This window comes from Peromyscus californicus, unplaced genomic scaffold, assembly GCF_007827085.1.
Source record: "Peromyscus californicus insignis strain IS unplaced genomic scaffold, ASM782708v3 Scaffold_14__1_contigs__length_90479793_seg_1, whole genome shotgun sequence".
NCBI lineage: Eukaryota > Metazoa > Chordata > Mammalia > Rodentia > Cricetidae > Peromyscus > Peromyscus californicus.
In genome coordinates, this window is record NW_026294435.1 from 5,441,217 (window position 1) to 5,513,305 (window position 72,089).

The window sequence follows — 72,089 nt, forward strand, 5'->3', positions numbered from 1 at the left end:
AGGGAGAAGACTATGCAGGTTCTGTGGAGACAGGTGAAATTACTGTTGAAGATCCCTGGCTTGTTCTAGGAGGTCTATACTAGCTATTAATATGATGGCATCTGTAACCTCATTTCCTTGAGCCAATATTCCTGGCAATTTGGAGTAGGATCTAATATGTAGTAGGAACCAGGGCTCAGTCCTCTGATTTAAGACATCTTGTATGAGCAGCATAGTGCTGGCAATGGGAGTCAGTGAATCTTTGACTCAAGGAAAGGTCAGCACACAAACTGCCTGTACAGCATACTGGCTGTCAGAAACAAAATTATTTTTTGTTTTTTTGAGACAGGGTTTCTCTGTGTTGTTTTGGTGCCTGTCCTGGATCTTGCTCTGTAGACCAGGCTGGACTCAAACTCACAGAGAGAGATCCACCTGGCTCTGCCTCCTGAGTGCTGGGATTAAAGGCATGCGCCACCACCGCCCGGCTACGTCAGAAAAATATTAATGATCTTGGTCTGGCACTCTACTAGAGCCTTTAGGAGGGCCAATAGCTCACCCAATTGAATGAAACCAGGGCTAGGGATAACATATGTAACATTTTTGGATCCAGGAAACTGGATAAGAACACTTTGCCTGTTTTTATTGGAATCTGAAAAGGCCAGAGTGGAGTAAGGGATGAGAATGGAGGAGGGGACTGCATGGGATTGCATCTTTTTCAGATGTGTGGGGAGATCTGCTAAGATCATATTTTTTGGCAAATGATTGTCTATAGTGCCTGTGAATCCCCCAACAATTTTCCAGAATGAGATAGAAAGGGACTGGGTATTCTTTAAAGAAAAGGGGAAGACAAGCTTTTTTGGCTCTCATCCATATGTTCTCCGTGTCAGCATTCATGCCTTAAGGCTGAGTTAGAAGGATTGGTCAAACTTAGAGGTGACTTTGTGCAGGTCAGAATGTGCTTGGTATATCCATAGAAGGTGCCCAGATTGCCATAATACTCCCAAGAATCCCCTGGGTATCCAGAGAACCCTTGCCAATAAGGGCCTTTGGGGATGATGGCATTGCAGGCTGGAGGTGGTTAAAATTGCCAAACCCTTTTGTAGCAAATCTTTAGCTTTTTAGGTAAGCCTAACCTTAGTGGAAGGACAGATGGGGCTCTCCAACAATTAAAAGAGGTGTCTCATCTCTTGGTCAGGGATGGGCACAAAGGGTTTAAGCCAAATTAACCCTGCCACATAACTGTTGTAATTTTGAGAGTGAATATAATTCACTCATTTCCAATTTAAAGAAAAGGGGCAGACCTGCTTAGCAATGTCTGCTTGCCAAAAAGGCAAGGGGAGGGTACCATTTGAACCTTATCTGACACCACCATCAATGGTAATGACACAAGATCTTTTAACACTCCTTCCACAGCCCTTTGCAGATAGACTGCATCTGGATGTGCCAGAAGGAGATCATTTATGTAATGGATTAAAAGGACATTCTTGGAGATATTTATCAAGGCCTGAGAAACATATAACTGGAAGATTGTGGGGCTATTCTTCATTCCTTGGGGTAAAATAGTCCATTGATACCTCTTGGCTGTCTTATGCATATTAGGTTCCCATTCTGTAAAGGCAAAGTGGTCTTGATCCTGTGGTGCCAGGGAAATTTGAAAAAGGCAATCCTTCATATCCAAAACTAAAATATAATAAGATGGAGGAATAGTGCTAGGGTGGGGGAGGCCTGGTTGTGCGGAGCCCATTTTTTCCATTTGATCATTAACAGCATGAAGATCCTGTAGGAGGCAGTAGGTTGCATCCCAATCTCTTGGGCATAATAAATACAATAAATACAATAAATATTTACTTATGGTCAGTTCTATGTGCTCCATCCTTAGCTGTTCTGTAATTAATTTCTTTAGGATTGACAGCTTGGGTTCAATTATAAGCCACTGTTTCACTCAGACATCTTGATTCTAGAGCTACATCAATGGAACGGGGCTAGGAAGCTTGATTGTGGTGGATTTCTGAGGGACAGTGGCCCTTAGAATTGGGAGTGCAACTCATGCACAGGATCATGATTTGCCAAACCTGTCTTTTCATGGACCTTAAGGTCATCAAAGAAAGCTCTATTGTCAGTAGTTAGGACAGTACCCACATCCTCCAGCATGTCTCTGCCCCAGAGGTTTCTTGGTATTGTAGAAGCAATAAGGTGAATGGCTCCCTTGTTGCCATCAAGGTCTTCCCTATGGACCAGACAGGTGGTAATTTTTGAATATTTTTAGTCTTCTAATTTCCTGATGGGAGGGCCAGGTCTAATTTCCAATGGGGGAAGTGGAGCACCTCTGTTTCTGTTAATATGGTGATGTCTGCACCCGTGTCCACCAAACCTTTAACAGCTTGTCCATCAAGATAGATGGTCAGCATTGGGAAGTGAGGAAAAATGAGCATTGTCTAATAGATTTTTGGATTACTAGAGCCTCTTCTTACTGGAGGGGCTGAGGAGTGCCCCACCTGGAGTTTAAAGGGGTTGGTGCTTCAGCAGGCTGTGATCTGCAATCCTTTGCCTTAAGATGAAATACCTTATTGCATCTGGGGTATCAGGTCCTAGGCTTTGTCCAGGGGCAGTCATGCTATAAATGGCCTGGTTTGCCACATCCCTAGCAAGATCTGTCTATTTGGGGGCCTTTGGGTATGTTGGTGTGCTGCTGGTCTCCAAGGAAGGCATCCAGGGAAGTGGTAAGGGCAGTGATGGGATACCTTTACTGGGGTCAAGATCTCTTGTGGCTAGTACTCACTTGTGAATGTCCTCATTGTGGACTGCTGCAACTACATTTTGGGTAGGGGCATTAAGCCCTTCCAAAACCAATTGTTTGATCAACATTTCCCTAGTGGGGCCTGGGTGTACTCTCCACTCCACTGCCTCATTTACACATGCCAGAAAATCAGTAAATAGTTCCCCTGGCTGTTGAATAAGATTGCAGAAGTGAGCTAAAGGGTCCCATGGGGTGCATGCCTTAAGAGCTTTGAAGGCCAGGTCAAAAACCTGCTGGTAGTAAGCTTTATGGCCAATCTGTGTTTGATGGATAGGATGGACAAAGTTACCTCATCCAGCTAGCATGTCAAGGATCACTGCAATGTTAATCAAGAGGTTTGTTCATAGTAGGACAGGCCTATAGAGTTGAGGAAATTGGCTCAAACCAGTAGCCAAGGCATTCACATAATGTACTTCCTAATGAGCCAACCTGGCATCTGCCTGAGGGCCTGAGTAACAGGTGCTGTCAGAGTTCCTGATCATGTGGAGTCTGCCTGAGGGCCTAGAAACAGGCACTGTCCTGATGATGCCCAGCTAAGGAAGGGTGACCACTTAATGTCACCATATTGCTATCAGAGTTCCTGTTCATGCACAGCCAATGAGGAATGACCAGGTAATGTCACCAGATCAAACAGCCTGTTTGCTAGGAGGAGGGACCCAGCAACACTTGAGCTTCTGCTTGATCATTGTAAGCCAATTTCCATCTAAGAAAGGCAACTGGCTCCAGCACAGCTTTGAGCAGACCATACCAAGCAAAGTGAGTCTGTAGTTGCATTGCCCATTGAGTGAGGACTTGTTTGAAGTAAGGTAAATCTGGGCCTGACTCAGACTTCATTCCAAGGGTACCACAGTGGAGGTGTAGCCTCCTACTGTGGGAGTGGGACTGACTGGGAATGGCACATATGGTCTTAACTGTGGCCGTGCACTCCTCAGGAGGTTTTGTGGGGCCTGAACTGTCTGCCTTCTCATCATTGGATATCATAGAGAGATCAGACATGGAAGTGGTGGAGGTGATGGAGAGGTTACTCATTTTGCAGAGGGAGACATCACGTGAGCAACAGTCAGAGAGAAGATGGCAGTCAACAGAGGTGGAAAATTGTGTTGGACCTTTATGTTTCATGCTTAATGGGGGACTTCTATGCTTTCCTATGCCACAGCTGTTATGCTCATGGTGTCTCCAGAAAGGGCCAGCATTCAGGAGCCGAACCTTGGGGGGGCGGGGAAGGGGGGTCAGCCTTTATGTGGAGGCACTAGGCGAACCAAAGCAGAAAAATGTGCCTTCCTGACTGGACAGGCAGACAAGCATGACAGAAAACACAAAAGAAGGAAAGAAAAGGGGGTCCCAACACTTACCTGCTGAAGGGACTCAAAACACAACATTGAAGAGTCTTCTCACCAAAACACACCATCTTGGAGGTGCTGTCCGGTACCATATGAGGCGAGGGAGATGACCAGAACCTGTTCAGGCACAAGATGTTGCTGGGTCCTAATGGCTCCCTCAGGGGAGGGGGTGAGAAGGTGTGGCGCAATGTCAATGGCACAGACACTGGGAGTCAGGTAAAAGGCAAACAGAAGACTCATTTACTCAGCAATGGGGAGAGCCTTATATATCCTCCTCCAAGCACCCAGGCTGCATCCTGATTCAATGACATTGCATAGTTGCCCCTCATTGGCTAGGCACAATCAGGACCTCTGACAGTGCCTGTTGCTAGACCCTCAGGCAGACTCCAGGTTGGCTCATCTCTTGGCCTCATAAGCCCTAGCTTCCTATATATATATCCCCAGGACTGACAACTATTTCATTGTAAATGCATACTAAGTGTTTTCTAGTGCCTTGTCATTCTAGCAGTGTGGGATCCAGTGGTGAGCCAGACTCAGATGCTCTCAGTGCATGTCACTCTAGAGATGTGGGATCCAGTGGTGAACCAGATTCAGATGGTCCCAGTGCATGTCACTCTAGAGATGTGGGATACAGTGGTGAGCCAGACTCAGATGCTCCCAGTGCATGTCACTCTAGAGATGTGGGATCCAGTGGTGAGCCAGACTCAGATGCTCCCAGTGCATGTCACTCTAGAGATGTGGGATACAGTGGTGAGCCACTCAGATGCTGCGCCTATGAGCATGAAAGCCAACAGAGAGAGCAGAACTCAGCAGCTATACCTTTGTTACCACTGTGCCCAAGATTTGTTTATAGCATTCAGCAATGATCCCACAAGGGCCACTGTTTTTGAACCATGTTTTGAGACATTTCTTAGCTACTTTTATGTCTTCTTTTGACAATTCTATTCAGATTCATAGCCCATTTTTATTTGGGTCATTTGTTTTCTTAACTGTTTATTTTTTTATTTCTTTACATACTCTAGATGCCAGACGTCTATGAGATGCATAGCTGAAAAAATTCTTTCCCACTCTGCAGGCTTACTCTTCACTCAATTGATTACTTTCTCATCTGTTCAAAAGCTTTTTAGTATTCTGAGGCCCCACTTTTCAGTGGTTGGAGTTGGTTTCTGAGAGATGGTGGTCCTTTTCCGGAAGTCCTTCCCACTCCTCTTTCATGTAGGGCACAGCCTGCTTTCTTCCAGCAGTTTCAGTGTTTCAGGTTTACATTGAGGTCTCTGATCCATTTGGAGTTGATTTTTGTACAGGGTGATAGATATTCATCTAATTACATTCTTCTATGTGTGGACTTCCAGTGTTCCTAGCACCATTAATCAAGATGCTGTTTTTCCAATGTATGTATTTAGCAGCTTTGTCAACTATTAAATGGCTTAAGCTATGTGCACTGATGTTTGGGTCTTCTATTCTGTTCCATTGGTCTACATGTCTGCTTTATGCCAATACCATGCTGTTTTTATTGCTATAGCTCTGTAATATATCTTGAAATCTGGAATGGTAATCCCTTCTGTTAGCTTAGAGATTGTTTGGCTGTACTTGGTCTTTTGTGGTTCCATATGAATTTTATGATTTTTTTCTATTTATGTGAAAAATATTATGGGAATTTAAAAATTGGAATTGCATTTAATCTGTATATAACTTTTGGTAGTATTGTCATTTGGGCACAATTAATTCTACTGAAACATGAACATGAGGATTTTTTCCATTTTAATGTATTCTTTTATCTATTTCTTCAAAAATTTAATGTTTTTATCATAGATATCTTTCACTTCTTTTGTTAGGGATATTCATTTGTGTGTGTGTGTATGTGTGTGTGTGTGTGTGCGCGCGCGCGCATGCGTGCACACGTGTGCATGCATGTATATGCATTATTGTAAATGGGAGTGTTCCTATGATCTCTTTCTCAACATGTTAATTTTTGGTATATAGAAAGGCTACTGATTTTTCAAGCTGATTTTGTGTTCTTCCAATTTGCTGATTTGCTGGTCACTTCTAGAAGTTTTCTTGTGGATTTTTGTGTATCTTCCTAGAAAGCCATGTAGGCTATGCAGCTAAGACAAGGCTTGAGAGTGGTACATGGTACAGGATGTTGAGTTTCCAGGGACTCACCAGGCTGGATCTGTGCACAGGTGTATAACCTGGGCTACATCTGGAGGCTGGATATGTTACAGGTAGGCTAGGGTCTGAGGGACTCACCTGACTGAGCTGACCTACAGGAGAGTAGATGGGGGAAACCCTGGGTGTTGGGAAGGGCTTGAGTAAAACTGATCATACTGGGATGGTACACAGAGTACTCAGTTTAGGCTAGCTATAGGGATTGAAAAGGTTTCAAGGGAGCTAGTGCTCAGTAAACTTACAAGACTGGACATGGCCAGGGTTGTAAGACCTGGGCAAGGACTGGAGGTTGGATTTGGCACAGACAATTGAAGTGGAGAACAAGGGGAATAAAGTAAAAGTAGCCTACTTGGGTCTGTGCCACGTGTGGTGGCTACAGAGTCCCTGGTAGTAAGTGGAATTGGAGTCAAGCAATATCCTAAGGAAGAGAGAGAGGGCCTCGGGGAAGGGGCCTGTCCCAACAAGCGGCTGGGTCTGGGACAACTGGGATGAAGGACAAAAGGAGGAACAGTAAGGGTAGCCTACCAAGATCTGTACCACTCACTTGAGGTGGCTACAGAGTTTTTGGTAACAAGGAGGGTTGGGAACAGGGAAGTCTCAAGAGAAAGGAGACAACTGACCAAAGTGACCAGAATGGGATGGAGGGAGAGAGGAGTGAAAGCATAGGTAGCCTACTTGGATTTATCTGTGGCTCTCACTTATAACTTTAAATTCTAGTACTCACAATTATCTCATTAGTGTGTGTATAAAAGTAATATTATGTGTCATAAATAAGCAACATTGAGTCAAATTAGTCTTGTGTTGCAAAAGCATCACTTCCCTTCACTGTTTCCTTCCATGGTCTAGAAAATAAAGAGCTGAAAGACTCAAAATTGTTCAGAGTAGAACAGTCACACTGTGTAGGTGTTGTCCATCTTTATTATGATGAATATGGAAAAATTCATAAACTTGAAAACATATGAAATAATACACTGTAAATAACAACAGCCAACATTTAAAAAGTATTTAATATTTGAAAACTATGTACATATTAAGTCATATCAAGGAAAGCCAAAGGCTATAAATGTAAGGTTATTAAGGAAACATTTTGGTCACTTATCAATCTCAATTCTGCATTTTTGAGCCTCTGGATTATACAGTGATTGGAAGTCAAGTGTACTAAAGCAAATTCTAGTGCCTTTTGGTCAGCAAGGACGAGTTATCCTTCACACTGATTTCTAGGAAACAAATGGGCTTACTTCTCAGATCACTGTATCATGAAGCAGGGATATCTCTACACCTGAAGCATTTGAACAGAAGGCCCTCCAGGCAGTTTCTGCATTCTCCTTGCTAGTGGAGCAAGAACCTATGTTTTCAGACGTGCCTTTGGAAATAATGGTAGTGGAGATTGTGGGTAGAAAGCCAATGGCATTAGACAGAGGGAAGTAAATGAAGTAGAAATGATGAAAGCAGAGGTTGAGACTATCAACCAGGTATTTGAAAAGGGTCAAATCACCAATATCATTTGCTGAGCATTGATAAACTGAAACAAAATAAAACAAAGCCATGCACTTCCAATTAAAATTCTATCCGCTGAAGATGTTATTTGATCCCTACTACTCTATGGGAACCCAATGGGACTTTCAAGGGCAAGAGACTTTACCCATAAATAAGATGATACCATTCTTCCTGATGACAAACAGAAAGGGATGGTCAGCTCTGAACACTATGGATTCAGGGAGCTGCTTTTCAACAATGTTATTTTCTGTGGCAGCAGTGGCCTCGGTGCCCTCCTCTGTGACCTCTATGAATGACTTGTGCATCAGCTTTGATACATAGAGACGGCCTCCAGAAGCAATTCCAGAGAGATCTGCTCTGGACTCATCAAAGATATCTTCCAACCCGAGGGATTTCAAATGGCGCCTCATTTCATAATTCTTCTCTATCTTGAACTGAGGAAGAAACACCTCCACATACTGAGATTTCATTTTCCTCCTATTGGTCCAGTTCATTAGATTCTGAAAGCTCAGCTTGCTTTCAATCTGTAGAAATTTTTTAAAAGTTTAGAAACATACTGTTAGAAAAAGGATGAAATAGGAACTACAGTAACACATGGTTTTCTGTAATGACACCCTTCTGGGTTTTTGTATTTAAGTACACGAATTAGATATGGACGGAATCTCAAAGAGAAAATGATTGAAAAGAATAGTTAAAAAAAAGAATAGTTCAAGCACTTTTAAATAAGTTGCCTGTTTAACTCATTGTGCCATGACAAGCGATGACTTACGTGTGATGTGTGAAATGTGATTTATGTGTGATGACATGTCTGATCTCTGCCCACAATGGAAAAAACAGAGGCAATATGGAATAATGGGGGAAAAAACAGAACCAAGAGGGGTATGTGCAGGGGTGAGAGGGGGGTTAGAGGAAGGAAAAGGAAAGGGGAAATGATGTAATTATACTCTACTCTCAAAAGTTTCAAAAATAATTAAAATTTATAAAAAGAAATATCTTTTAAAAATGGAATTAGAGTTAATATTTCTGTGAAGTATTTTAAAGTTACTATAATAAAATAGGAGTAGACATAAAAAAGAATATGGAAATGAGGGCTCATCAGAGAAAAACAGAGCTTAGCATTTTCCCATCATGAAAGACACAAAGTATAAATGTTTGAATAGCTTAAAAAATAAACCAGTGGAGGCTGGAGAGTTGGCTCAGCATTTTAATTCTCAGCACTCACATGTGGCTTACAACCATTTATAACTCCAGTGCAGGGAATCTGATGCCTTCCTTCGTGCTCCAAGGAAAACAGACCTGTGTTTGGTGCATAGACATGCATGCAGGCAAAACACCCACAGACAAAATAAAATTTAAAAATAAAATAATAAATAAACCTAGGTGGCCCAAGGCAAAAGATCCAGGATCCCAGCTCTGGGGAATGGGATGAAGATCTCTCCCTTCCTCATAAAGAAGCTTGGACTCACAGCTCCTACCCAACACACAAGAACTAGAAGCTCAGAGGACAACAGGAGCTGCACCTGGGTGCAAAGTGAGCCGTCTCTACTGTACTCCTGGAGTAAGCACTTCTCTCCAACATCATGGCCACTTCAAAAGGTTCACAAACAAACTGGCCTGCTTTATAATGGAACGATTTTCATAAATAGTAGAAATTCTACATATGGATATCTCTTAAATTCAGATGCCCTGGATTCTAAATAATTTTCAAATGCATCAAACTTATATTTTTATAAAAGACCTGAATTTACATAGTTCAATTTAGTTCATTGAAAATTTCTGTGTTTAAATAATCTAGTTTGTAAATGATCTATAACTTCTTATTCTGAATTTAAGTTTTTCTCCTTGATTCCTCACGATGTTACACACACACACACACACACACACACACACACACACACACACACATACACACACACATATATATCTCTAAGCGTATTCTGTGTACAATATTCCCTGTAGGAAAAGGACAATGGTAACTTACCTGGGATAGGTCATTCTTGGGCAGCATGATGTACATGCTTATGCCACCATGATATTGGAGCTCAAGAACCTGCATGGGTGGGTCCTGAACTGTAGACAAGTTGAACCTCCGTTCTTGATGCATCATAGCAACTGCTTTGTCAGGACACTGGAAGGCAGATAACAAGAGGTGTTTACAGTCCCATATTATCACACTCATTGGCCAAGTACACATAAAAATGTGGGTTTGGTCAATAGACCTTGGAGATTTTTCTGATATGTTGCAAGTGTTGGTTATAAGATGCATTCATCTTAATTATAAAGGTTGAGACTTTGAGTTAGTCCTTTAGTTGAAACATTTCTGCTAGGTAACTTTGGGTAAGGTACCTCACATTTCTACTTCCAGATCCTCATCTATATGACAGAAATGGCAACAATCTCCCCCCCCCCCACCACTGCACTGGGTAGTGAGGATTCTGTGGGTTAATAGAGCTACTAGGCAGAAAATTGCCTTATACTTTGTGTTTTAGCTGAAATGTCTCTACTAAATAATGAGTGATTATAAAATCTCAATAAATGAAGAGTGAATTTCTTAGCTTTATCCTCACATCAGAAACAAAATACAGACTAGACCTATCAAAATCATGTAATTTCAGAATGATGTCTTAGAGAAATTTAAAATTCCTGTAAAGTGGTAGATTATACCTCATTAACTTAAGGAACGTTTTAATTCTTATCTTGAAGATACCATTTATAGATTTAGAAATACCACACAGTTATAACAAGTTCTTTTTCCATTTGATATTAAAACAGACAAAATTGTCAACATTTCTGTAATATCCTTTTTTTAGGGCAGAATTTCCACATGGGAGGACAGTTAGTTCTGTGTCCTTGAACCAAAGTCTCTCCTTCTAGTTTGTTCTTTTGTGCTTCAAAAAGAGCACACAGGGAGCAACAAATAACACACGTACCCACACAAAGAAGTCAGAGTGGGCTTGTTGCAAGTAGGGACTAGGAAGGCTCAGCCACAGAATGCTGTTTCTATATGGACACAGCAAAGGAGTCGCGTATCTTCCAGGTATTTCACTAACTTTTGGGTTGTTTTTTATTTTTATTATGCATGTTCTACTATTCCTTGTGGTGATATTTTATTTGTGCTGAAATGCGATATTTTATTTGTATGTTAATAAATAAAGTTTGCCTGGAGATTAGAGGTCATAGCGAGCCATAAACAGAAGTCAGGTAGTGGTGGCACACACCCTTAATCTGATCACATGGCAAGCAGAGTCTCATGGCAAGCAGAGTCTCATGGCAAGCAGAGTCTCTGTGTGTTAAAAAAAAAAAAAAGACCCACATGACCCCTGTCCCTTTCCTTTTTAAAAATTCCTTCTTTAACTAACTTTTAAACTATCAGCACCAACTGTGACATTAGCAATCAAGACTTCAGAGCCTACCCTATTATAAAGCTGACACAAGGGTATGTGGACCAGCAGGAAAGCTTTTTAAAAAGAGGCTGTTATATGGTAATACATTCTTTAAATAGACTCCAAAGACAATCCAGTAGGCAGGAATGCTGTTTACTGTGCCCTTATTACTAAAAGGGAGGCAACCCATACAATCTGTGAGGTGAAAAGTGGATGGAAGAAATGCAGGACAAAATTTCACTTCAGAATCCTGACCACCTCAGCCACAGAAGCACTAACAAGACCTCTGGAATATGTTTTGTACTGCCAGTACAAGAGAGTCAAAGTCCAAGTTGTGTTTTACTACAATTTATTGAATTTTCTTGTTGTCCATGCACAATTTCCAGAGTGTTTCTGTGCTCATCTCTTTCTGCCTCACAGAGACACTTAAACCAGGGCCTTTCTCCATCAGCTTTGACTTCACATAGGGATTGGCCTGTAGGCACCGAAGGCAAGACACTGCTGCTGATGATCAGTACTTCCACTCCTAAGATTCTTGATGTATAAGGATGATTTCAGTCTGTTTTTGTTATATGTAACAAACAAAACTAAGGCTTAAATTTAAGTCTACTCACCACTGTTTCTCTGCATTTAACATAAAATACTGAGTGATTAAAATAAATTTTAGATATTATCTAACTTAATCACTTCAAGTTGTGGGGAGTCCAACAACATTAGACTTGTCCAAGACAATAATGCCACTTCTATAAAGCAAGAGATGGATCTTACCACATTGGACAATATGAAGAAAATTGTGCAAATACCACAATTCTGTCAAAGGGTTAATTGGGGGGAAATCCCTTAACAATATGTACATACCGTGGGAGACCTGAAATGGCAGTTGAGGGTCTCACTCTTGGTGAAGGCAGATTTCCATTTGCCTTTGAAGTAAACAGCATTCACCAGCACCATGACAGCCGATGAGCTGAGGCTGCTTCCACTTAACACCTTCTTGATTTTTCCTTTTGAAAATAAGTTGAAGGGAATAATGCTCATCTATACTGAAACAATTTTTAAATATGCTCACACATTGTTAATCGGTATGATTTTTTTCCTAGATCATTATTATACAACTAATTATGAAATTAGTACAAGCATATTAGTAAGGAATATGCCTGGTATTTTCTAAACCCTTTAAGGACAGTATTTGTTTAACCCTCATAAAGTCTTTATGAAATCTGTGCTGCTGTTGTTTCGGTTTCCTGTTAAGGGAACTGAAGCACAAAGACATTAGATTATCAATACAGTTACTTAACAAGAAAGCAACTGCAGTCATCACTGTGGCCCTGGAGACCACAGCACTGTGGACTCAGCCTCATACAGCTGTGAAATGGCCAATCCTGCAATGAAGAAATCAAGCCTTACAGAAGACACTCAAGCCAAGCCCAGGGAATTGCATTTCCAGAACAAAACAGAAACTTGGATATCAGAAAATATGATTGATAGCTATACTGAAAGAATATGGCCACACAAACAACAGATGAGAAGAAAGTTTGAGAAGTTCCTTGTAATAAACTTATAAAAACCTACTTTTTGATGTGGTAAAAGACCTCACAAGAAAAGGGAAACCTGAAGAGGTCCCCTGTTCTCAGCACTGCTTACAGAAAAACTTTCAAGTGACTCCAAAAATCACAATAAGTTTTCAAAAATATCATTCTCAGAAGAATGAAACCCTGATAGCCAGAGCAGGACTCACTGGCCAGCAACGACAGGGAAGTCTTGATGGATGGACTTCCCTGAAACACTATCGACTGCAGTGGCACTGGAAATGATGACTCATCATTTTAAATTCCTGACAACATCAGATGTCACAACTATGTGATGAATGGAAACAACTCAATGTTTCCCAGAAATAATCAATTATTATTATCAATCAATCAATTGTTGATCAGCGAAAGTGATAAGACCAACAATTGTGGAGATCTTAAGATTAAGGTGCTTGGTCACTTTATCTAGACCAATAAACCAATTTATCTATTTATGACATAGTTTTAAACACAAAATTGGCCCAGTCATGTGTGAGAGATAAAAATATATTACTGAAAGTAAAAATAAGTGGGAATGTCACTGAAGAAACAAAAAACAATGACAACATGACTCCTACCTGGCTTCCCGGGGCCACTGCGTGGCATTGACTGGACCCCTCTGAAACTGTGTCACTCCAAGTAGAATTAATTCCATTCCATTAAAATGGTTGATTCCTCCCAATTCACATTAATGAGACTTTTGTTAGTTATATCTTCTGGATGCTTAAATTGTAGCAATGAAAGCTGTAGTCTATGCCATCTTGGACCTCCCCCATAAAAAGAATTATTTGTCTATACAGTCATAATATTAGCTATAATATCTGTTGGCTTTCTAGGATTCATTGCTCAAGATTACCACATATTCACTGTGGATTTAGATGTAAACACCCAATTCTACTTACACTAGCCACAACAATTATTGCTATTTCAACAGGAATTAAATCACTTAGCTGGCTAGCCACATTACATGGAGGTAATATTATATAATCTTCTGTAACTCAAATTGCTAAATGGTCCTTTAATTAAAAAAAAACCCTGAAACCAGATATTGGGGTGAATGCTGAAAGATCAGAGAGACAAAGGAACAAGCCACCTCTTACCTCTAGGACTCCTCAGCCTGAAAAGCTTTCCTCAGCCAGAAGGCTTTCCTGTCTCCTCACATCTTATATACCTTTCTCTGCCCACCCATATCATTTCCTGTCCCAGCTTTCCTAGTACTAGGATTAAAGGCCTGTGACTCCCAAGTATTAGGATTAAAAGTGTGTGCCACCACTGCCTGACTCTGTTTTCCTCCTAGACTGAGTCAATCTCATGTAGTCCAGGGTGGCATTGAACTCACAGAGATCCAGAAGGATCTCTGTCTCCCAAGTGCTAGGATTAAAGGTATGTGCCACCACTGCCTGGCTTCTATGTTTAATCTAGTAGCTTGTTCTGTTTCCTGATCTTCAGGCAAGTTTATTAGGGTACACGATTTGATATATCACCACAATCTTCCACATCCAAGAAAGCCACTCTGGTATACAGTGTTGCAGCAACGTAGAAGTATGGTGTGCTAAAGGAGGACAGATCAGGAAAAATTGAATAGGGCTATCTGCTTAAGCTGCAAGAATTTAGGGAGCAGAAAGATGGTCCACAAAGCAGAGACTATTCAAAAATATAGGAATGTGGAAAAGAAAAATACATGTAAAGAAATGTGCCCCATTAGAGTATATCAACTAGATTGAGATTGGAAAGGTGTGAAGCAAGACCCAGAATATGAGAAAGTTTGATTCTTTGTAAGACTTTTGGATTATCCTGAATATGATAGAAATCGTTAATTGGGTTTCAATGTAAAAGGAAGGACAAAGTGATAAATGATCCAACTTGTCATTATAAAGTGTGACTATTGCATTGTATAAAGGAAGTGGGAAACAATACCTGGAGTAATGGAGACAATTTGAAGCACTGAGCATAGTCTTTTTAGATCATAAGTATAGTTTATGGATGCACATATTTGCATGTAAAAAGAAGGATGAGAAATATGTAAGTGTTGCACATGGGCTAATCAAATGTTCTTGAATATTGTTGTACAAAATGTCACTCTGTTATTCCAAAACCAAGTTATGTCATTTCTTTTGGTTGATAAGTATTATAAGTGTTACATTTGAGGCTTGTAATGGGTAGTGAGCAAATACATGGTAATTATGTAATGGTGAATGAACAAAGGAAATGGAGAAATCATTTTCTTCTTCCAAGGAGTACTTGCTGCTAAATGGAGTGTGAGTCATATGGCTCATAGTTCTGAGGTAAAGCAAAACACGAATACATAAATAATATTCACAGTACAAATCAGAATCCACCACTAGGTAATGGGCAATATTAACTTTGGAATCAGTTGATTAGCAACACAAAAGATTAATAGATTTTTATGTTTGTTTTGTGTTAGAGGAGAACATTGTCGAAAAGTCAGATTTTAGTTGTGAAAAGTAGCATAAAGAGTTGCAGTTCTCTGAAGGTACTGCCTTTGCCAAATATGTTATCTTGCTAAAGAGTATTTTAAAAATATTTAAATCAACCAAGCAAATAGTCTTAAATAACAGCAATAATTGCTTTGGATTAGGAAGGACTATATTTCATGTGCATAAAAATTCCCATCTTTTAAGTACGCTGATCCTAATATTTACATACAACTGACAAACAGTGTAGAAAATAAAGTATTTTACTTGCCATGTGTCTCATTTTCAATCCATTTATTAATTTTATATCTGGTTTCTTCTATATCATTTGTGAAGTCAACTCTGTCTACTTTGGCATCGTATAACTTTTCAGCACAGTCAATGTAATTCTGCAAATAAGAATATAGATTTTGTATTTGTAAATAGCACCCAAGTACAAAATAAATGTATTTTTTAAATTAATTCCAAACCTTTGAACAATGCCTCTTCCACTCTAGTGTTCCTTATTATCAGTAACTATCCCACTGGTATTCCAAGCATTACTTACTGTCTCTCCTTGAGAGACATCCTTCCCAGGTCCCTCCTGTGGTTCATAACCATGTCTTCACTTTCATTTTTCATTTTAAAGAAAAATGAGTGTTTGAACACCTAAGGTTTGAAATCAGGCAGGTACACAAATGATACTCTAGAGGAATTAAAAGGAATCTGGGGTGACAAGCGCGCATACTGTGAAGAGGGGAAAAAAACAGAAACTAGGAAAATGAGGTGTAAAACCTTTCCGGCTCTGTCTAGAGTTCGGGGCCTTCTCGTATGTATGGTAAGTGGCCTTGAAAGGCTTTTAGCTAGAAGGGAGATAATGGGACACTGAAATACTTGTGATGAGAAGGCAGGACTAAAGCCAAGGCAGTAAGCTTTAACCATCATCTCCCAACCCAGTCCAGACAAGGTAAAATCAATATTCAACATCAAGTTCAATACTAGCCTGTTGCTATAACTCTGGTCATATTTTCTCATTTTGGAGGCAGTGGAAATGAAGAATTAATTTAAAAAAATACACCTGTAGAGAGGACATTATGATAATTTCATACATATATTTAGCATATAATTACCAAATCCTGGTTATAAGTACCACTGTCTCTTCAAACATAATCACAGATATCATAATACATTTTGAGATATTCCATTTCCTCCATAAGACACCAAATTCTGTGAAGCTGAGACCACACATGCTTTGTTTATTACCTTTCCTAGCACAAAACACACTTACTTCTACCTAATGAGTGTTCAAAAGTACTTATTTTTAATGAAAAGAAAATAGTTACCCAATTTACCAGTATTATAGAAATATAGCAAACACATGCATAATTTTTTGGAACAAAAATTTTTGTATTTGTTAGAAAAATATTCAATACAACTTATATTGATCTACATTTACTAGTAATTATCTCAGCAAATTTTATGGAACTTTCTGTACTAATGGTGAGGATTGACTAGCAATCTCTTGTCTATCTACAGAATAAGATTATCTGCTTATGGATCAGACTCTTCATTTATTACTTAACTTCCATCTGCCCATCCATCCATCCATCTACCCTTCTACCTATCCACTCACAGATACTAATTACAAAGATTAAGTTTTAAAACTCCAATCACATTCAGAGAAGTTAATACCATAAACATAAGCTTTCAGAAAAAAGAAGACTAAGAGAGGCAGGGGCTGGAGAACTACATAGACACTACTGTAGTCTACCACTTCCAGGCAGCCCTGGAAGAGTTACAGGCTGTTAGGTGTTACATTTTTCTTTAAGTTCAATTAACATGTTGTACCAATCTTTTTTCAAGTGTACCGCATTTTAAAAAGAAAATATTAGTTGTCCAAACAAATTAATCTTTTTGTCCAGGTCCCAAACTCTTCTACATCTATCATTGTGAGCTAATGGTGTTATATTTGTCTGTGACACAAATCATTCCAGATTATTTCCTTTGTCTTGGAAACAGAAGCATCCCGTCCATTTCCCAGGGGAAACTTCCTGTCACTAACCTTTTCGGTGATGGCTGACTTCATGTGTTAACATGACAAACTTTACTTAGCCTATATCTGGGAGGGTGTGTGAAATTGAAGCATCAGACTGATGATAGAAGATGTCTGCCCCATTGCAGGTGGCCTCCTCCAACCAGCTCCCATCAGTGAAAGCACAGGTAGGAGCAACGTGAAAGGGGATTATGCAGCTTGCCTGCTGCAGCTGGAACAATGACAATTTGACCTTCGGTCAACAACTAAAACATGGACTTTTCTTGAGTCTCGACACTGACAACTTTTTACCTAGGGCCTCTAGGCCATCTGACTTGCCAATTGTAGCTTTTAGGACTTCTCTGCCTCCACAGACAAATGAGTCAAGTCCTTATAGCAAATCTCTCTATAGACTGTTATTTCTGTCCTCTAGAGAACCCTGGCTGAAGAACTCACTAGAATGACATTCACATATTTTCTCCTTGTCTTTCCCAACTCCTCTGTCACATTCTTTCCAGAGACAACAGAATTCCCACACTTCCTATTATCCAAAAAAAATAAGAAAATCTGGTCATAAACTTTCTTTTATTTTCTATTTCCTTGATTAAGGTTTTATAGTTTTCCATATACAGACTGTGGTAGTTTGAATAAGAATGGCACCCAGAGGTCCATATGTTTGAATGCTTAGTCATTTGGGCATGGCACTACTTGGGAAGGATTAGGAGGTGTGGCCTTGTTGAGGAAGTATGGTTGCTAGGGTGGGCTTTGAGGTTTTAGAAGCCCAAGGTAGGCACAGTGACTATCTGTTCCTGCTTCCTTTGGATCTGGATGTAGAACTCCCAGCTTCTTCTCCAGCACCATGTCTACCTGCATGACACCATGTTCCCTGTCATGATGACAATGGACTAGAACTCTGAAGCTGAAACCTCTGAAACTGTAATCAAGCACCCAATCAAATGTTTTCTCACTATAATTGCCTTGGTCATGGTGTCTCTTCACAAAAATGGAATACTAATGCAGAGATCAAGGATAATACTTATTCCTAAATGTTACATTTGGTAACTATTTATAAATGGGACTGTTTTGAGGATTCCTTTTCCAGATAGTTGTGGGTAGTGTTTAGGAATGCTACTTTTGGTAAGTTAACTTTCAAAACTGTAATTTTACTTATTGTGTTTAGGAGTTCTAATAGATTTTGATGGAGCCTTTAGAGATAGATAGCTAGATGACAAATAGATAAATAGATATTACATATATAGTTGATAGATAATTGATAGATAATACATAGATTATACATTGATTGATGATAGATAGATAGATAAGATAGATAGATGATAGATAGATAGATAGATAGATAGATAGATAGATAGATAGATGATTGATATATAGACATGATAGATCACCATCCTTTTGGACAGTTCAGCTTCCTTTCTTATTTGAATATCTTTTATATCTTTTTCTCATTTAGACTTTTATTTCTGTATTTAATATGTTAAATGTAAGTGACGAGAGTGGCCATCATTGTCTTGTTATTGATTTCAGACAACGTTCTTTCAATTTTCTTTGAGTATATTTATTTGTGACAATAATGTACATCCTATCTCTCCATAATTCACTGAGAATTCTTACTGTGCACATTTAGTTTTTTGAATACTTTTTCTGCACATATTGAGGTGATCATATGTTTTTAACCCTTCATCTCACCCATGTGACATATTATATTTATCGATTTCCATGTTCTGAACCATCTTTATATCCCAGATCTAAATCCTACTTGGCCATGGTAAATGATTCTTTTAATATGCTGCTGAATTTTATTCTCTAATAGTTTATTACAGAATTTTAGAGTCCATATTCTAAAGGACTCTTGGGCTTTAATTTTGTTTTTTATCAGGGTTCTTGTGCAGCATGGCAGTGCTCTTACGCAGCATGGCAGTGCTGTTGTGCAGCATGGCAGTGCTCTTACACAGCATGGCGGTGTTATTGTGCAGCATGGTAGTGCTGTTGTACAGCATGACGGTGTTGTGCAGGTTCTGTTGTACAGCATGGCGGCGCTGTTGTGTAGCATGGCGGCACTGTTGTGTAGCACGGAGGTGCTGTTGTGCAGCGTGGTGGTGTTGTTGTGTAGCATGGCGGTGCTGTTGTGTAGCATGGCAGTGCTGGCCTTCTAACACAAGTTTGGAAGTGTTTATTCTTCAGGATTTTTGGAAGAGTTTCATGAGATTGACAGTCCTGTAATTATCTGGTGACTTCAGGATTCCCGAGTTTTCCTTGGAAAAGAGACTTTTTATTTACAAATCAATATTATTCATTGCAATTCTGTTCAAGTTTCCTGTTCTTTTGATTCAGCATATATAAGTTGTATGTTTCCAAACACTTTCTCACTTTTCTAGTTTAACCCTCTCTTGGCATGTAACTGTTCATGAAGGTCTCAACACCATTGGGGTTCCTGCAACGTTCGGTGCACTGTCTTCTTCACGTCTGGTATCGGGTCTGCTTTTCTCACTGATCTAGTTAAACATTTGTCAAATTTGCTTTTCACTACCAAAAAAAACCCCTGATCGTCAGCTCACAGTTGTTTGCAATTGTTCTTCTTTCGTCTGTTTAATTTCTATATGCTGTAATATTCTTGCTTACCTCCTTCTGTACATGCTTAGTCTGTTCATCTTTTTCTAATTTATTTAGATTTAATATCTGGTTTGATTTCTTTCCTTTTTTAAAGTAGGTATTTGTTGCTACAAATTTATTTCTTAAATTTTTCTTCTTGTAGCCCATAAGCTTTAGTGTATTGCATTTTTTCATTTGTCTCAACGTATTTTTAATTTCTTTCTTTACTTCTTGGTTTGGGGGAAAACGTTTGTTATATCTGGAGCTATTTTAGATTTGAATTTTCTTTTTACAATTTCACATGTATATACAATATGTTGTGACAATATTCACTTAATTACCCTCTTGTATCTCTCTCACTCCCTCTGAGCCCCATATCCTTCCCAATCTCTTTCTTCTTAGTTTTATTTTTTTGTCCTCCTATTTTTTTTTAAATTAGGGTGACAAGTAGGAAGAAGACTTAACAGAACACATTTAGTGATGGAATATAAATGTGGGGGAAACGAAGCATCAAAGATGACCTAATGCCTATTGGTATTGCTCATTGCAAGAGAGCAAAGAAGAAGAGAGCGTCTAGAAGCATAAAGCATGATGCTCACTTGGGGGATTACACTGTGTAAAGTAGAGCTTGGCACTGAGAGGAAGGATGATCCATCACACAGCTATAGAAAAAACACAAAGATTTGAAAGACTACATTGGGGACATAGAAACTACATGAGTACACCACTTCTCTCTGTATAAAGATAGTAGATTAAAAATAAGTGCAATAAAATTAGAAATCTCAACAACTTCAATTTCAAGGATCATTGAAAATAATGATATACAAGAAGACGAATGTAAAGCAATCTGAAAGAATGAAAAATCAGAAGAAAGCATCTATTTCAATAAAAAAAAATATGGAAGGGGAAAGTTCTAGGAAGTGTACTAACAATTCAGAATAGATCACATGTGAAGGCCTAGCTGAGACAGGAGACTGGTGCTGCAGTGACCATTGGTGTTTAACGACTGTACATTTAAAGTCCTCTATAGTTATCATTTAGTAGTGTTGGCACGGTCACTGAGGAAGTCTGCAGCAGTGGTCTGGTTTTACGAGACTGCTTGGAGAAGATGACATTATTTAAAGATTGGTTCAAGAAAAGATCCACGAGGAGTGAGTTATAACAATGAATACATTTGAGAAAGGGGAAAAGTCAAATGATTGAATTAGAAGAATAAGAAGCATGGAATTCTGCAATCATAAGATAGCAACCTGATATTATAAATTTTAGAAGGGAGATAGCTTTGAATGTTCTTGAGTTTCAAGTATGATTTGGTGATCAAATTACTAAAACAGCATGGAGAGAAGGTTGAGAACCTATACAGAGACATGTGGGAAGATCATCAACTGGGGTAGAAGGTCCCAATCCACAGTAATACTGAAGATATCCAAATCACAGCATACTTGAGGGAATGTGGAATATCGTTTACAGACATCTGACCCAAAACATAGGAAAAATTAGGAAGGCAAAGAATCCGCGTAATGATTTGATATTTTAAAATTCCACATTCTTTATACAGATAATTTTTATTTTTATTACCAGATAAATATTTTATCCATATTCAAATGTCAATAAAAAGAATATTAATAAAACAAAAATTTAGAAATTTTCTATCTTTGGAGCTGATAATTAAATTTGTTATTTTTTTAAAGATTTATTTATTTATTATGTATGCAGTGTTCTGTCTGCATATACACCTGCAGGCCAAAAGAGGGCACCAGATCTCATTACAGATGGCTGTGAGCCACCATGTGGTTGCTGGGAATTGAACTCAGGACCTCTGGAAGAACAGCCAGTGTTCTTAACCGCTGAGCCATCTCTCCAGCCCCCTAAATTTGTTATTTTTAAGTTCAAAAATATTTTTCAGAATCACTGAATGTGGGGGCTGGATCAATGGCTCAGAGTTCAAGATTATTTGTTGGTGCTCTTCCAGAGAACTCAAGTTCAGTTCCTAACACCCATGTTGAGTGAACTATAACCCTGTAACTACAGCTCTAAGGGGTCCCATGTTCTCTTCTGGCCTCCTTGGGCAATTGCACTCATGTGCACATAGCTCCAGAAAGATCCACAGGTACAGACATCATTAAGAAGAAAGGAGAAAGTAAGAATAACCAACTATGCTTAGATGTTTGAGAGGACAAATAATACCAAAGTTTCTTGATAAAGACTCAAGGAATCATATTACTTTGTATTTACCTAAAATTATACACAATATGTGTATAATATATGCATATATATTTATATATTAAAGGTGGTTAAGTCACTTGAGTTGACAATGCTCCCCACAAAAGCTATGAACTAACAAAAATCCCAGTACCGGGCATGAGAAACCACCTTTTGAATGGCTGGTCACAACAGTCCAAGTGACTCCTAAAATAATATAAACTATTGATGTAGTCCTTGCTTGTCTTTCAGGGGTTGAGGGTGGGTTGCTATTGCTGAAGACACCCCAAACTTAGGACACAGGACTCAGATGATTTAAGCTAGATCGTAATGGAAAGCCTCTTTCCTACAGTCTAACTTTCATCAATCCAGAAATACTATGCAAGTTGCCAAAGGAAGGGAAAAAAATTAAACAGTCTGACAAGGCTGCAACAACTATGAACGAAGCTAGTGACCAGCAAGGCAACAAAGGTGCAATACGTGACACTCACACGCTGATGGCAGCCAAGAGCTTCCTACTTAGACTTAATTACCCCTCAGCAGGAGTGAAATCATGCCCACTAGTGAAAACATAGCCAGCTTCCCAGGGCTAGTGAGTTCATTGACATTAGAAAAGAATCTATTACCACTGCTTTGCTAGACCAGCATAATTCCAAACTACATTGTCAACATTATCCTTACACCCACAATAAGTGTAACTACCAACCCTCATCAAAATTATTCCGAACTACATTATAAACATTATCCTTATACATACAGTAAGTGTAACTGCCAACCCTCATCAAAATAATTCCAAACTACATTATAAACATTATCCTTATACATACAGTAAGTGTAACTACCAACCCTCATCAAAATAATTCCAAACTACATTATAAACATTATCCTTATACATACAATAAGTCTAACTACCAACCCTCATCAAAATAATTCCAAACTACATTATAAACATTATCCTTATACATACAGTAAGTGTAACTACCAACTATCATCAAGAAGCTTTTCTTTACAGCAAATGAAGACCATCACAGAAACTACTGGATTAATACAGAGCTCAACAGATCATGGAAGCCCTGGCCCAAGAGAAACATCTATGTAACAGCTCCTATATCTATGGCTTAAGGAACATCTAGAAAAAATGGGTGGAAGGACTGTAAGAGCCAAAATACCAAGAAGTATTTTGTGAAATAGTCTCTTTTAGAAATGACTACATAAAAAGATTGGAACAATGGCAATATTAATGGGTATGTTAACTTGGAAAGGGGGAAATTCTGAAGGTTCTCATCCCTAGACAAAGAACTGTAAGCAATTAATGGTTTCTGAGGGGAGGAAAATGAGCCTCTCCCACAGATTATCCCTCTTATTGGTTGTCCAATGCAGAGGTCAGCCCTGAAACCATGTACACACAGACAACATACATGTTTATGTGTACCCATGTAACTATAACAATCAAAGAGAAAGAGGCTATCAACTCGAGAGCAGGGAAGATGGAAGCGAGTTGCAGGGAGGGGACCTGGGAGGGGCCAAATGGAGGAAACTGAGGGAGGCATGTGACATAATTATATTTTGATTGAAAAGAGTTATCTCTTTGTTTTCCATGTTCTTGATCAAATCTTGCCTTTACTGTGCTTCCTGTACTTCTTACTGCAGTGTGTTTTCATTCCATGAGTGTCAGGAAAAGGAAGAACATGAGGATCTGCTGTATATAACAGCACAGTAGACAAACCAGCTCCAAATTTAATGATTTAGCATTCCCCTAGGAATAAGTTAGCAATTTGTGTGAGAATAGGAAAATTAAATATGATACACACAGAATGTCTCTCTTAAAACTTCATAAAAAAAAAAACTCTTCAGATGGTGGCAAAACAAAAAGTGGCCTAATACTTCCTCATTGGCAGGATCCCAAAGGATGTGGGAGCGGTGCTGGGGCGGGGCAAAGAATTTGAGTGGGTGACAATTGGACGGGACAGTAATGATTGGGTGGAACACAGAGAGTTGGCAAAGATGCAGGTGATTAGCCTGGTGATGTCACTAACAGGGTTTTATGGATGGTTGTTTGAGGAGTGGATAAGTAGAAGGGGGATAAAGTCCCAGAGAAATACAGACACGTGGTTGCTTAGTAGTCCTAACCAAGTGGCCAGCTTCTGGTGGTCGCTCTACGAAGGCTTCAAAGCGGCATGAGTGCAGTAGCTTAGAGAACGCAGTCTGGACCTCTTGGCCTTCAGTAAGCAGGATGCTGTGATGGTGCGCTGATTACCAATGTCATTCAGAAATATTAGTCAACTGACCTATTTCTAACTCTTGTTGAGTCTGAGCTTCTCCTCTGTCCAGTCTGTAAAGGCTGCCTCATCTGGCTACACCTCCTTGGGAGGAACTCTTGTACAATCTCATTGAGAACAAACAACTAGAAGGAAAAATGAGGAGCATAGCTGAAAAAAATGGTGAGGAGAGACACCTCACTGGGAATGATGCATTGTCTCAAGTGGTTCTTCTCTGAGGCCGTGGACTCCCCCATATATCTCCCCATAGCACTTCTCATTACCACTCAACATCACTGCTACTGCCAATGGCCTCTGTATCTGAAGTCCATCAGTTGGGCTACCCTGAGTATGTGGGTACACTAGATTGAAAGGTAATATTTTGAAGACCACAGTAGTAGCAAAATAAATAAATAAATAAATAAGCTTTTTTTCCTGTCTCATAGGGAGGTAGAAGGCATTATTCATATAGTAGATGGAACAAGATTCAGGTCTAGAGTGGATGCAACCTTCTGAGACAAGCAGTTTTACCCACCTTATGAAAGTCAAACACTTTTTCTGCAAAAAGCCCATTGGCAATGCTGAGTTCATAATCCTTATGAGATGAGTTTATGTCAGCAAGAACGCTTTTCAATTGATGCTGCAGTCCTGGCTGTTATCAAACAGAGGGACAGAAATTTAATCTCATACTGCAAAGATGCATAATGTCACTTAGACATGAAATAAATCACGTGTATTATTCTATGTAAGAATGGGAAAATATTGCTACAGAAGCAGCAAGCAAAACTTCACACATCTCAGTGCCTTTACCCTTCCTCATCTGCGATCAAACTGAAAAATTTAGTGCAATAAAGTTATCAATAAGAAACTATGAATTAGCTCAAGATCCATATTAGTTAATTAATTAGCTAATGATTGGCTCTATTCATTTATTAATTAATTAAATTAATTAATTTGCCAATGTCACTTAACTTTAAGGACAGAAGATAAAGGCTGATCATCAGTATTTTACTACAATCTGGTAAGCAAAAAAAAATGGTAATTTAATAATTAAATTATCAAAATTGTATTTGATAATTTATATAATTTTATTTGAAATTTGGGAGTCTATAATGGATTTCTTTGTTTGAATGAGATAGAAAGCACTAAAACATATTCAAAAGATAGGGTTTTTCTTCAATTTAATTTCTAATTGGCTTTTTCTTTAAGGAACATGTCCTCTTTACCTGGTTGTTAGAGGAGTCTCCTTGTCTTGACGGGGTATTAAAGTAAAGTGCCTGCAAACATGATACAAAATGTTGTCAGAATTAGGACATGTGGAGGGATCAGTTAGCAAGAGGTTTTGAAATAAAAACTTATTAAAAATGCTCATCAGGTATCCCTTCAATTTCACCAGTGTCTGAGAGCCTACTCTTCTCATGACTCCACATGAACGTCAATGGCTGAGGCAGAGAAATGGCTTCTAGTTTTCATCTTTATGGCCTTTTCTTCCTGCTCCACACACTAACTTACTTAGGGATTTGTATTAATTCAGTAAAAAGCACAGTGATGTTGTTTCCCACAAATATGTTCATTGGCATTCAGTGCACATGGGCATTACCATATTTTGTCTTAAAAGTCCCCAGAGTTCATGTGTTGCAGTCTTAGTCTCCAGTGCTTTGATCTGAGGCGGAAATTTCGAAAGGGGTTGAAGTATTAGAGGGCTGACCTTCCTCAGTGGCATACCTAGTTCTGGATTCCTGGTTTCGTGGATTCTTGGGAAAGGAAATTGTTGCAAGAGACTGCTTTCTCAGTTTGGTCTCTTGCTGCAGTGAGGTGAGTGACAGCCGATCAACCATGGGTGGAAATCTCTGAAACTGTGAGCCTAAATATGCCCTGCTTCCTAAAGGTCAGTGTTTTCTGGTATCTTGTCACAGCAACAGAAAGTTACTGACACAGGTGCACAGAGTGAAACTCAATAGTTTTCAATGCATTCCACTGAAGCACTACCCCGGTGCTCACTACAAGAATCGCACAATACAAAATACGCTTTTCTGGGACCCGTGGAACACCTAAGCCTTACTTTGGAATAGCATGGGGGCTCATTGGAGCATTTGGGTCAGTGCTCATTAGCTCACCATTCATGAGTTTGTGTAATATTTCTTTAAATCTGGCCTATCAGTTTCTGGCTTCCCTCCCCTTTTTTAAAACGAATTTTGGAACCATGAAATCCATTAGCATTTTCTATCAACTGTAATCTCTGTCTTCAAATTTCACTTTATAAAGCAATATTAAATTTTATTTTAATTTTCCATGTCCCCAAAGTATCATCACCAATTGAACATTGAATCATTCCTTCCCCTCATCATTTTCTGCTCCCTGTCTTATGAGATTCTCAACATATAGACTTTCTCCCAATTCTCAAGTTATTAGTATTACTAAACTTAAAATTACTTAAATATATGCCTTGTTTTACCTAATAAGTTTCTCTTCAGTGCAGAAACCCAGTTTTGGACTCACATTTTTTTTATTCTTCATAGCTATATGTTCTCTTGCACCATGCATGTACTACAAAGATTTATTTCAGGTTTTCCTTTGTGTTGACCAAGTTTAATAATGCATTTTACATCAAATGTGATTCTGATTTGATAAAGAACATTTTTGATGGATAGAGGATTACTTTGTGACAGTATACTTGTGGTTATGACTGCTTCATCTACAAAGCTTGTATTAAAGCCCATCATTCCTACTGCCCCCATTCTCCCCACAACTTGCCTTCTGGGTTATTATGGAATTTTGACTAGGACACATTTTGGTAGCTTCTGGCAGAAGAAGGGGAGTCTCAGACTTTCTCCCTATAATTCAAGATTATGTCTACAGAATTTTATAAATTTCTTATATGTCTCAAGTTTGGAAATTTTAATATCAAGTGAATTTATTTGTAATAAAACTATGTTGAACTTATAAATGAACAAAACTGGAAAGATTAATATCTTCTGCCCAGTTAAAAGTTTGTTATGATGTCAATTTTTAAAAACTGCTGTAGATTACAATGTACTTTTGATCATCTTTAAATCCTCACAAAGAGAAATTTGTTTCAATGGTGAGTAATCATACATCATGTGCTCAGTTGTAAAGGATTCTCAGTGTTTACTAAAGCCTGTGGGGCCTGTGAGTCACAGATCCCTGGATGATTCTCATTCAGCAGTTAGTTCTTAGGGCTTTCTTGTCTTAAATCTATAGGTTTGATAAGCTGCTATGGTGAGTGCTTGACTCTCAAGGGATAGACCATAGAAGTCTATCAGAAAGTGTTTGTCTCCACTGGTGCTAAGTAGAAAGGATCTAGTAAACAAAAGCAACACAAGTTATTGATGTGATGAATATGTTAGTTTGATAATCTTTCTATAATATACACATAGATATATATCGCATTGTGCTTCATGAATGTGTGTGTGTGTGTGTGTGTGTGAGACTATTGTTTCTTGGTAAAATTTTTACTTTAAAGTTGAATTATTATTATTATTAATTACTTTACCAAAGAGCAATCCTGATGAGATAAAACACTAAACTGAGACTTACTTTCTGTGTTTGTCAGCTCACAGGACAGGGAGAGCTGTAGTGTTGGGTTGGGTAAGATACAGACTGCTCATTGGGATACGTACCATGAACTGAAATTAGAGTTAACTTCAGTGAAAGCAAGATGAAAGAAGCTTTAAACTATTTTTGTACTTTCTAGAAAAACATCTTAATAGTTAACTATTCAACTTATATAAATACTGAAAATAATAAAAAAATACCTGAAAAATATATTTATTCAAGTAGGGAACAGGGATAGCATTAATTATCTAGGCATTATTACATGAAAGTGAGAAACAGCCATTGAATATCTAAGAAACATTAAATCTGAAATTCAATCATAATTTGAGTGATAGTTTATGATCTTACAATTGTTTGAACTTAATCAGGATTACATTTCTTTTCTTTCCCAGTGTGGCTCTCACTCAGCTTTTTAACAACTGTACCCAAGTCTTTATAGCTTCAGGTCTAGACATCCCAAATGCAAAATATTCCCTCTTCTCAGAAGTGGGACAATGTCCTGCTCACATGGTAACTGGTTATGGAACTGTGGATGGACAGCACAGAGGCAGCTTTGGACTCATTTGACTTCTGCTCTTTCAATAGTTAATATGAAAGTTAGATAACAGCTAGGACATGGTGGATCATTTCTACAGACTCAGCTCATGACTCCTGGACTCTTGACTGTGTTTCCATAAGAAACAACAACAAAAGTCCATGTTTCTCAGGCTGGGGAGGGCTCTTCTGAAGATGGAGAGGGAAATTTGACTAAAACAGCCAGTGTTAGTCAGTGTCTCGGGGAAGCTTTCATCATCAGACTCCTAATTAACCTACTGACCAGGTGAAAGTGGTACAATTCAGAAAAAAGGATAAAGCCTTAGAAAGACTCTAGCAACCTTCATTGTAACAGGCTATAGACAATTGGAACCTGCTCTTAATCTGGAATGGTAATGTGAGATATGTTGTAGATAGAGCAAAATCAACAAATCAGGTTTGGTACACAGATCAATAGCTATTTCAAGTTTGCAAGTTGTGTCTCTGCGGACACCAAGATGGCAGCTTTATAATACATATTAACTCTGGTATTGTTTTCTCTCCGGAGCTGTGCTGCGAAGATGAACAGCATCAGATTCCTTTCTCATTCAGACTTGGCAAACACATGAATTTTCAGTGACATAGAAAATACAATAGTTGCCTGTTACAACTGGTGGGAAAAGTGAATTTAAAGACAGAATGTGCCAGGGTACTCTGGACCTTTAAAATACAACCTGCCTCTTTTCAGGAGACTTCCTGCACCATGGAATGGTTTGTTTTTGCTACTTCTAAGGAGGAAACAAAAGCATGAATCTCATAACTTATTATAGCTGTTTCAGTATTATGTTTCATTCTTATGACTTTGTACCATTGGTGTGGGAACATCAGTCATGTGCTTCGCAGTGAACAGGAAAAGTTGCTGGTCATCTCAGGTTACGGAGAGAACAGAACCAGAATCCAGTTTGTGTCTACTGACCTTGAACTTGAGGGATCCATTTGGATCTCTTTTTCCTAAAAGGAGAAGTCTGAGGCTAGAAGGGTTAGCTCTCTGCTCTTCCAAACAGTCAAGGGAGGAGAGTTTAACCATCAGGTGTGAAGGATGCACCAGGAGTGACATTTGGTGATGCTATGATGCTTCTTTGAGAACACTGCAAATGGTTTCTTAGACTTATGTAAGTATAAATTGTAAAACATCATTTGACTCATTTGTGCTCTTTAGAGCTTTAAATGATTTTACAATCATTAATTGTAAAAAGACACTAATCAATAATGTGAAACAGATATATATATATATATATATATATATATATATATATATATATAGTCCCTTAAGCCAGTGTGAGTAGACTGTTATTTGAAAATATGCAAGTGTAAGAGAAATATAAAATTCCATGGTGAAATGTCAGGAAACTTATGACATGAAGCTAAATTATAAAAAATTATAAATATTCAGAAGATATTCCTCTTAATTTTTTAAACAGACTTTTAGCAATTGACTATGTTTAATGTGGTTATTTGCATTTTTGCACTGATAGTTGATCTGACAGACATAGTTAACATGTGGAAACCGGAGCACTGTAATTCTGACTGGATACCCAGCCTTTTTATCTGAACATAGATATTTCTACCCTGGATAGAGGGGCCAAATGATAAATAAAGAGAAATATTGAATTTCCAAAGTCTTTATCATAAGTCTATTTCTTCACTTTTCCATCAGAATCATTGTTTTCCCACCTGAAATACTAGTTTATGCTGCCATGGCCTCTTGTGAACATGAAGGGAAATCAGAGATTCCTTTTAGTTTTAATAACTAGTTACCGAGTTAATCCAGCTAGGACTGAAAACTCTGCCTTGTGAGTTTCTGGATTCCTGGATTAAGCTTTAGATAAAGAGGGAGTGGTGGATACGGTTTCCCTCAGCTCCCACCTGAGTGCTCACGCCAATTAAGAAACGGCTATTCTTCTTATATGGTATAGAATAGAATATATACTACAATGATTATTTTAAATGCTTTTGGGAACCTCAAATGGATCTTAGAAAACACAATTTGTAAATAATATTATAACCCCAATTCATGGGTTAAGGTAGATACAAATCTGGCATATTAATAATATAACGGATATTATAATAATGGATATTAATGCAACTTGTGAGAGGAAAAAGCAACATCAGGCAAAGGGGAAAAGAAATATCTGCCCTTCTGTGTTGGGATAGATAGGAAAGGTCAACAAGATCAGAGCTAAGTGCAAAGCATGAGGCAAGATGCACAACTCTGTAAATAAGTATACTTTTCTGTTTTTCTCATAGAATGGCAGCAGCCTTCAAAGCATTTAAACCACAAAACCTCAAGTGTGCTGATTCTTGACTTTAGTCCTGTAAAAAGCCTGGCCTCGTTAAAGAGCAGCAGCGCCCTCCCATGAGCCAAGACTGTCCATCTCAACACAGCGTGTCAGAAAGCAAAGACGTTTTAGGGTTTGGGGAAAAGATTGCCTGACCCTACAGTTTGACTGCAGGTGTTTCTGCTGTGACAGACAGCAGCAATGCTGGGCTAGGGAGATGGCTCACTGGATAAAGCACTTGCCACACAAACATGAGAACTTGAACGTAAATCCCCAGAACCCACGTAAAACTGGGGTGCAGAGACTTCCTAGCCTATAGAGCCAGCACTTCTCCAGCATGTGGGAAGTGAAGGCAGGAGAATGTGAGGAAGCTCAGCCAGCTGACCTGGCATCGTATGGTGGGAATAAGCAAGCGACAACTCAAAGAAGTGGGAAGTAAGGACCAGTACGTCAAGTTATCTTCTGACCTCCACATGCACATCATGGCTCGTGCGAACCAGCATTGCATGCATGAACATGTATAAGACAAAGATTTCAAAAAATACCCACTAGCATCAGACTCACTGAGTTATGTAGAGAAAGATAAGAATCATTGCAGTTTAAATGGCATGTGCAAACAATCTTCAACAGCACTGAATTAAAACATTAGGTACAAATGGGATCAAAGAGGGGTGGCTTCTGAGCCTGTGGAAACAGCTGGACCTCACATGGCAACCGCTGTTGAGTGGCTGAACATTTATGATGATTTCCTAGGGAAACATAAACATATGGAACATAAACCTTGACCATTGTGCTTCAGAGCTGTACAAGGGTTTGTTAATAAGCACTTTCTGAAGGTCGTAAAGAAGGCGGTGGTTACAAACACTGTTTAGGTAGCCTCCTATTATCTGGTGTATATCACTGTCATTTATGTCCAGGTAACCAGTGTTTAAACTAGGACATCAGACTGTGGTCAAGCAAGTATAGAGGTTCCATATCCAGCACTACAAACAAAACAAAACAAAACTGGGGTGCTCTGTCAAGTTCTATGGTACCTCAACATACTCATTCAGTGGCGCTCAAACATTAGAGAGCTTGCTAAAACCCAGATAGCTGACCCATGCCCCCACTTAGAATTTCTGATTCAGCCTAAGAATTTACATCCCCGCCATGCTGTCCAGGTGATGCTGCTGCTACTATCAAAGTAAAGGACGTTCTGAAGCAGTGTTAAGTAAAAGCATCCAAGATCTATTTCTTCTTCTTCCCAACTGAAAACCAAGGCCTGGAGGTGAAGCCCCATGTTTAGCATGAACTATTCTCTTGGTTAAGACAGTTTACTCCTATGAATGATTGGAAAGTCCAACACTGACCTTGTCAATTTGACGTGCACAGTCACCTCGAGCACCCAGACGGATTAGGGTCAGGGCAGTGAAGATGCTCAGGGAAGAGAAGAATACATTTCCATTTCCTTGACTGCTATCCATCTCTCTGAATAAGTCGAAGCCAAATTCTGCATTTGCTGCAGCAAGGGAGGCCATTGTGAAACCAAGTGTTGCCTAGAGGTCAACAAAGAGTTAAATTATCTCAGAGCACATTTATTTGTTTGTATGTTTGTTTATTATTATTATTAATTCAAGCTTCATTTCTTCACCCTTGTGCGCAATCATCAAATAACTTGGGACAGAAAGAGATGATTCCTTAGGTCCTGCCTTCTTGCTTCTAATACTTTAAAACTTGCATGGCAACAATACAAAACACATTCATTTTCCTCAGCCTGACATATCAGGAAAACTGATCTCTCCTATTCACATTGTGAGCATAGTCCTGATTTTCCTTGGAGTACTCTATCCTCAATGGTCCTTGCTGACATGTTTTCAAGATGCAATTCATGTACTTACTCATTTTCATTTAGCCTCACATTTGTAAAGTGATGTAGATCAAAACTATGACTGACTACAAGGAATACTCCATCATCACACAGTCTGTTCAACACAGCCTTTATTTCCTAAATCATCCTTACTTTTACCACATCATTTCTTCACACTGTCTCCTTTATGGTCTCTATAATACTCATAGAGCCATTGTTCACCATGATGTTTTTCAGACCATCTTCATTTTAAACACAGTTCATCTTTGGTTTTCTAAATATATTTGCCTTTTGAAAGACCATTGTCTGATTTTTTAAAAAGAAAATGTAGTTATTGTTACAAGTATCATGACCATCCCTAAGACTTTGCAACACAGAGGTCTAGATTGTTTTAGAAAAGTCAGTTAGGCTACAGTAGCAAATATAGAATCAAGGATAAAACTGTCTTAGAATTCCCATGGCATTGTTGCTGCAATACAGGGCAGTGATACCACCCTGGAATTCCCCAGTTACCGACTCAACGTTTCTTTGAAGATTTTCTCCACAGTTTAGTAAGTCCAATGTCACAGGGGACCTGGCTCTGATGAAGTGAATTTGAATGGATGCTCTAAACTACTCTCCTTACTATTTCATCTGATACCTTGGCAGCTATTCAGGAGGTCCAACACATGTTGTTAATAGTTACATGAACTGGAACAGGTTTTTTACTCTTCTAAACTAACTTTTAGCTTATTCCATGAGATGATCTTTTATTGGAACTATAGTAGTGATATGCAATAGAAAAATCATGCATCTTTCTACCCCTTACTCTATAAAAGGAGAAAATTTTTATATCAAGTCATCAGGTTGAAGAAGCAGAAGTATGAGAGATAATGATGATCTCCAGGAAAAAGATACAAATAGCACAAAGGTATATTCTAAAATTGCCATTTTTTACAAGTTACATTCCAGGAACATAGAATAAGAAAATCAGTAAGACTGAACACACACTTTATTCCAAGAAAGAATATTTATGTTCTTTTTATAAATTATTTAGGAGGCTGGATGTAGTGGCTCAGGCCTTTAATTCCAGGACTCCAGAGGTGGAGACCTCTATGAATTCAAGACCACCCTGGTCTATACAGTGAACTCCAGACCAGCCAGGGATACACAGTGAGTCCCTATCTCAAAACAAACAAACAAACAAAAAAAAACACAGCAAAGTGTAGTTTAGAGAAGGAGAAAATGCAATTTAGAGCTGAAAGTGAAATTCAGTAGCCCAGAATACACAAGGCTCTGGGTTCTCTAGCAATGGTAAAATCAAAATCAGATAAAAACTACCCAGAAAATTACTAAATTAATTTCATATCATATCCAACTAATACAGGACAAAGAGCACTGGTGACTGCCATTAACACTACAAATAAAAGATTCCAGCAAAACATAAAAAGAAAAATACAAGTCAGGGCTCTGGATGGGTTCAGTAGTGGCGGGCCATCTTTGCTCACTGTGACACTGACAGTGTCTACGGTCCCCAAACCTTTTAGAGACTCAATTGTATTTTGACTGTGGAAAAGAGGACTACATCTATAGCTTGAATAATTAGGAACCAAATGAATAAAAACATGAAGCATAAAAATGGAACACGCACTGATGTTTTTCATTAAGCTTAGAAGCATCAGAATTTCATTACTTCCACAAGGACGATGTGTTTAGAACCTCTCTCTGCAGAAGAGTCTGTGTTGGTGGCAGAGACTCAGTGCACAGGAAAGGAATCACTCTTAGGAAGTACCCTGTCAGCAAAAGCACAGTAACCCATTTTAAATATCACAGGGGAATTGTGTCCATCGTCTGTTTTAACACACTGACACAGCGCGGCCTAGAACCATTAAAATGAAACTAAAGGGATTTTCAGGCCCATGGAGGTTATCCAGTAAAAGTATATCACAAGTTGAACCCCAATTCTGCCCATTTCTTTACAAATTGTGTCTTAGTAATTTACATTTTGGGGCTAAAAAATAATTTCTGACTTATCGACATTATTCTTCTTTACATTCCAAAACAATAAAAGCGTTTGTTTTCTAAACTTTAAGTCAACATGGTAACGTTTCATAAAATTGTCATGATATCAAAAAGAAAAGAAAAGAAAACTAACACGCGAATTTGCTCATTAAAAAAAATTAAGGTAACTATTTTCATCAGCTAAGATAGATTTCAGGACATAGAAATCATACTGATAAAAAGTTATTATGAAAAAAGATGAGCCAAGACATTCCTAGGCAATAATAAATCCTGAAGCTCTAACTTTTAACATGATGGATACCACTAAATTCATTCAATAACCATGCAAACAGGCTCACACATGTTGAAGATAAATTCAGAAAAATTCTACTTTGCATAACTGATTTTATTAACTTTCTCTATCTAAGATGCATTATATGTTCGGGAAATGAAAGCAAGATTCCCTCCTCTTCGTAGGTGAAGCCTGAATTCCACTGGCAGACAGACAACTTCGCTTAAGACTGATTCAGTGTCTTTATGCCTCAAAGTTCCAAATGCTGAGACATGAGTAAAAATTAGCATCAAAAAGAGTTTTCCTTTCTCCTATAATAACTTTGTAGTAACTTAAAAATAAATATCTAAAATGCCAATAAAATTCACTGTGTATAAAAAGAAAAGCACCAATGAGTAGCAAATGTTTGGCACTTAGTTACATAACCAAGGCAACTGTAAAGGAAAATAATCCAGGCTCAAGCTACGGAAGGTGTCCTGCAGTATCCCCCTGCTCACTGAGTTACAGAAGGTGTCCCTGCAGTATCCCCCAGCTCACTGAGTTACAGAAGGTGTCCTGCAGTATCCCCCAGCTCACTGAGGTACAGAAGGTGTCCTGCAGTATCCCCCTGCTCACTGAGGTACAGAAGGTGTCCTGCAGTATCCCCCAGCTCACTGAGTTACAGAAGGTGTCCCTGCAGTATCCCCCAGCTCACTGAGGTACAGAAGGTGTCCTGCAGTATCCCCCAGCTCACTGAGGTACAGAAGGTGTCCTGCAGTATCCCCCTGCTCACTGAGGTACAGAAGGTGTCCCTGCAGTATCCCCCTGCTCACTGAGGTACAGAAGGTGTCCTGCAGTATCCCCCTGCTCACTGAGGTACAGAAGGTGTCCTGCAGTATCCCCCTGCTCACTGAGGTACAGAAGGTGTCCTGCAGTATCCCCTAGCTCACTGAGGTACAGAAGGTGTCCTGCAGTATCCCCCAGCTCACTGAGGTACAGAAGGTGTCCTGCAGTATCCCCCAGCTCACTGAGGTACAGAAGGTGTCCTGAAGTATCACCCAGCTCACTGCTGTTGAGATAGTATAATGACAAACAAACAAACAAACAAAAAACACCTTTTCAATAATAAAAGAATTTGGCTAGGCAGAGGATTTTTTCTTTTAACCCCCAAATACCACATTTTTGTGTTTCTTGCACAGATATGTCAGCTTAGTATAAAACTACAAAATAATATGAAATAATTCATAATTTTAAAGTTAATAAAAAATAGAAACGTCTCATGTAATGTCTTAAATCCCAAATTTCAGACAAAAATCATAGCTACCTGAAAGCTACTCGGTCAACTGTGGAAGGTTTCAAAACTGGCGAAGTTTTCCTTTCCTCTTCCGGTGTCAACTTATTTGTGAAAAAAACAAAAGCAAAAACCCTAAAAGTACAGATATCACCAAAGCTTTGTTTTAATAATCTAGTTAAACTATCAAGAAAATGGTTTTAAAACGAATCATAAGCAAATCTAGGCATGAAACAACTTCAATAAACCATGGAATTAGAATGATTCTATTTCATGGTCCAATACTCGCATCTGATTGATAAAAAACATGGTTTAACTGTGCAGTAAAAGCATATGTAATCTTAGAGTAATTTTTATTATGCAAGAAAAAATAGTTGGTCTTATTAATTAATTATTGGAGGAAAGCTTTTATAATTACTGAATTAAAATTATATATTAGAACAAAATAGCTATTAAACAAATTTAATTTTTATTTCTTACCAGTACTCCAAATATTATATTACAAGACAATTGCTGCTCTAGCAGTATTCTCAAATCTTTCCATTTATTTTAAATTTTTTAAACTTTGATAAATTTATGACTCTCTCCCTTTTGATTGATTCTATTTTAAAGAACTGGTAAATTCTAGCATATGGTGATGTAAGTAGGAGCACTGGAAATACAAAATCTCCATTTGTATGTAATTCTCAATTTATCTATTCAAAGACTGAACATAAAATTTTAACTGATAGCTGATCTTTCACACTGTGGCAATTACTGTTCTCCACCATGCTAGTCAAAGTCTGTCAGGAGAAGCCATGAGCCAGAGAGAACTGAAGCACAGTTTGAAACCTTGATGCATTTAAAGTCTCACATACAGAAAAGTAGCCAAGATATTCTCTCTCTCTCTCTCTCTCTCTCTCTCTCTCTCTCTCTCTCTCTCTCTCTCTCTCTCTCTCTCTCTCTCTCTCTCCTAACTTTACACTGTGGACATTGGGAACATTTACCTTACTGTCTTCATAGAGGAAGCAGCAGCTGGTTGGGTGAGTCTGGAAGAGTTCCCTGCATTACTCTGAAATATAAAGCCTCTGACTCAGACACTCCCTTTTTCCTATTGTGATGACCACAATAGCTTAAAAATAATTCCACCTAGGTGAAATTGTGCTCAGGCCTTTTATAAAGCAAAGTGGAGAAAACTTGTAATTAACTATGGCTTCAATTCAAAGTTGTCAGAATAGATATTTTCTCATGAGATTGAATGTATTTGATATTATTATAGCAGTGTTTTTCAAACATGTATATATGGCATTTTACATATGAAGTTCAGTGGCTGATCTGTGATATTGCTGTCTTTTCTCTTCCCCTCCCCTTCTGATTTTAGCAGATAACAGGAAATGCAGTAAAGTGCCTCCCCCCCAGACTCATTTACTAGCAAATTGGGAACAAGGGAATACTGTATTTGAAGAAGACAGTGAGCTGACTCTTTCTGAAGAAGCATGCTTGTAGTTTAGTTAGTGATTCTAACTGTGTTATTCTCCCAGTTCCAGGATTGCCTTCATTATACTAGTATGGCTTAACACTAACATTGAATAATCTTGATCATTCAAGATTCTCTAAATGAATGTCCTCTTAGACCAGGACACTGAACATATGGACAGAGACAGCTACCTTCATCAGTAGAGAAATAAACTGCTGAAGAAAATAGAAACCAAACATATAGAAAAAGATAAAGTGGTCATTATTACCATTATAAAAAAAGATTATGCTGTGAAACAGATATCATAACACAACGTCTAGAGCATCTGTGAATAAATTTCTCTTACTTGTGATAAATATTGAATGCAAATAAAAAGCACGATATATTTCTCTAGAGGGAAAACGGTTGGATTTTAGGGAGTATTGTGAAGAGCAGAATACTCAAAACATACACCACGTTTTCATATGAAGGGATGTCTAAAGATAGTCATTAGCAAAAAGCAAAAATGAGTGACATTAGCACGCTGGTTAGGTATCTGGAGATCATGACATGGTTCAAAGCAGCTGAGTGCTGCTGTTGCAGTAAGTGTGAGGAAAGGTGGGAGGTGGAGGCAAGTGTGGACGGCTGTTTCACATGACAAGCGTGCTGGTCTAGCATTTGGACTCCTCATTACTTCCACCATATGTAACCTGGAAACAAAATACAGAATAAACTGCTAAGTCCAGCCTTATGTTCCAGCTGGGAAACTCCAACTAGCCGTGCCCCTGAACAAGCAACTTCATTTTTTTGGTGGTTCAATTCTTTATTTATCAAATAATAATACAAATTAATTTGGTGATATATATCATCTTACTTATAGGATAAACCCCTATAATTTCAATTCCCCATTTCTACCCTCACTCTGTCACAACTTTGTCCTTTTTTATATGTCATATATTATTACAGTGAAAGTCTTGTTCACTTTATCCATTTTTATATAATACTTTATTGTATAAACCTTGGAGTTTTGCAACTACTACCCTTCTGCTGGGGAGTTTTGCTCCTCTTGGAAAAATAATACAACAGTTTCTACATAGGGATTTTAATCACAGGAGGACTGCGGAGGTTGAGGCAGATGAGATTGAATGTTCAGCACAAACAGCAGGAGGAAGAGGTGGCTGAGGTGCAGAGAAGATGCTCACCAGTCTAGCCTAGTGTTCCCAGGATTCCTGATCTTGGCATCCTGAACTTCCTCAGTCTAAGGTGACTTTTATAAAGACTCATCCACTTCCTTTGGGTACAAGTCTTCTCACACAACCTCTACTTATCTAGGACATCTCCAAATAAGGCTCCACACAGAACAGTCCCAATTCTCACTGGATATTCTAGTTCCTTCAATTATGCTATCATTTGATGACTAAAATCTCTTCATCAGGACAAAGGGCTCCTGTGGTACTTATAGAATTGAGGTTTAGAAATCAAATATTCACCACAAAAACATGCATACAGTATAATAGTCTATCAAAGACTAATCCAAGAAGGGTATATGTATGAGGATGCTCCTGTGGGTGAACACACAATTCAGAGGAAATAGTTGCCTTAGTCCCCAAGAGAGGGAGGGAGGTTTTCTTGAGCACAGAATTTAGATAGAAGTGTTGGGAACACTGGAAATGTTCTTTCTGTGAAGTTATGTGAATACACCAAGAGCAGCTTTGTTTCTGAGTTACGGTTCATAATTTTTAAAATCTCTACAAGAAAATAAGGAAATACATCAATGGTAGGTCCGCAGCTCAGTGTATACAGCTGACTAGCATTCTAATTCTGATACAAAGTTTTGTTAAAGGGTGGACTAGAATCCTAGTTAAGGATAAACAAGTCATGAGAAGGTGCACAGTAAAGCCGAGAGGACTGACAGCTACAGTCTATGGCCGAGACTGACTGAGTTTCCTTCTGCAAGCCCAAATCTAAGCAGAATAACTGCTAGAAATGCAAGCTGCACTACCACTTCCAAGAAAACAACCTAGAAAGATTTTAGAACTCTGCATACGGCCTCTATCATATACAACTGACTGTGAACAGTGAACTCAGCTGTCACCCACAGCAGTGGATAACAGAGGCATATTTGAATATGAAAAACAGCAAGGTGTTTGCAGCAGCATCCCTACACACAGAAGCGGTGATGATAATTACACTCACTCACAGGCAAACATCTCCACCCTGCTCTCCAGCACTCAATGTCCATGTCATGCACGTAGGAAAGAAGCAGAGGCCAAAGTGAGAACCTCACTTACCACTATTTAAGGAGCCAAAGCGGGCATTCCTAGTCCAACTTGTTCAAAAAAAACATTAGAATTATGTCTTAGGGCCATCCCTAGATGCCGTCTCCCATGCACCTGCTTACTGATGCTTTCATGTCACTTTTGAGGTGTATCCTTCATGACTCAGAACACAGTACTGTCGCCACAGAAGTTAACAAGCATTTAGCTTTCCACAAGGTTTCAAAATAGTATCTGACTAAGATGATCATTATGTGGTTCATTCAGTTTGGATGTGAGTGAGATTTAAGAAGGTAATTTTCCCATCTCTGCTCTTTATAGTAAAATAGTTAAAGATGCTCTTGCAAATAAATTGAGACAACAGTGTTCATTAGCCCATCTCATAACATTCCCCTCTATAAGACTATATCAAGATTGAAAACAGCTGTGATTCCAAGTCTAATATTCAATTTTATTGCAATTTGGCATTGACCTCTTATGGCTCAATTTTTCATAACTTAGGCAAATTTTCCTGACGTAATAATCTAAAACAGAATTGAACACAGCGTTTTTATCATTCATTAAACACAAACACTCTTCTGTACCCCAACTTTGCCTGGCTTCCTTTTGTACCATTTTCTACCCTTCCTTGCTCCTTCTTGTAATTTTCCAGAGAAGTATCTGTGGAGTTAATTATTGCACTTGACCTCTCCAGATTCTTCCCTGAACTAAGAAAGCTTCAGGTAGTTCATTCTTGTCATTGTGCCAGCCTGTCCTCCACCCTTCTGACTGGCAATGGAAAGCCACACCATACCACCCAGATTTACCCTGTCCTCCTATGGGTTGGAGCTCAATGAGGACGGTTTGTACCCTGAAAAGTGACCGGATGGACTCAAAGTGTCCAATCAACGGCTCACCCCTTTCCCTGCAAAACATGCCACACAAACAGGATGGCAGCCCATCCCAGGATCTCCCATCGCAACACTGAGCTTTGTGTTATAACCACCACAGCCTATCACACAGAAGGACTATAGTCCACATTTTTCCAGCTGGATGGCTTCCAAAGAACAGTTAATGTCAGCAGAGTGACTTCCTCCTCTATTGTAAAAGGCTACCAGAATTAAATAGTACCATCACCATAGAGGTGTTTGTTCATTTTCTCTGCATCTGCCTCTTTCCAGTGAAGAAAGAGAGATTGTTTGCTAAAAAACAATTAGCTATTCATTGCCTCCATGATGCCTTATGACCACTGTAACAGCAGAAAAAAATAAAATAATGAATAACCATTAAAACCAACTTTTGAAGTAGTTGTTGCAGTAAACTTTCTGATGGAGATTGCTGTTAAGATCGAAAAGTTAAAGCTTATGAATGGGTTCTCTATTTTCTCTTCTAATGATGGTGATAATTGACTACAGTGATTCCAAACCCCTCTAAGCCTATATCCTTAGTCTTCTGCCTCTATTGTAGAGATAACGTTACAAGTGACTAGAAGGTTAATTAAAGGCAAGGGACCCAAATGACATGCCAACTGAAAAATCCTCCTGGGATTTTCAAGTCCACCTTAATTAAAGGTCTTCTTGTGATTGTTTTCTTCTCCACTATACTCAGAAATCCCTCCCACTCCAGTGTCTGCAACCATTTGTTTACAACCGACCAATCCCAAAGTGACATAAGTCCAAGAAGGAAATTCAGTCATTGGAACAGAACTGGAATGTCATGTCAATTATTCTCTCTTGCCAGACAATTGTAACCCAAATTTTCATTGACCTTGCCATCCTCCAAGTGCATTTGAGGCCACACAAATGACAATGACCTGAATTTTACAGTAGATTATTCTCACTCACTATGATGTATGTGACACCCCTCCCCACGAGGAGTTTCCATTCCAACTGCAGCTGTAGCTATACGTATGCTGAGGGGCCGGGTGTATAGCTTGGGGGCAGAGGACTTGCAAGCAGGAATGAGGTTCAGTTCCACATGTTTATAAAAGAAAAACTGTAGTTAGACTGACAGTGTAAAATCCCTCTGGTAAGTGGATAGTAACACATAAGGCACAATAATGAAAAAAAATTACTCAAACTAAGGGAAATACTCTGCACATCATAAAATATGCCAACACATTGCCTTGAAGATTAAGCTGTTTGTATTTCATTTGTTTGCTTAACACATTTCTTGTTCCAAATTCCAAGCTTTGAGTTTTTTTTTTTAATATAAACTGTATTTACTATATCCTTTCGGCTGATCTGAGCTATTTATTTGAATAAAATCCTGTAGGAGCAAGTTCCAGGGCTTAATTACATGTTGTACTGGGATAGATTCATTTTAAGTGATTGCATGTTTTGTCTATTTTTATTTCTTAGTACATTTTTGTCACTGTTTTGAGGGCAGAGAACAAATGAATTCAACTAGTCTGCTTATCTTGTTTTTGTGTAAATATTTACCGTGTCTTCTTGCTCTATGTCTTCCAAGCTCTTCTCATTATCTTCTACTTATGAAACAAATAGTCTTTAGCTTTCACTCAGCGATAAATAACATCCTTCTCAGACATTTAAATGAATGCAATCGTCAAGACTTCTAATCTCCTTCTATCAGAAACCCAAATAGTGAAGGCCATATTGGTTTTCATTTATTTGTGTCACGTTATTTCCTCATGTTGTCATAGTGACAACCATAATGAATAGTAACAAACAACAAATGCAAATGCCCAACAACTGAGTCACTCTTGTTGCCTGTTAACCGTCCTCTCTCCTTGAACTTAGTTCTGCTGACATTTATGATCAGATTGATGATGAGAGTTTCATAAATAAAATTCAACTTGAGCTTCTTAAAAAGAAAAAGTTTACTTTCCACTTTAGAATTTCAGCTTCCCAAATAAATGTGTTATTTTATATGAATCAAGAAGAATCAGTCTTTCAAGTCCAGTGACTAAGTTCAATGCAAACAACATATTTAGCTTGTCTATTTGCTTCTATTTTTCATATCAATTAAAAGTTTTATTCCAGCTTCCAGTGATAACTGTAGAGCTTCTATTCAAAGTCTCCCACTTGAAGTGTGACTTTAAAATCTTTTTTGCTTGAGTACAAATATGTTTGTAGATGGGAGATGGAGAAGGGGATGTTTTAAGTTTACATATATAATTATATTTATAACACAGAAAAGTTAACCCCTGCAAAAATCATTTAGATAGCGCTGCTTCCCTTACCCTGGAATTTGTCTAAGGGAATTAATGATTAGTGAAATGACTTGGCTAATTGTACACAAATTATTAGGAAAGAACAATAAAAATCTATTTATTGAAAGAACCAGTAATAATAGAAAAACAGTGTTTTAAAAATGATTTAAAATATTCCTACAATAAGTGGAAAACAGAACCAAACTGAATATTTAGAATCAACTGTAATAAAAATTAAAACAAAATTGAGGACTTGTGAAATGACTCAGTCAGTCAGAGATCTACCATCCATGTAAAAGGCCTAATGGTCGGCAGGTTTCCTGAAACTCTCCAGCCATCCAGCCTAGATGAATCAGTGGTCTCTGGGTTAAGCTAGAGACTCTTTCTCAAAAAATATGATGAAGAACAATAAGAGAACATTCCCCATCCCACATACACACAATCACCACAAACAAAATAAATACAATGTCACTGAAGAATAGTATATTTAAACAGCAGGAAGAAAAGTTAGTAAACTTAAAGAAAAATCAACAGGTATTTTCTAAATTAAGCAAATGAGAAACAAAATATACCCTTTAATTTTTTCAAATGACCAGTGTTTCAAGGATTCATGAGACAACAATGAGCAAGCTAATGTTTGTATCACTGACTGACTTCCAGAAAAGAAATAAAGAGGGAAAATGAAAAACACTAGCAGAATGCATTATTCCTGCCTTAGTTATGATTTCTATTGCTGTGATAAATAAACACCATGACCAAAACCTATTTACTGAGCAAAGGGTTTATTTCGCCTCACAAATTACCATCCACCACTGAGGGAAGTCACAACAGGAACCTGGAGGCAGGAACTGAGGTAGAGGTCCTGGCGCCAAGCCTCAACTTCTCCCCACAAACACCGCAATCCCGGGGCTTCTACTACCTGCCTTCAAAATCAGTACCACCTTGTAAACTCTTACACGTTATCAAATTTGGCTTCCAAGATGATGTACAACCTTGGCTGCCTCTGGAACACAGCTTCTGTGTGCTGACTCTGAGGAAACACTTCCCAGAAGACTCACCTCAGTGATGCTGGTCTTAATCATGGCTGATTCTTTAGCCCCAGCTGATCATAATCACTGATTCTTAATTCAAAATACCAAATTCCCTGATAAAACCTTTAGGTACCTCTCAAACATCCCTCTTGAGCTTCCCAGGCCAGACTTCCATCATCTGCACTGCTCTCAACAGTTGTATCTTCCACAATCCCACAGGACAATCCACGGAAGAACGAGCATTGAATGGGTTTCCACCCAAAGTCAAATGACACCACAGTCCTCCCAAAAAACACATGGTCAAGGCTTTTGCAGCAAAAACCTATTTCAAATCCCCAATTCTGTCTTAGGTGAGTTTTCTGTTGCTGTAATAAAGAACCAACCAAAAGAAACTTGGGAATAAAAGAGTTTGTTTTCCCTCACACACCACAGTCCATCACTGAGGGAAGTCAGGGCAGGAACTCAAGCATGGCGGGAATCCTGGAGCAGAAACTGAAACAGTCATGGAGGAAGTTTACTAACTGGATTATTCCTCACAACTTGCTCAGCCTACTTTCTTAAAACACCCAAGACAACCATCCCAAGGGAAGCACTGCCCACAGTGATCTGGGTCCTCTCAAATAAATTATCAATCAAGAAAATGCCCCACACGCTTGCCTACAGGCCAATCTGATAGGGACATTTTCTCAATTGAAATTCTCTCTTCTCAAATGATCCTAGTTTGTGTCAAGTTGACATAAAGCCACTCAGTACAATTCAATGTCTAAAAAATCCCTATGTTTCAAAACCAGTGAAGGAAATATTAAAGAGAGTTAGTTAGTAGAACAGAGTAGAAAAGAGGAATAGGTAAAAATTAAGTGGGATGGAGGATGGTGGTTAATGCAGAAACTCACTAGTGAAAGTGCATAATAAGTGTCTGGAATGCTCAGCTATAAGAGCACATCTGTATCACACCTACTCAAGACTCAGGAACCATTAAAAAGAGGGGACAGAAAGCTTGTAAGAGCCAGAGGGCATGGAGGACCCGAGTGCAGCAGTGTCTTCTGGACATGACGAATGGCTGCACTCATGAAGTCACAGCAGTTGTGGTGGCCTGCCCAAGTTCAAGCCAAGCCACATTCCAGCACAGAGGGCAAAGAGACTCGTGAGCCCCCAGCTTTATCTGAGTATCCATGGGCGGGGGATAGCTTCTGGGGAAGGGAAAGCTGGTGTCTTTTAAGGATACAACCTCTGGTAGGTGTACCTTGCTCCAGTGCACAGTCCCACAGCTATGAGGACACAGGAGCAGTAATCTGACTAAGTGATCATTAAACAAACAAAACCAGAAAACAGAAAGTTTGGAAGGGGTAAGGGTAGGAAATAGATTTGGGAGTAGTTAGGGGGAGTGGGCAGATATGATCTCTGGTGATTTGAATGAGAATGGTCCCTACAAATTGAATACATGGTCTCCAGTTAGTTGAACTGTTTGGGAAGGATTAGAAAGTATGGGGTTGTTGGAGAAAATGTGTCACTGAGGGTGGGCTTTGAAATCTCTCTCTCTCTCTCTCTCTCTCTCTCTCTCTCTCTCTCTCTCTCTCTCTTCTCTGTCTCTCTCTTCCTGTCTCTCCCTCTCTGTCTCTCTGTCTGTCTGTCTCTGTATCTCTCTCTCTGTCTCCGTCTGTGTCTCTGTCTCTCTCTGTATCTCTGTCTCTGTCTGTCTCTGTATCTCTCTCTCTTCCTGTCTCTCCCTCTCTGTCTGTCTGTCTCTGTATCTCTGTCTCTGTCTGTCTTTGTATCTCTCTCTGTCTCCGTCTGTGTCTCTGTCTCTCTGTGTCTCTGTCTGTCTCTCTCTGTTTCTCTGTCTCTGTCTGTCTCTGTATCTCTCTCTGTCTCCGTCTGTGTTTCTGTCTCTTGGTCTCTCTGTCTGTCTCTCTCTCTGTATCTCTATCTCTGTCTGTCTCTGTCTCTCTCTCTCTCTGCCTGTAGCTTTTGGGTCAAGTGAGCTCTCAGCTACTGCTCCAGGACCATGCCAGCTTGCCTACCGCTGCTCTCTGACCATGATGATCAAGGATCAACTTCTGAAACTGTAAGGGGCCCTGAATCCAACGCTTCCTTTTATAAACTGCCCTGGTCATAGCTTTTCATTGCATGAATAGAACAGGAAGACTTGATCAAAATACATTTTGTGAATATAAGAAATTCTCAAAGAATTAATAAAAAATGTTTTAAAAGGCTGGAGAGAGCACCTGTTGCTATTGCAGAGGTCCTGGTTTCTGTTACCACCACTCAACATGGTCACACCTGTCTGTCACTCTGATTACAAGGGTTCTGATGCCCTCTTCTGGCCTCTGCAGCCAGGCACACATGGCGCACGTGCACACATACAAGCAAATCTTTCATACATTAAAAATAAGTAAAGTCCCCCTACATTTTTCTGAATTTTAATGTCATTACTGAGAAAACCTCAGCAGAATTTTATAGAATAAAATAATTCTAAAATTTAAATGAAGTAGAAAGGCAACCAAAATGATTAAAATTTCAAAAACAGATTTAGAATAACTAATGTTCAAGTTCAAGGCTTGCGGACTGAGAAAGACACATAAATCACTGAAAACCACTCCAGCTTTGAGGCAAGTTCATGTCTGATCTGTTCTGAAATACATACAAAGGCAACTCAATGTGGAAAGTTTATCTGTTCAGCAAATGGTCATGAGTCGATTGAATATGACCTCCCATATAGTATGCACAAATGGGAAAATAGAGACCATAGATCTATACCTAAAATATGAAATATAAATCATAGCAGAATGTTTTCATGATTTAGACCAGCAGAAGATTTTAAAGCATACACCAAAAACATGACCCATAAACAGAAATCTGATCCATTAAACTCCACTAAAATGTAACATGTTCACTCTGTTAAACATTAAACACTGATAAGAGAATGAAAACTACATACTTTGGCAATATCTTTTAAAAAGCTGCAAAGGCAATCATCTGGACCCAACAGTTAGAGCTCTGGGACTATCAAGATGCACTTCTGACAATATAAAAATGTTGATATATGAAATTATTCATCTTAGTATTGTTTGTAATTACACAGTATCACAAATAAGAAGTGGAGAGGAGATTCAGTAGTTAAGAGAAGACTTTCTGCTCTTCCAGAGGAACTGAGTTTGATTCCCAGCACCCATATGAAAGCTCACAACCATCTGTGACTCCAATTCCAGGGGATCCAACACCCTCTTCTGGCCTTTGTGTGCACCAGGTATGAGCACACACATGGTACACAGACATACATTCAGGAAAAACATCTATACACATAAAAGAAAATTAAATATTTTAAAAATCCAAAGTGCCATAAATAACCTCAATGTATAGGAAGCAATTGAATAAACTATGATGTGTCCAAACAATGGGGTGCATGAGGCTCTAAACAATGAAGAAAGGAATTTGGAACTAAAAATAGTATAGAAAATAAAGCAGTAATTGTCTATGATGCAATGCCTTTCAGGTAAGTAAAAATGGAATATAAAAAAATACAAATACATCTGTCTACTCAGTTGTCCAAAAGGGCACTCTAAAACCAGAAACACTAAATCATTTTTAATATGTAGTGTGCCATATCAAATATATGTGTATGTAATCATATCTATATCTTTCCATCTATACATGAGATCTGGGTTTCTTACAATTGTCCAATAATCAGTTTATAAGAGAGGCTGACAGTAGCTGTGCTATTTGCTTGAATTAAATCAGAAATAGTATTAAACTAATATGAAATGACATTATTAAAATGATTCTTACTATAAAGCCAAATATCAAAGTCAGATACAAATGTATGCATGGCTAGTGTATGTATGCAAGGATTTTATGAAAATATAATATTCATGAAAGCAACAGTCTAGAGTTGTGATGGTTAGTGTTGTCAACAGAATCTAGAATCCCTGGGAAGACAGACGCCTAGGCATACTTGTGGGAGATGATTTCTCTCCTCCTTCCTCTCTCTCTTTCTCCTCTCTCTCTCTCATGAATTTTTTAATTTTATTTTTGAAATTTAATATAATTACAACATGTTTCCCTTCTCTTTCCTCCCTCCAAACCTCCCCATATACTCTTCACTACTTTCCTTCAAATGCTTAGCCCCTCCTTTCACTAGCTGTTATTGGACAAATATGTATGTTCCTCAATATAACTGCTCAGTCTGTATAATGTTACTTGTACGTATGTTTTCAGGGCTGACCATTCAGGACTGGATAACCAATTGCTTGTGCTCTTCCCTGCAAGATTATCTTGATTGCATTGAAGTGGCAAGACCTTTCAGGTATGTGTGGTGCCATCCCTAGCCATACCCTAGACTAAAGTGGAGATGCTGAGCAGTGTGTGTGCTTGGCCTTCTCTGCTTATTGACTGTGGATGTGATGAGCAGCTGCTTCAAACCCCTGCTTCCTTGACTCTTCTCCATGCTGGACTAAACAGGACCCGTGAGCCTCAGTGAACCCTCTCACCTTTAAGCTGCTTTCCTAAGTTTTATGACAACAACAGGAAAAGCAAGTAAGGCAGGAGGCTATCATTTGCTTTAGCAGAATCAGTGCTTCTGAGCTCTGGGAACCAAACACTTGCAGAGTGGCTGCAGGAGAAGGAGAGCTAAGGACACGGACAGACCATCCCAGACAGAAGGGGAAAGTCAATATGAAACGTAAGCTATGGAGCGATCAGAGAAGTTCAGGGGAGAGGCGGTGATTTCAAAAGAACCCGCAAATGTGGCACAAAAGTGATAGAAGTCACTACGGCATGGGAAGTTTAGATTTCTGGGAACCTGGACTCCTTCATGTAGCATGCCCACCTGGAGTGCTGAGAAAAGGCTACCCTGTCATGACCAGAAAGGTTCAATTCGTTGACTGTTTTCATTTCCAGAGAGAGAAAGTGTAGTTCTTCCTTAAGGAACTTAGGACATAAGGAAGAAAACAGGCATCAGACTAACATGTATGCTGTAGCCAAGTTTTCTGATAACCTACTCAACATTCAGTGTCCATCTTTATTCAAAATGAAATTAATTTGGAGGAGAACAATTCTTCTTCAATTAAAAATCCATTTCCCACCTCCTGTGCAGATAGGAAGGACCATGTATCTAGAGACTAGCCAAGAGTTATGCAAACAGAGGTTCCTGGAGAGGGGCTTCCAAGAAACTTCTAAAAAAAAGACTGGTGACTCCTTTGTTATATGCCGATTTTATGTTTTATTTTTTAATGTTTGGAGATGGTGATGGCATTTCTGCATACTGGGGATATAGAGAAAACTCCTTGTCTTCTGGAGAGAATTCCAACAGAAAGAACAGAAGAATCAGAGACATCTGTCCTGACTTAGATCCACCTAATGAAAAGCCAGCAGCCACTCACTTTCCTAACCGAACCTCTACACAAAAGGTTAAAGGCTATTCTCAGCTGTGTGAAAGTTTTCAAATTACGTTTAACATATTAAACATGCATGTAAAATCTACACTATAAATTATTAAGTGTAGTAAAGAAAAACTCATGGACTCCTAGAAATAACATAATGAGATGGGAATCACTAATTTAGATTGTATGGTCAAAGGAGGTTTTTCACAGGAAATAAGCATCAAAAATCAAGTCTAAAAGGTAAGAGTAAACCTCTAATATGTGTAGATGGTGATCATAAGGGGAAGGGAGCTTCCTAGAAAGAAGAAACAAAAGGAAGATATCCGTTGCTATTTGATTGTCCAGAGAGGCTCCAGCTATAAGTTTATTTAAGAAAGTTGGGCTTTACCCAAAAGGGTCAGAGGGTCCAGTGAAATAATGCTCTGGCTACTCTATAGAGTAGATTATACATTGACAAGAGGGGAAACCAAACAAAAAAGGATGATTTCCACAGTCCAGGCCAAGGTGACAGAGGTAAGGGGCGGGAGCAGCGGTAAGATGCAGAAAAGTGAGACCAAACTTCAGAAGGAGAATCTTTTAAACATTATTTCTTTCATTTTTGAGATTATGATATAGTTATGTTATTTTTCCTTAGCATTTCTCCCTCAAAATCCTCCCATATACCCTGCCTTGCTCGCTTCAAATTCATGGCCCCCTTTTTCACTAATTGTTGTTACATACATATATGTATGTCACCTGTTAAATATTACCTTCAGGGTAAATGGATGGATTTGATTTGTGAGGGGAAGGAAAAAATGCAAGAAGGTATCATTTGGATTTTGGTTAACAACTAAACAAATGTTCACAAGGTAGATGTGAAATTCTGCAGAGGTTGCTGAGGTCTGGGGGTCTGAGTCTGAGGTGCTTGTCAGCTGCTCATGGAAGAGTTGAATCAATGGTTGGGAGTGCCAGGAACAAATACAGAACTCCCCTGGGACAAAACCACAGGACAAAAACCAGAGAATAGAGAAAGGCAGGGTCTGTGGTTCCACCGAGCTTAGGAGAAAAGCCGTGGGAAATAATGGAGTAATTAGTCGGGCTGCACAGAGACCCCCAAAGATGGAAGGGTAGTGCTGGGAACACAGAAACCAAGAAACATCCATGGCCCTTGGCAGTATAGGTAAGTGAGGACCATAGCAAGGCACTTTGGATGCAACGGGGAAGGTTAAAAACTGAATGAAAGGTGAGCATATAAAAACAGTATTGTTCAATTAGTATTCAAAAGACTTTGCTGCATTGGTGAATATGGCGATCCAAAGTTCCCTGGAAAGAGATATAGCCCAGTGGGTCATTGTGGAGTTTCTCAGATAACCAATGCTGATGGATATGATTCATCCTGCAAAATGTTGAGATGGGGCCATCTAGATGACGACTCACCAGATAAATGTGCTAGCCTCAGCAGACCTAAGGACCTGAGTTCAAGTCTCAAAAGTTGTTCTCTCCTCCTCCATATGAACACTGGCACCCACAGCAGGTATAGAGTGGGAAGAAGAAAGGAGAAAGGATATGTGTGACATGAAAGTGGAGTGAGGCTTAATGGTGGGAGAAAATGGATAGGCATGGGGAGGGGCCAGTGCAGCGGAGATGGAGCAAACAGAGGATTATAGCAGCAAAAGCATGTATGAAAATCCACTACAGAACATAATACTTTTGTGCTAATTTAAAAATACAAAGGACTGGCTTGATCACTTAGCCCTTGCCATGTAAACCAAATGACCTGAGTTAGCTCCCCAGAACCCCAGTGCAAGAGAAAAAAACTGATTCCTGAAAGCTGACCTCTCGCCCCACACAGCAGTGGCGTGTGCATGCCTGTACTCTCACATACAAACATTATGCACACACAATGACAACAAATGAGAAAAAATAAAAGTAATAAATCTAAAGTCTTTTTGTAATTAAAATGTGGAATGCTACTCTGTGGCTTAGAAGGCAGAAAAGAATGGACACTGGCCAGCCACCTTCCTTTGAGTCAGAAACCAAGTTTGTCTTTAAAACTCTCTAAGACAATAACAGTTAGCAGCAGACTGGAGACGATTTTCCATCATTCCATGCACCTCTGTGTCATTTTACCTCAAATATCTAGAAGTAAGACTGTAAGTGACTGATACCAGGTCAACCAACACTCCTCAGGGTCCACATCCTGGGGGAAGCCATTTCTTTTCCCTGAAAATCGGTTAAGTTTCATTCTATGGCCAGCCCTCACTTTGCTCAAACCCCACAATGGCATGGTGAGTTTCTGCTTTCATAACTTGGGACAGCCGCTCGACAGCAATCACTTGCAGTGCAGTTCTGCGCTGTGACCTACTTAGCAGCGCAGGTCAAACTTGTTCTTTCATGTGTTCCACAGCTTGGAACGTGTTCCTAACTTATGGAATTCCCAAGACATGACATGTGCAATGTGATGATTCAAAATGCCCCACATTGACTGTTTAACTTAGTGAGATAACAAGTGTGCTCTAAGAAGGACTGGCCTGTAGGGAAGTCTCTGGAACCTTCAGCAGAGTGACGGGCTGAAGCAGAAGAAACCGCATGCTGCCTGGTGGCCAGTGACTGCTTTGCTAAACGCAGAGTCAACCCTGAAGGCTGCAAACCATTAAAGTTATGTCACCCTCCTGCTCTGGGTTTCTAAGATTTAAAGTACTTTTCAGGGATGCCTTATATTCCCATATGACCTTAACATTAACTCTTTAAATTTTGGACCAGTGAGCCTCCTTTAGGCCAAGTATCTTACAAACTTAAATCCCATCACATATAGCATCTGGTCATGATTCATCAGGATTATCTTGAAACAAATGTGTTCTTATATCTTCTCACACACACAACAGATTATTTGCTAATTTTTTAAATATTAAAATATTAGACTGACTTAAATATGAAATGATTTTATGTTGAGATTTTTCAAATAACTAACTAGTAAGAACAGAAGCTCAAGCCTTTGATGTCTCACAGGCTTAAACTTCTAGTATTCAAACATAAATCTGTAAATTTCCCAATTCATTCCTCCCCCCAGCTTTCCTCGCCGTAGGAAAGGGCACTTCTGTCCTTCTGGCTGCTTGGGTGCAAAGTCTGAGCGGCCTCATTATAAACAGAGCTTTTGCAGATTTTACTAATAATACGAAATAAGATAGTCATGAAATACTCAAGTGGCACCTAAATCCAATGCTAATGCCCTGGAGAGAGAGAGAGAGAGAGAGAGAGAGAGAGAGAGAGAGAGAGAGAGAGAGAGAGAGAGAGAGAGAGAGAACAGAGCAGAAGCTGTAAGAGAAAGCAAACCCAACCAGGATCTCACTGGAGTCTTCCTGACACTTTCATTTCCATCTTGTTGCTCCAGAAGGCTGAGAGAACAAATATATGAGTGTGTATGGAGGGGGAGAGGTGTTTGGTTGGTTTTGTTGTTGCTATGTGATATAGGTGTGTGTGTGTGTGTGTGTGTGTGTGTGTGTGTGTGTGTGTACACACACACATATATATGTGGATGGAGCTGGATCCTTAATATACATAATCTTTTACCATTTCCTAGTGGCCCTCATTCATTTCTAAGAGGTTTCAGTATCTTCCAGTTTTTAGCTTCCACAACAGCTTATTAATCATACTCAATGAAACTGGAAAATCAGCCAGGCAGCGGTGGTACACGCCTTTAAATCCCAGCACTAGGAAGGCAGAGGTGGATCTCTGTGAGTTCGAGGCCAGCCTGGTCTACAGAGTGAAATCCAGGACAGGCACCAAAACTACACAGAGAAACCCTGTCTTGAAAAACAAAAAACAAACAAAGAAAAAACCTGGAAAACCTTGGCAAGTGAATTCTGAATTATCACACAAATACTAAAATTCAAGAGATGAGAGAAAAAAATGGTTTTTCTTATATCACAATCCCACTTCTTATTTAGGAAATTCTATGGACATTTTGGCATTGTATTTGAAACTAAAAGGTGTGGTTAAGGGCATCACTCAGGGACACACTTACCTAGACTGTTTGAGGTCCTAGGCTCAATCTCCAGCACCTCCACAAAGACCATGAACTATGGTAGAACTATCTTAATCAATTTGGTCATGTAAAACCCTTGTCTACTAGCCTTTCTTCCATCTACTTATTACTTGGACATATTTTCAGCATCATCATAGGAGAGGCTGGGCTTTACCCATATCGTAGATACCAGAGGACAATGACACATTCTAGGCCCAAATCGACTGGCAGACAAGTGACAAACGTTGACAAGGCAGGATGAGACGCCACAAAGAGATCTTAGTTGGAACCAGGGAAATGGGGCTAATCAGCAGTAACACAATCAAGAAGGGAGGGCAGGTGGGAGGATCTGGGAGGAGCAGAGGGAGGGGAAACTAATCAGGATATATTATGTGAAAAATCTATTTTCAATAAAAAGGAAAAAATAAGAGGTAGTGTCTGCAAAACCTTGGACCTGGACACACTTAGATTCTATGTATTACAATGAAGCAGAGAGCATCCCTAGGAAAGAATCTTGTGGCATTTTGTTTCATTCTCCATTAGCTACTTGATCCTATGGTTCATAAACGTTCCACACAACCATGCAATATGATGGCTATATGTGACCTTGTACAGTAGAATTCAGGATTTGTCATGGAAACAAGAAACAGCACACTGCGAGACGTATTTCTGGTTTTCTCTTTGTATCCCCTAAGGCGTGTTCTTGTTACATAACATGTGGGAACAACAGCATCCTACTTTCAGATTTCAAAAGTTCATTCACGTGAAAACCTTAAATGTATAAATGTCCTACCGAGTCCACAGGGTATGGATTCTAGGAAAGCTTTAGCTGTTCAAGCTCCCCTCCATAAAGCACTTTAGGATTTGTGTGTAATCTACCCATGTCCTTCTCTGAAAGTTAAATTATGTTTAGAGCACTTATTATACCTAATGCAATACAAACAATGCAAAAATAATAGCTGTTTTGTTTTTTTGGGGAACAATGTCAAGAAAAGTAATGTTATGTTTGTTTTCAGTATAGTTTGTTTCTGTCCATGAATGTTTTGGATCTGCTGTTGGCTGAGTGGAACCTCTGGATAGAGGTGGTCAACTTGATATACGAACACTATTGTTAGTTTTCACCTTTCATTATAGATAGCAACATAACGGTTAATGGCATAATCAAGAGGAACTTCTACTTTTATTCATAGGGTGATATAATTGTTGTAAACTGTTTAGTGGGTATTTCAAACGGTCTTCAAGTTACAGGCTTGTTCGTCGGGCACAGTTTCTCCTATACTTGTCTGACACATGTTTTTGCTAGTGAGTTTCATTCAGCTCATTCGGGATCTCCACTGTCCACAGATGTAATAGGTTTACTTAACTAGTAAGAAGAAATTAGGATCAGTTTAATCTGTCCCTTGAATGCCTTCTGCAGTCCCCGGGTTTCTCTCAGCTTCAGGGAAATCACAGTTAAAAGCAGGGAAGATGGGAGAAAGCAGCACAATGTTTCACTATTTCATAAAAAAAAAAAGAAACACGAATTTAAAGCTTCTGTGGCCTGGATTAAATGCTCCTGAAAATCAAGAACTCTTAAAGCTCCTAATACCCCAGTTTAAAGCACTACCAGTACCAAGAAAACAGTAAGACAGCATTCTTCCCCACCTGCAGTACAGTGTGATTTGTTCAATTAGAAACTGAGCAATTGCAGAGTTTCTGTAAAGTGCTTGGAGAACAGAAAGGCTTGCAGAAGGCATCTGAACAGAATACAGCAAGAGAATGGAAGCCAGAGGTACTGACAGAGCGGGAGGGGCCTGCCCACCTGGTGCCCCATCACTCCAGCCTCTCTCTGGACTGCTCTGATGACCAGTGTTGTCTGTGGCCACCCCTTATCCAGCCAAGGAAAATGATGAGGCTCCAGGGCTCACACCTACTGTTACTTATGAAGCTGGGTTCTTCTGGTGATGTTCCACTAGCACATCCAGGGACAGCACAGCCGACTTCAGACAGGAAAACACACCTCATTTTGTTCTCAGAGAACAAATTAGGAAATCTGTGTTTCTTCAGAAACAAACTCAACTTAAAGCTAGCTTTGCGCATCAAGCAGGGATAACACTGTAATCTCCTGATGTGGAGTTGATTTCTTCCTGTGTCTGCCATCTGCTGGTCTCTAAAGCACTCTTCAGAAAAACTGAAGAATTCACACTTGTTTTTTAAAGAATAATTGAATAGATTTACCAGATTCCTATGGAGGATTTAATGTGACTTAAATATGAACATCTCCAGTAATGTATTAACATTGAAAACCCTGTCGCAGACACGGAATCTAAATCTTTCAGATACGATTATGAGTAAGTAAGAGGTTTCTTGTTGAAATTGGTGCCTTAATCACCACAAATATTAGGACCTCACAAACACAAAGAAAACTTTTTTCCACATAAACAACACTTTTGAGTTGTTTTTTAATCAGGGACAAAATCACTAGCAGAGGTGTTGAGGTTATAAATTGTAGAAGACAGTTGCAGTATAGAAATATTTCAAAGCTCAACTGTCCCAGTGTTGGACCTGTTGGAGAACTTAAAAACTCAAAAACATTTCTTTTTATGTTTTTAAATAGAAGTCCCCAACTTTACCATCAAAAGTTGCTGAATATTTATAATAAGCAAAATATGTTCAACAGGGACTAACTCAGCAGACCTTTGAGGGAGTTACCATTATTGTGTTATGGCCTCTAGACCTGGGGTTGGCATGTAACTTGTATGGTAGGATTTTTAAACCATTGCTTTAGAAAAGGAGGTAGAAATGAGTATCTTATAAATAACCTTTCATTGATTTATTCATTCACAGATATTTATTCAGTAGTGCCAAGCCCAGACTCTGGTCTTTGGATATTCACTGCATTGCTTGTGCAGGTTATCTTTTATAAACTTCAAGAGCAGGCAGCAGTGGTAGGCTTTTTCTTACAAAATGAAGAATAAAGGTGCTTCTTATATGTAGGGTGTGTTGATCAATGTAGTAGATACTGCCATCCACTGTCACTGTTATTCTGAAGATAATTCCACCACAAACCCCTACAGAGCCTAGAGATTGGGGTAGAGGAGCTTAAGACACCCTCAGAAGAGAGAAGGGGACAATTGTCCCCAGGTAATGGAGTGTGTGACTGCCAGGTCTTAGACATTCAGCTCTCACTTGAGGAGTATATGAATGCTCATATCATACAGACTATTGAGCACCAGTCACTCATATTTAGAAGCTGAAAATAAATCAGCATGCATAAGAGTGCCACTCACCTCCTCCCACTGCAGCTCTGGGGCCTTCACTGCTTGGCTGCAGCTCCTCCTGCCTCCTTCTTCCTAAGACTCTGCTCCTCCCTGCACACTTCTGCCAAGGCACTGGGAAGAGTCTCCAGACTTCCCATTGGCTTAACTCCCAAGGGAGAGGTTGAAAACAGGAACCTAGCAGCAGTGACAGCAGTGAATGAAGTCCCTCCTCCTTCCCAGACTTCACTAAGAGGAAAATCATGTTCATGGAAGGGACACTAAGAAGAGGCTCCACATGGGCTTCCCTGTCCTGCCCCACAGGATGTTTATCTCAAGGTATGATGTCACATAACTTCTCCTTCCACTGATCATGGGAAGCAAACCCAGCAAACCAGAGAAGCAAAGGTTTCTAAAGGCTGTCCCTACACACACCCAAGCCATATGTACTAGGGCATAGGGAATAATACAAGTTAAACCAGCAATGAGTGCCAGAAGAACAGAATCCAGGAGGAGATGATTGAGACAAGCTGGTCCTCTACCCAGGACTAAGACTGGGTGCCTAGGTTTTATCCATTTCCTGGGCAGTCATTAGCTCAAGTTCATATGGTGTTCCTGAAAGATTAAGAGGCTCAAGTCCCTGATATCAGGATAAGCTTGCAACATCTGGCAACTTTTGCCACTAATAAATAACAAATGTGCAGCTCAGAAGAAAGATCAATACCTTACACTCATAACAGAGACTATATATTCTTAGCTAAAAATCAGTGCATATTTCCTGGGAAGAATGCTTGTGATCACAGAACATGAGCTATGGTGTGGTACCAAAACCTTTAGAGCCATAATAATTTCAAATTCCAGCTTCTCACCTTGAATCTATGTGCCTTTGGACAAGTTATTCTATGTCTTTACATCTTGCTTTACTTGTTTGAAAAATGTGGGGAATTTTAGTAACTTTGTGGCTGAGGTGATTATAATTAATATGTAAAGTAATTCATGTAGACTAAGTACCTAATGAATGTAGCTATTAGTGTAATAATAGGTTGAGACAGTATTGGAAACTCCATGATATGTATGTGCTCCACCTATAACATCCATATATATATATATATATATATACATATATATATATATGTATATATATATATATATAATACTCTGTGGTTATTTCAAGTCTCAAAACTTCCATTATATTCAGTATTATCATGAGATTACACTGATTTATGTATTTATTTAAATATTTGATTTTGGGGTGTGTGTGTGTGTGTGTTATTTGTCTGTAGGTTCACACATGTGCTGGTACTAATAGAAGCTAAAGAAGATGTTAGCTCTTTTGGATTTTGAGTTACAGGAGGTTGTGAGCTGCTCAACATGGATGCTAAGAAATAAACTCAGGTCATCTACAAGAATAGTATGGTGATTTGGAAGAAAATGGCCCCCAAAGGAAGTGGCAGTACTAGAAGGTACTTTGTTGGAGTAGATGTGGCCTTGCTGGAGGAACTGTGTCACTGTGGAGATGGGCTTTGATCTCATATATGCTCAAGATACTAACCAGTATGTCATCACACTTCCTTTTGTCTTCTGATCAAGATGTAGCCAGCACCATGTCTGCCTGCACTCCCCCATGCTCCCTGCCATCATGAAATGAACTAAAGCTCTAAACCTCTGAAACTATGAGTCACCACCCCAACTGAATGTTTTTGCTTTATCAGAGTCACTGTAGTCATGGTTTCTCTTCACATCAATAGAAACCTTAACTAAGACAGAAGGTACTAAGGAACTGTGGTATTGCTGTGATAGGCCAGACCATGCTTTTGTTTGAAGAAATATGGACCTTGGACTGTGGATTAGAAAAACAGTTGAATGCTTTAAGTGCTGTTTAATGGGTCATTCTAGTAGGAGCATGGAAGACAGTGGTGCTGAGTGTGATTTGATGAACTATGGGGATCAAGAGGTTTCAGAGGAGAAGAATGTTAGTGTGTGGCCTAGAGATTGTTCCTGTGATATTTTGGTGAAGAATGTGGTTGCTTTTTGCCTTTGTCTGAAGACTGTACCTGAGGCTAACGTGAAGAGATTTGGATTAATTCCATTGGCAGAGGAGATCTTGAAACAGCCTAGTACTGACTCTGTTGTGTGGTTATTACTGGTCACTCTTATACAGAGTTAAAATGAAAAGGAGAAAGCCGAACAAGGAAAAATATTTGAGGAGAAAAGGAGCATCAGAAAGTGGAATAGAGCTAAGTTCTGGATTCAAGGAGATAAACAGATTACAAAATGGAATGAAGGGCAAGATCTTATCCACCTTAATTTCCAACTTGTGAAAAGGAATTAAAGAAAAGCTAAGAGCCAGGTGTGGTGGTACATGCCTTAGAAATAACCCCAGCACTCTGAAGGCAGAGGCTCATGGATCTCTGAGTTTGAGGCCAGTCTGTTCTACAGAGCAAGTTTCAGGACAGCAATCTTAGGCAGTAAAGGATGGAATGCTGGTACAGACATAATTGAACAAGGGGGTCCATGTTCCAGTCCTGGAAAACAGAATTTGGCAGCTTTGGCCATGTAGTTCTGGCTTTAGAGTTAAGGATAGAAGAAAGGGGTTATGGAATTTGCCTCAGTACCTAATGAAAGCCTTTGAGGCCAGACATATGTCAAGGATATCCCTGCATGGAGGCCATTGAATGAAGCTGTGAAGTTGAAGCCTGGACTGCCTTGAAGACCCCAAGATGCTGGAGATGCCAGAGCCATGGGATACCTGCCAAGGAAAGCTGCTAACAGGGAGTAGAACCAGCCCAAGAGAAAGAAGTATGTTGCAGTCAACAAAGCAAAAAGAAGTTGGAGATCTGAAAAATGTTTTGACATCAGGCATGGAGATCCAGAGTTTGGAGTTTGCCCAGCTGATTTTCAGTCTTGCTTAGGTCCAGTATTGCCTCACTATGCTCCCTTCCCTACATTTTGGAATGGATCTATATATATATATATATATATATATATATATATATATATATATATATATATATATATATATATATCCTGTGATATTTATGTTAAAAGTATGTGATCTGCTTTTTTATTTTGATGTTACAGTTAAAAGATTGCATAAATCTCAGAAGAGATTTTGAACTTTGGACTTTAAAACATTGTTGAGACTATGATAGACTGTGGGGACTTTTGAAGTTGGACTGAACGCATTTTTGCATTACGATATGGCTATAAGTCTTTAGAGACTAGGGAGTGGAATGTGGTGGTTTGAAAGAAAATGCCCCCAAAGGAAGTGGCAGTACTAGGAGGTGTGGCTTTGTTGGAGTAAGTGTTTCCCTGTTGAAGGAAGTGTGTCACTGTGGATGTGGGCTATGAGGTCTCATATGCTCAAGATACCACCCAGTGTCTCAGTGTACTTCCTATTGCCTTCTGATCAAGATGTAGCCAGCACCATGTCTGCCTGCACACTTCCATGCTCTCTGCTGTGATGATAATGGAATGAACCTCTGAATGGTAAGCCACCCCAATTAGATGTTTTCCTTTACAAGAGTTGCTGTGGTCATGGCGTCTCCTCACAGCAATAGAAACCCTAGTGAAGACAAGCAGCAAGTGCTATTGAATACTAAACCATCTCCTCAGCCCCGATTTCTTTATTTCTTGATAATATGTTTTGATTGTGTAATTTACTCAGTTTCCCTACTTACTAAACATAATTTTATGCTATTGTCCTAAATCATTTCCATGTCATACTACTTAAAAAAACTCTATTATTTTAAACATGTCATGTAAATCCAGTAAGTTTCAGTTAGATAAGAGGAATGAATAAATCCTTTTCTTCTGTGGCTATACCAAATAAAGTATCGTACATTTCAAAATAGCAAAACTAGAACATTTTGAATGTTCTCACCTCCAAGAAATGATAAATATTTAAAGCTGTGGACATGTTTATTTGATCATTACACAACGTTTGCATGAACCTGTCCATCACATTGTACTCCATAAATATCTGCAACTTTCAAAAGGCTTATATAAGATTAAAATTCTTCAAAATAAAACATGCTTTTATTATTAAATTATTATTTTATTAAATTTTTTACTTATTTTGCATACCAACCAGTTTTCCCTCCCTCTTCTCCTCCCATTCCCTCTCCCCACCTCCTTTCTACCCCCAACCCCCATGCACTCCTTAGAAAGGATAAGGCCTCCCATGGGAGCCAACAAAGTATGGCATATCAAGTTGAGGCAGGACCAAGCTTCTCCCCTCTGCATCAAGGCTGAGTGAGGCACCCCACCTTGAGGAATAGGTTCCAAAACATTAACTCATGGGCTAGTGATAGATCCTAATCCCACTGCTAGGGGCCCCACAAACAGACCAAGCTACACAACTGTCACCACATGCAGAGGGTCTAGGTCAGTCCCATGCAGGCTCTCTAGCTGTCAGTCTAGAGTCCTGAGCTCCCATGAGCTCCAGTCAGCTGTCTCTCTGGGTTTCCCCATCATGGTCTAACTATTATGAATAATGCTCTATAAACATAGTTGAGCAAGTGACCTTGTGATATTATTGAGCATCTTTTGGGTATGTGCCCAAGAATGATATCGCTGGGTCTTGAGGTAGATTGATTCCCAATTTTCTGAGAAACTACCATACTGATTTCCAAAGTGGTTGTACAAGTTAGTACTCCCACCAGCAGTGAAGGAGTGTTCCACTTACTCCACATCCTCTCCAACATAAGCTGTTATCAGTGTTTTTGATCTTAGCCATTTTGACAGGTGTAAGATGGTATCTCGGAGTCGTTTTGATTTGCATTTCCCTGATGACTAAGGATGTTGAGAAATTCCTTAAATGTCTTTCAGCCATTTGAGATTCTTCTGTTGAGAATTCTCTGTTTGGCTCTGTAGCTCATTTTTTAAATTTGATTATTAGGTATTTTGATTTTTAGTTTCTTGAGTTCTTTATTTTGGAGATCAGCCCTCTGTCAGATGTGGGATTGGTAAAGATCTTTTCCCATTCTGTAGGCTGCCATTTTATCCTATTAACAATGTCCTTTGCCTTACAGAAGTTTTTCAGCTTCAAGAGGTCCCATTTATCAATTGTCAATCTCAGTGTCTGTGCTACTGGTGTGATATTTAGGAAGTTGTCTCCTGTGCCAATGTGTTCAAGCCTACTTCCCACTTTCTCCTCTATCAGGTTCAGTGTAGCTGGATTTATGTTGAGGTCTTTGATTCACTTGGACTTGAGTTTCATGTATGGTGATAGATACAGATTTATTTGCATTCTTCTACATGTTGACATCCAGTTATGCCAGCACCATTTGTTGAAAATGATAAAAGATGCTTTTAAATATGGAGTCTCACTGTACTCCAGATAGTGTTCTAGAAGGAGACATGAATGAGACAGTCAGCTTCCCTAACAGGCAGCCAAGAGTCCTTTAACAAATTTTGGGTACACTGAAAAATCAAGAGACAAACTGAAGCTATTTAATTAGTATCAAAAGAAAATTATAGTATAATTCTAATAGAGATTTATAAATGAGTTGAAACTGCACATAAACTATTTTATCTTGGGGATTTAAGACATGATTGACAAATACAGTCCATCAACCACACCCTCCTCTTTTTCATGAGAGCACAGCTGCCATCTACTGATGGACCTGAGAGCTGCCGCCCATTGCTCAATGGGATCTGTGCAAAACCTTCCTACAGACTTTAAGCTGACACCATTCTACAAATGGTTATCTCTTTAACAGAACTTTTTAATTATTTCCTTTATTTTTTTGTCTTTCAAGACAGGGTTTCTCTGTGTATTTTGGTGCCTATCCTGGATCTCACTCTGTGGACCAGGTTGGCCTCGAACTCCCTGAGATCCACCTAGCTCTGCCTCCAGAGTGCTGGGATTAAAGGTGTGCGCCACTGCTGCCCGGCCCTATTTCCTTTATTTTTTAAAATAACATAATCACATAATTTTCCCCTTTACTTTCTTCAGACTCTCACATATACTACTTCTTGCTGTCATTCAAATTCATTGCTGCTTTTTTCATGCATACCATTACATGCATATATATATATATATATTCTTTATTAAGAAATATGTATATATGTAATACATATATTACATATATACATATTTATATATATATTACATATATACATATTTCTTAATAAAGCCTGCTTAATCTGTATAATCTTACTTATATGTTGTTTCCACAACTGACCATTGGTATTGGATAACCAATGGTTCTATTCCCTGGAAAAGACTACTTTTCCCACTCTGAGCCTTTTTTTAGTGGCCTGTAGTTCTTTGTGTATGGTTCAGATGTACTGGGCTTACAATACCCAATCCAAGTTAGCTTGTCCAATACTTTTGTATAAAATGTCACATATTCTCTATTCCTTTCAAATAAAGTCACAATTTCTAGATAAGGAAATTATGTCAGTACACAATGTGGCCCCTCACCACCAAGTGCAAGGAAATTTCACTGGAATGTCAGGTGAATTCTCCTGTGACCTTGGGAAAGTATTCTGACTGACTTAAGGAAGGAAATTTAAACCCAATAATCTGAAGGATCATAACTGCTTAAAACAATGTATGAGACTCCAGGGAAGACCTGCCCAACTTGGCCCCAGGTTCTGGCCACCGGGCAGGTTCCCTGCTAGCCCCACCAGGAAGGATCCCCTTCTCCAAGACCCCTGGCAGACCCTGCAGTCTCCACGCCCTGCCCCCACTCCCATCCCCCTGAGCCCCAAGCCTCTTCCTGAGACTTAGAGGCTGGCCCCCAGCTCCCATCTTGCTCCGGACTTCCCTTTTGGAAAACTGGTGAGTGCCCTTTCTTGCCCCGGACCCCATCCCTGGGCACCAGCCACTCCAGGGAAGACCTGCCCAACTTGGCCCCAGGTTCTGGCCACCCAGCAGGTTCCCTGCTAGCCCCACCGGGAAGGATCCCCTTCTCCAAGACCCCTGGCAGGCCCTGCAGTCTCCACGCCCTGCCCCCACGCCCATCCGCCTGAGCCCCAAGCCTCTTCCTGAGACTTAGAGGCTGGCCCCCAGCTCCCATCTTGCTCCGGACTTCCCTTTTGGAACACTGGTCTGTCTGAACCAAGTGTGCGGATAAGGCCAAGAACGAACCACAAGGAGATGGGCAGACGTCAAAGCAGAAACATATACAACAAAATGAATAGCAATACAGCATCACCAGGCCCTAGCCCTCCTCCAACACCTAGACCTGAACATCAGAAATTGGAAGAAGCAGAAGAAAACAGCCTTATGAATGACATCATGAAGAAGCTAGAGGCTTGTGTAGAGGAAAAGACAAAAAAATGTGAAGAACGCTGTAAACAACTAGAGGAAAGGGCAAACAAATTAGAAGAAATCAATAAAGTCCTGGAAGAAAACAATAAAATACTGAGAGAAAATCAAGAAAAATCAATGAAACAAATGAAGGAAACAGTCCAAGACCTGAAAAGGGAAATAGAAAAAATGAAGAAGACACAAACAGAGGGAATGCTGGAAATAGAAAATCTGAGAAAACGATTGGGAACTTCAGATGCAAGTATAATCAACAGAATGCAAGAGATGGAAGAGAGGATCTCTAGCGTTGAAGATACAGTAGAAGAAATACATTCATCAGTCAAAGAAAACACTAAAGCCAACAAAGCCATGAACCAAAATGTCCAAGAAATTTGGGACACCATGAAAAGACCAAACCTAAGAATAATAGGGGTCGAAGAAGGAGAAGAATACCAACTCAAGGGCACAGAAAACATATTCAACAAGATCATAGAAGAAAACTTTCCCAACTTAAAGAAGGAAATGCCTATGAAGATACAAGAAGCTTATAGAACACCAAACAGACTAGACCCCCAAAAAAAGTCCCCTCGCCACATAATAGTTAAACAACTAAACGTACAGAATAAAGAAAGAATATTAAGAGCAGCAAAGGAAAAAGGCCAAGTGACATATAAAGGCAAACCCATCAGAATAACACCCGATTTCTCAATGGAGACTTTGAAAGCCAGAAGAACCTGGACAGATGTAATGCAGACACTAAGAGACCATGGATGTCAACCTAGACTAATATACCCAGCAAAACTTTCAATCACCATAGATGGAGTGAACAAGACATTCCATGACAAAGCCAGATTTAAACAATACTTATCCACAAACCCAGCCCTACAGAAAGCACTAGAAGGAAAATTCCAATCTAAGGAAGTCAGATACACCCTCGAAAACACAGGCAACAGATAAAGCCACAGCAGTAAACCCCAACGTATAGAAGTACCCACACATCACCACCAAAAAATAACAGGAATGAACAATCACTGGTCATTAATTTCCCTCAATATCAATGGACTTAATTCACCTATAAAAAGACATAGGCTTACAGAATGGATACGAAAGCAGGACCCATCTTTCTGCTGCATACAAGAAACCCATCTCAAATTCAAAGATAGACACTACCTAAAAATAAAAGGCTGGGAAAAGACTTTCCAATCAAACGGTCTTAAGAAACAAGCGGGTGTAGCCATCCTGATATCCAGCAAAATAGACTTCAAACTAAAATCAATCAAAAGAGATCAAGAAGGGCATTACATACTCATCACAGGAAAGATCCACCAAGATGAAGTCTCAATTCTGAATATTTATGCCCCAAACACAAGGGCACCCACATATGTAAAAGAAACATTACTAAAGCTTAAATCACATATAAAACCCCACACATTAATACTGGGAGACTTCAACACCCCACTTTCACCACTGGACAGATCTCCCAAATTGAAACTTAACAGAGAAATAAAGGACTTAACTGATGTCATGACTCAAATGGACTTAATCGATATCTACAGAACATTCCATCCTAACAAAAAAGAATATACCTTCTTCTCAGCACCCCATGGAACCTTCTCTAAAATTGACCACATACTTGGCCACAAAACAAATCTAAACAGATACAAAAGAATTGGAATAACCTCCTGTGTTCTATCAGACCACCATGGTCTAAAGTTGGATTTCAACAACAACAAAAACTACAGAAAACCTGCAATCTCATGGAAACTGAATAATACCCAACTGAATCACCAATGGGTTAAGGAAGAAATAAAGAAAGAAATTAAAGACTTCCTAGAGATCAATGAAAATGAAGACACCACATATCCAAATTTATGGGACACTATGAAAGCAGTACTAAGAGGGAAATTCATAGCACTAAATGCCCACATAAATAAGTTGGAGAAATCTCACACTAGAGGCTTAACAGCATACCTGAAAGCTCTAGAACAAGAAGAAGCACAGTCTCCCAGGAAAAATAGACGCCAGGAAATTATCAAAGTGAGAGCTGAAATCAATAAAATAGAAACAAAGAGAACAATACAAAAAATTAATGAAACAAAGAGTTGGTTCTTTGAGAAAATCAACAAGATAGACAAGCCCTTATCCAAACTAACCAAAAGACAGAGAGAGAGCATCCAAATCAACAAAATCAGAAATGAAAAGGGGGACATAACAACAGACATTGAGGAAATCCAGAGAATCATCAGGTCATACTTCAAAAACCTCTATTCGACAAAACTGGAAAACCTAAAAGAAATGGATAACTTTCTGGATAGGTACCACATACCTAAGTTAAATCAAGACCAGATAAACTATTTAAATAGTCCAATAACCCCTAACGAAATAGAAACAGTCATTAAAAGTCTCCCAACCAAAAAAAGCCCAGGACCAGATGGTTTCAGTGCAGAATTCTACCAGATCTTCAAAGAAGAGTTAATACCAATACTCTCTAAATTGTTCCACACAATAGAAACAGAAGGAACATTACCAAACTCCTTCTACGAGGCTACAATTACCCTAATTCCTAAACCAAACAAGGATACAACAAAGAAAGAGAACTACAGACCGATCTCCCTCATGAACATTGATGCAAAAATACTCAATAAAATACTGGCAAACAGACTCCAAGAACACATCAAAACAATTATCCACCATGATCAAGTAGGATTCATTCCAGGGATGCAAGGGTGGTTCAACATACGAAAGTCCGTCAATATAATACACCATATAAACAAACTCAAAGAAAAAAACCATATGATCATCTCACTGGATGCAGAAAAGGCATTTGACAAAATCCAACACCCCTTCATGATAAAGGTATTAGAGCGATCAGGAATACAGGGAACATACCTAAACATAATAAAGGCAATTTACAGCAAGCCAAGAGCCAACATCAAATTAAATGGAGAGAAACTCAAAGCAATTCCACTAAAATCAGGAACGAGGCAAGGCTGTCCACTCTCCCCATACTTATTCAATATAGTACTTGAAGTTCTAGCCAGAGCAATAAGACAACATAAGGAGATTAAGGGGATACAAATTGGAAAGGAAGAAGTCAAGCTTTCCCTATTTGCAGATGACATGATAGTATACTTGAGCGACCCCAAAGATTCCACCAAGGAACTGATACAGCTTATAAACACCTTCAGCAACATAGCAGGATACAAGATCAACTCAAAAAAATCAGTAGCCTTCCTATATACAATGGACAAAGAAGTGGAGAAGGAAATCAGAGATACATCACCCTTTACTATAGCCACAAATGACATAAAATACCTTGGGGTAACACTAACCAAGCAAGTGAAGGACCTATATGACAAGAACTTTAAGTCCCTGAAAAAAGAAATTGAAGAAGATGTCAGAAAATGGAAAGATCTCCCATGCTCATGGATAGGCAGGACTAACATAGTAAAAATGGCAATCTTACCAAAAGCAATCTACAGATTCAATGCAATCCCCATCAAAATATCAACACAATTCTTCACAGACCTGGAAAGAATAATACTCAAATTCATATGGCAAAACAAAAAACCCAGGATAGCCAAAGGAATCCTGTACAATAACACAACTTCTGGAGGCATCACGATCCCTGACTTCAAGCTCTACTATAGAGCTACAGTAATAAAAACAACTTGGTACTGGCATAGAAACCGACATGTGGACCAATGGAATCGAATTGAAGACCCTGACATTAATCCGCACACCTATGAACATATAATTTTTGACAAAGAAGCCAAAAGTGCACAATGGAAAAAAGAAAGCATCTTCAACAAATGGTGCTGGCAAAACTGGATATCAACATGTAGAAGGCTGCAAATAGATCCATATCTATCACCGTGCACAAAACTTAAGTCCAAGTGGATCAAGGACCTCAACATAAATCCAGCTACTCTGAACCTGCTAGAAGAGAAAGTAGGAAGTAGTCTTGAACGCATTGGCATTGGAGACTACTTCCTAAATAGAACACCAGTAGCACAGACTCTGAGAGAAACAATCAATCAATGGGACCTCTTGAAACTGAGAAGCTTTTGTAGAGCAAAGGATACGGTCAACAAGGCAAAGCGACAGCCTACAGAATGGGAAAAGATCTTCACCAACCCCACATCTGACAGAGGACTGATATCCAGAATATATAAGGAACTCAAGAAATTAGACATCAAAATGCCCAACAGTCCAATTAAGAAATGGGCTATAGAACTAAACAGAGAATTCTCAACAGAGGAAACTCAAATGGCCGAAAGACATTTAAGGAATTGCTCATCATCCCTAATCATCAGGGAAATGCAAATCAAAACAACTCTGAGATACCACCTTACGCCTGTCAGAATGGCTAAGATCAAAAACACTGAAGACACCTTATGCTGGAGAGGATGTGGAGCTAGGGGAACTCTCCTCCACTGCTGGTGGGAATGCAAGCTTGTACAACCACTTTGGAAATCAATATGGCGCTTTCTTAGAAAATTGGGAATCAATCTCCCCCAAGATCCAGCTATACCACTCTTGGGCATATACCCAAGAAATGCTCAACCACACCATAAGAGCACTTGTTCAGCTATGTTCATATCAGCATTGTTTGTAATAGCCAGAACATGGAAACAACCCAGATGCCCTTCAACTGAAGAATGGATAAACAAAATGTGGTACATATACACAATGGAATACTACTCAGCAGAAAAAACCAATGGCATCATGAGGTTTGCAGACAAATGGATTGATCTAGAAAAAAATCATCCTGAGTGAGGTAACCCAGACTCAGAAAGACAAACATGGTATGTACTCACTCATAGCAGGATACTAGACATGAAACAAGGATGAATTGTCTGCTACTCACATCACCAGGGAGGCTACCCGGAAAACAGGACCCCAAGAAAGACACAGGGATCGCCCAATGACAGAGAAATGGAATGAGATCTACATGAACAGCCTGGACATGAGTGGGGGTAATGAAAGGCGAGGGTCGAGGGAAAGAGAGCTTGGGGGAGCAGGAGATCCCAGCTGGATCAACAACAGAGAGGGAGAACAAGGAATAGGAGACCATGGTAAATGAAGACCACATGAGAACAGGAAGAAGCAAAGTACTAGAGAGGCCCACAGAAATCCACAAAGATACCCACACAACAGACTGCCGGCAATGGTCGAGAGACAGCCCGAACTGACCTACACTGGTGATGGGATGGCCAAACACCCTAATTGTTGTGCTAGAAACCTCATCCAACTACTGAGGGATCTGGATGCAGAGATCCATGACTAGGCCCTGGGTGGATCTCTGGGAGTCCAATTAACGAGAATGAGGAGGGTTTATATGAGCGAGAATTGTTGAGACCAAGGTTGGATAAAGCACAGGGACAAATAGCCAAATGAATGGAAACACATGAACTATGAACCAATGGCTGAGGGGTCCACACTGGATCAGGCCCTCCGAATGGGTGAGACAGTTGATTGGCTTGATCTGTTTGGGAGGCATCCAGGCAGTGGGACCAGATCTTGTGCTCATTGCATGAGTTGGCTGTTTGAAACCTGGGGCCTATGCAGGATTGTTTGGCTCGGCCTGGGAGGAGGGGACTAGACCTACCTGGACTGAGTCTACCAGGTTGACCTCAGTCTGTGGGGAAGGCTTTGCCCTGGAGGAGATGAGAATGGGGGGGGGGGGGGCGTTGGGGGGAAGGTGAGGGGGACGGGGGGGGGGGGGGAGAACAAGGGAATCCGTGACCGATATGTAGAACTGAATTGTATTGCAAAATAAATTAAAATAAATTAAAAAAAAAAAAAAACAATGTATGATAAACCTGACTCTAGCCTCCTTCTTCCCTGACTCAACATTCCCATCACCCTCCTCTCTGGTCCTAATGACACCATGCTGAGTAGTAGCTTCCTCAAGCTACTTACAGCTTTGCATTCTTAGTCTTGCCTTTGGTAGTAGTATCCAAACCCAATAGTAGAAAACATGAATTTTAAAATGACTTCTCCTTACTTGTGAATATTACAAGAATATTTTAAGCTGAGAATTAATGACCTTTGGATTTACAGTTATCAAGTTTATTGTTTCATTTAAGAACTAAGAAAATCAGAGTTGTAGAGCACTTACTAACGTGTCTAACATGAGCCTAGGTTTAACACTTATCTAATACTTGTCTAACATGAGCCTAGGTTTAATGTCTAGCACTATGAAATTAATAACAATAACAACAATAATAATATATAACAATGGCATCCAGTGACTGGTGGAAGCAGATGCAGAGATCCACGGCCAAACCACAGGTGGAGCTCCAGGAGTCCAACCAGCAAGAGAGGAGGGATTATATAACCATGATTGGAAAAAGCACAGGGACAAATAGCCAAACTAGTGGAAACACATGAACTGTGAACCAATAGCTGAGGAGCCCCCATGGAACTGGTCTAAGTCCTATGGTTAAGTGAGACAGTTGATGAGCTTGAACTATTTAGGAGGCCCCCAGGCAGTGTGACCAGGACCTGTCCTTGGTGCATGAGCTGGCTTTTTGGAACCTAGGGCCTATGCTGAGACAGTTTGCTCAGCCTTGGTGCAGGGAGGAGGGGACTAGAACTGCCTCAACTGAATGTACCAGGCTGGGCTGAATCCCCAGGGAAGTCCTTGCCTTGGAGGAGGTGGGAATGGGGGGTGGGTTGGGGGGGGACAGGGGAATCTGTGGCTGATATGTAAAATTAAATTAATTATAAAATAAAAATATTTATAAAAAAAGATATCAAACTATAAAATGCTATATAGATGAAACCCAATATCACTTCAGTGGAGCAGGGAAACCTGACAGTAACATGTTTAGGCTTTTGATTCTAAAGGCTTATAGTCAATTCTGTCTTCCAAAGACGATCAGGCCAAAGAATTTCACCCCACATGGTCCTCCAGAGTTCTGTCGCCTTCACTTCAAGGTGGAGCATGACTCCTTAGGACTTCAAGTTTAGTGGAGTATGACCAGGCTTGAGACTTCTGGGGAACAAGGTGATGGGGGAACTGGTACTGTGTGACTACTAGCACAAGGCTATTAATAGCATTGTGTTTATTTTGTCAGGTGAACCCCCTGTTTCTAGGTAAAAGTCACATGGCCTGATACTGACGTATTATGAGAAATCCAGAACAGCTAATGGTGGAATCCCAGATGGAGAAGGCCCAAGTCTACATGCACAGAACAGTCTTGAGTTCTTTATCCTCACTCTCCAGAACGGCCTGCACTTGCTTACAATACCCCAAGCCAGAACCACCCACCTAGTCTTCACAAAACAGCATTAAAAAATATAAAGGCATATCATCTAAGCCACTGGGTTAGAAGGCACTCTGACACAAAGCAGTAATAGTAATTGAACCAAGAACTGAACTAAGATTATGATACCTCCTTCTTGTGTGTCCTGGGGGAAATTGCTTAATCTTTCTGAGCTTCCATTTTTAAACTTAAAACTGTGGTTGTTCATATCATCTATTTCCTTGGGTTGTCTTGAGAACAAATGACTACAAAGCACTGACTATAGGTACAGAGTAAGACCTCAATAAATATTGTTGTTAATTATTGTGTAACCCAACTTTCCTGATACAGCCCTTAGGACATTTTCATGTGTTGTTGATTATTTATTTATATTTAAGGACCCATGTTTTTCTTGCTTTCTTTAGCTTCTGGTTAACTGAATTAATAACAAGTGTAAGTTACTAGTTATGGTAGTATGGTAGTACTAGCTTATGGTATGCCACGACTTTCTCACTTATCCTTCTGCCCTGGTGCTTGGGGTCTTGTTTCCAAGGTGCCAACCTCTGAAGGCACCTACAGGCAAGTTCCAGGACAGCTGTCATTCCTTGAGGACTGCTGACCCTTGAGCTAAGAGCACCACTGTTGTTCTCTTGGGCATCATCAGCCATGATGCTACAGTTCTGTAGTCTGTCCTCTTCCCTGAGTCTTTTTTCACTGCAACTGTCCAAATAGTGAAGAGATAGATTGTCAGGATCTCCCACCCTGCTTGATATTGCTAGACAGCTTTTGTGGTGCGTTGTGGACTATCAACCTCCTCAGAGACCGTTTAAGCTTTTCATATATCCTGTCCTGCTTTTAGACCAAGCCCTCCCAGATCCACTCCCACTGCAATTTCATCCCATAATAAGACATATATACAATGATGCTCAGTGGTATTTCTTCCATCACTGAGCTTCTCTGAAGCCTAATACAGATGTTAGCCGATAACAAGTACCTATCATAAGCT

The 72,089-nt window shown here is 39.4% G+C and overlaps 1 protein-coding gene across 2 annotated transcripts; it reads right to left on the minus strand.

The window, feature by feature from the left end:
• Positions 1-7,387: 7,387 nt before the first annotated feature.
• Positions 7,388-32,188, minus strand: Serpinb7 (serpin family B member 7). Of its 2 annotated transcripts, XM_052736426.1 has the most exons (7): positions 32,021-32,188; positions 25,470-25,520; positions 24,779-24,895; positions 15,437-15,554; positions 12,024-12,166; positions 9,764-9,910; positions 7,388-8,306 (listed from the first exon to the last, which is right to left on the minus strand). In XM_052736426.1, exons 1-7 carry the CDS (start codon positions 32,186-32,188, stop codon positions 7,908-7,910), a joined length of 1,143 nt encoding a protein of 380 aa, XP_052592386.1. In that variant the 3' UTR covers positions 7,388-7,907. The 2 variants fall into 2 exon arrangements, with proteins under 2 accessions (XP_052592386.1, XP_052592387.1); XM_052736427.1 differs by lacking the exon at positions 25,470-25,520.
• Positions 32,189-72,089: the final 39,901 nt, after the last annotated feature.

Bases quoted from the DNA above. Each gene is read 5' to 3' on its own strand.
- Serpinb7 (XM_052736426.1), bottom strand. From the start codon at position 32,188: ATGGCCTCCCTTGCTGCAGCAAATGCAGAATTTGGCTTCGACTTATTC. The intron at 25,521-32,020 runs GTCAGTGTTGGA...TCATGTTTGCAG, and splicing joins GTGCACGTCAAATTGACAAG to GCACTTTACTTTAATACCCC. The intron at 8,307-9,763 runs GTAAGTTACCAT...AAATTTCTACAG, and splicing joins CCAAGAATGACCTATCCCAG to ATTGAAAGCAAGCTGAGCTT.